This window comes from Xyrauchen texanus, chromosome 36, assembly GCF_025860055.1.
Source record: "Xyrauchen texanus isolate HMW12.3.18 chromosome 36, RBS_HiC_50CHRs, whole genome shotgun sequence".
Classification (NCBI taxonomy): domain Eukaryota; kingdom Metazoa; phylum Chordata; class Actinopteri; order Cypriniformes; family Catostomidae; genus Xyrauchen; species Xyrauchen texanus.
In genome coordinates, this window is record NC_068311.1 from 22,272,341 (window position 1) to 22,344,429 (window position 72,089).

The 72,089-nt window shown below is 40.6% G+C and overlaps 2 protein-coding genes and 1 pseudogene across 8 annotated transcripts; 1 reads left to right on the forward strand and 2 right to left on the reverse strand.

The window, feature by feature from the left end:
- Positions 1–1,107, forward strand: part of LOC127629518 (POU domain class 2-associating factor 1-like) — an 8,683-nt pseudogene extending 7,576 nt beyond the window's left edge.
- A 24,908-nt stretch (positions 1,108–26,015) lies between these two features.
- On the reverse strand, positions 26,016–31,867 carry LOC127629447 (POU Class 2 homeobox-associating factor 3-like). Of its 4 annotated transcripts, none has more exons than XM_052106550.1 (5): positions 29,988–31,867; positions 28,044–28,138; positions 27,443–27,491; positions 26,705–26,931; positions 26,016–26,576 (listed from the first exon to the last, which is right to left on the reverse strand). In XM_052106550.1, the coding sequence occupies exons 1-5, from the start codon at positions 29,992–29,994 to the stop codon at positions 26,250–26,252; spliced, it is 705 nt and encodes a 234-aa protein (XP_051962510.1). In that variant the 5' UTR covers positions 29,995–31,867; the 3' UTR covers positions 26,016–26,249. The 4 variants fall into 4 exon arrangements, with proteins under 4 accessions (XP_051962510.1, XP_051962509.1, XP_051962512.1 ...); XM_052106549.1 differs by having other exon boundaries at positions 28,044–28,141; XM_052106552.1 differs by lacking the exon at positions 29,988–31,867 and adding an exon at positions 28,417–28,543 and having other exon boundaries at positions 28,044–28,141.
- Positions 31,868–32,112: 245 nt separating this feature from the next.
- LOC127629763 (POU class 2 homeobox associating-factor 2-like) lies at positions 32,113–59,066 on the reverse strand. Of its 4 annotated transcripts, none has more exons than XM_052106994.1 (5): positions 58,821–59,066; positions 43,475–43,575; positions 39,924–39,963; positions 38,909–39,210; positions 32,113–34,203 (listed from the first exon to the last, which is right to left on the reverse strand). In XM_052106994.1, the coding sequence occupies exons 3-5, from the start codon at positions 39,928–39,930 to the stop codon at positions 33,811–33,813; spliced, it is 702 nt and encodes a 233-aa protein (XP_051962954.1). In that variant the 5' UTR covers positions 39,931–39,963; positions 43,475–43,575; positions 58,821–59,066; the 3' UTR covers positions 32,113–33,810. The 4 variants fall into 4 exon arrangements, with proteins under 4 accessions (XP_051962954.1, XP_051962953.1, XP_051962951.1 ...); XM_052106993.1 differs by having other exon boundaries at positions 58,589–59,066; XM_052106991.1 differs by lacking the exon at positions 58,821–59,066 and adding an exon at positions 53,116–53,246.
- Between the last annotated feature and the right edge of the window lie 13,023 nt (positions 59,067–72,089).

Sequence of the window (72,089 nt, forward strand, 5' to 3'; positions counted from 1 at the left end):
ACATTGTTTACAGTGCTATGGCGACGATGCTGTCACAAAGTAAAAAATCGGAAACAGTCCTAAAAATAGGCTTAATTTTCAATATGTAAAATCTAATTTTGATCGGTTTCTTTTCAATTTTTTGCCAGGTTTCAAGAGAATTATTATTTTCCTTCTTATGTTATCAGAATGTCTTTTTTAAATTAAATAATGAAGCAGTCTATTTACTCTCACTGCTTATCTGCATGCAAAACCTGTTTTCTCTTGAATTGGGTTGTTGATTAAGATATACATTAAGATGCTCATGTATTTATGTGAATGCAAAAACATTTTAAGTGGAATTGGGTAATTGTGTAAGCGACGTAATGAAGATTGATGACATTGATTTTTCATCTCAAGCATAAATACCAAAAGTGATTTACAGCTGGCGACAACAGTTTTGTCAAGGCTATTACTGCAAAGTACTTTTCTACTGCACTCTGTTGAATGTTTGTTGTTGTCATGTTTAGCACACAATTAAGATTCCAATCCTGATTGTAGGATGAGGTTGTAAACATTCTCCTGAGGTTGGCTCCAGTCACTTGACCCTAAGGGTGGAATACGATGCATTTGTCAACATAAAGCAACAATAACAATTCTAATGCCTAATAAAATACATATGAAGTAAATTAAGATTTACGGACTATACTTATTATTATGGATTATTTTCCAGTGGGCGATTCCAACAATAATATGTCATCACACACATATGCAGGTGATTAACATCTGAACATTTTGTGTCCTTGATTGCGGGCCAACATCGTTTTATGCTCTAACACCTCTCTAAAAGGAGCTTCTGGTTTTATAGAAGCCAAACAGACAGGTCTTAATGATTCAATAGTGGATGTTAGTGGGCTCTGCACAGGATAGTTCACCCAGCCCACCAGCACTGCTGCTCTCCAGCCTCTTGGACACTGGTCTCTTCCAGACTGCCAACATCATGACCCTTCTATCCCCTCTCTCACCACTGATATGTACGTCAAGCCCATCTGTCCAAGTCATACTGTGGTTGGCCCTTCCTCCATGCTGACATTCACCCATACGTCTCTCTTCACCAACATGGGGTTCCATAACGAAGTCAGCAGATAACTAAATATGGTTGGTATGAGAGGTGATGAGTTTTAAAAATATGATGAAATATAATTATTTTTTCTCCCCTTTTTTCCGAAATTTGGAATGGTCAATTCCCAATGCGCTCTAAGTCCTTGTGGTGGTGTAGTGACTCGCTTCAATCCGGGTGGCGGAGGATGAATCTCAGTTGCCTCTGCATCTGAGGCCGTCAATCCGCGACATCTTATCACGTGGCTTATTAAGCGCGTTACTGCGGAGACCTAGAGCATGTGGAGGCCCACGCTATTCTCAGCGGCATCTACGCACAACTCACCATGCGCCCCACCGAGAGGGAACCACATTATAGTGACCACGAGGAGGTTACCCCATGTGACTCATCCCTCCCTAGCAACCGGGCCAATTTGGTTGCTTAGGAGACCTGGCTGGGGTCACTCAGGGAATAACACATTTTTAATAAATGTAACAAAAAAAGTTTTAGAATAGAAGTTACATTTGAAATATGAAAAATGAAAGTTCACATTCACTATTACTGTTTCAGTGTTCATATTCCATCTAATTCAGTGAAGTAAATGCAGAAGTATCAAAAGACTTGAACTATTTTGTATGTGGTTATGAGAGAGGAGTGCATAAAAAAGCAATAAACAAAATCTGCCAAAGACTTTATACCCTCAACCTCATGCTACCTTTGTATTTTGGCTTACGCAACTTATCATTTAATTTCATTTAAACTTACTGATCTCAGTTCTGGAGACTCTAGTCTGTCGGTTAAGTGTTAAAGTGTTGACGTACAGAGTCATGTGACAAAACAACATGGCGGCAATCACAGTGGAGTTTGTTTTTAGGAGAAACAGCAACAAAACTACATCTGGTAAGAAACTTGGCTGCAATCACACCGAGGCAGCATTTGTGGATGGTTCAAGTTCTCATTGCGAGAACATGACCATGTCAACGTTGTGGTCACGGCTTTCCTTCAACCAAAGGAACGCCACTCCAGCTGCGCCCTGCGTCACTCCTTCCCACGGGATTGAGGATGACCCAGCTGGCGATGGAGGCAATCTGGGAATAGCAGCAGGCGTGGTTTCACCGGGTATGTCCCCGCGAACCTCCCGCCCCCCGGCACGCTCGTTGACTTCTGTCCGGGCTCGAGGCAACAGCGGCTCGCCTCACAGCCAGCCTGCCTATCCTCTTGAGCCCCCCGAACTAGATGAGCTCATCGCTGCATCGGAGAGCGGTCCGGCATCTGACGCGGATGACTCGTCTGGGCTGCCGCCTTCTGTCCAGCATGCCCAGGCTGAGGCTGATGCCCAGATGTCCAACATGCTTGCCCGGGCCGCCGCCAGCGTGGGGTTGGACTGGAACACTCCGTCCTCCCCACAGCCATCGCAGCTGGATGATTGGCTCCCGGAGGTGCTTGATGAGCTGACGACTGCATGGAGAGCACCCCTCTCTTCTCGTCACAAAGCCCCTCGCTCATCTGCTCTCACTACCCTCGACGGAGGAGCGGCCCACGGTACACGGCGATTCCCCAGGTGGATAGGGCGGTTGCAATCCACCTGTGCCCAGAGAACGCCACCACCTGGCGGGATCGCCCTGTACTCCCCTCCAAGGCCTGTAGGACGATGTCATCATTTACCGCTAAAGCCTACAGCGCCACAGAACAGGCCACTTCCGCCCTGCATGCCATGGCCCTCCTGCAAGTCCACCAGGCCAAGGCACTTAAAGATCTGCACGAAGGTAGTCCTGATGCCGATGTGCTGCAGGAACTGCGCTCATCAGATGGGAAAGTCTAGGTTACGGATGTAACCTCCGTTCCCTGATGGAGGGAACGAGACATTGTGTTGTTTGAGCCAAGCCACTGTTGTGGCCGGACCATTTCCAGCTTCTCAGAAAAATCCTGAATGAAACAAATGCATTTCCCCACATTTATACCCGTATGTCTGGGGGCGGGATATGCAAATTCTGTCTGCCAACATCTCATTGGCCTTTTTTCATAGATCAGAGGTATATTCGGCGCTCAAGAGAGACCCCTAGTGTTGCTTCTTCGACACAACGTCTACATACGTAACCTAGACATTTTTCATTAGAAATCCTATATTTACTCTGCATTTTCACGTTGAGAAAAAATTGCCCTAATTGTCAGTCATCTCACATTCCATTAATGAGATGTTTGAACAAGGGTCTCCTTTGCACTTGATCTACCGTGAAATATGCTTCTCTAGAAGTTGTATGCTCATCCCTTACTGTATGTTCTTGAACAGCACGTATGACAATAAACCCAACATTGTACAAGTGTTTTAGCATGTGTTTCTTGTTAGTTAATTGGGGGGGATTTTTTTGTGTTGTTTTCATAGTGGCCTCAAATATGGTGTGACGACTTGTTTTACTTACTTTGCACTTGCAACAACCACCATGCTTTTGGGTATCACAAGAAGATCTTTACACTTCTGTTGCATTTGACACTTAAGGTTCTGCTTATTTCATAATCATTATTAAAACAAACAAGAAAGTTAGCTTTACATTTTTTGGTAAAAATGACTTTTCTTGGATATATTATATTGCTAACAAGTCATAGTGTACACACGTACTTGGTAAAAGGTAATTTGTTTAAAGATCAAATGATTTGAAATTCAAGGGACACCATAAGGATAGACAAAATTCATTGAAAACAAATTCAGTTCATTTTTTATGATTCACGCATTTCAGATTTATTATTAATTTCCATAAAATCATATTGAGTGGGGTACAATAGGGATAAAGGCACAATTGGCTTTTTTTCTGGTCATAATTTGTATGAAAAGAAATAATAACAGAAGGTGGTTTTCATTAAAAAGTTTTTTGGGGGCCTGGGAAGCTCAGCGAGTAAAGACGCTGACTAACACCCCTGGAGTCCTGAGTTCAAATTCGGGGTGTGCTGAATGACTCTAGTCAGGTCCCCTAAGCACCAAATTGGCCCGGTTGCTAGGGAGGGTAGAGTCACATGGGGTAACCTCCTTGTGGTCGTTATTATGTGGTTCTTGCTCTCGGTGGGGGACGTGGTGTGTTGTGCTACGGAATTTGGCATTCCAAATTGGGGAGAAAAGGGGAGAAATATTTTTTTTACATTTAAAAGGTGGCGAGGGAGCCTTTTACCCGCACTTGGCCCCCAGTGGGATAATTTTTTGAGTAACAAATTAAGATAATTCTTATTCAAAACAACCTCTTCAAAAGGGGTTAACAGTTGTCTGTTAATTTCAAACACATTTGGCATTTCTTAATATCTCAAGCGTTCTATAAACAAATTAATCTCCATTTTGTTCAGTAAATATTGTCCCACTTTGAACATTCTTCAGAACAAAACTATTCACCCCACTTAATAAAAACAGTGTGTTTTATGTCGGCTTTAGCCAGTGCTGGTCCTAGCCTTCAAACATTTGTGTGGGGGCCACCATCAGTATGTTCGTAACACTTCTTATAATGTCTTTGACAGTGTGGGGGGGCCCTGGTGGATCGGGGGCCCTAAGCAACTTGCTTAGTTTGCCTAAAGGTAGGACCGGCACTGGCTTTAGCCCCTGCAACAGGGGGGATTTTTACCCCAAATACTATCCTTTCACTTATTGAACAGCAGTAAAAAACATTTGTTTTAATCACCTTGAACAAAACTTAAAATGATAAATTAGTCTTTTGTCTCAAAATAAATGTGATTATTTCAGGGATTCTCATAAGTTACATAAATTTGCAACATTTCAAAAATTATTAGATATTATATCAAATTACCTCAAAATCAATCTTTAGACATTTTACACACAATAATCTCACAGATCAGGAATATTTTTGTGTCAAACACGTGTTAAGGATAGAACTGTGGTAGATTTTGTTGCTCTCTAGAGTTTTTTGCGAAAATCCAATCAAATGTGCCTTTAACCCCAATTAAATAGTGTTCATATTATTAATTCCAAATAAATGTGAACAACAAGTAGGCTTCTGACACGTAATTTTTCAATCTACTGAGGTGATGCCTCAGCACCGTTGAGTGAATCAGAACATTTGTTTCACCCGAGACGGAATATATGCAAACCAATAATTCTATTTTCTAGCATCTACTTTGCACTTTACATTTACTTTGTTGCAAAATGTGATCATATTTATGCATTTAAATGCAACTTGTTCTATAGAACAACTACATTATCCATGGTCCAGCAAAGAGAACCAATCAGAGAACCGCGGTCAACCAAACCGGAGAAACGTGCCTCAGAGCGACCACCCACTCCCATGACAAACAGTGAATCGAGCCTGTATCTCTTCACCCTTAAACTACTTATATATTTGTACATATTGGAATATTTTGCAATAAACTTAAAATATATTGTCTCTATACTCGTAATCAACAACCTAATATCAATAGTTTTACATTATATCTTCCCATCATCTTTTATACAATGACATCATTCGCAATGATTCATGGGATTGTAGGCTAGTTTGTGCCCTCATGAAAGATGGTAAATACAGTCTTCTACCTTTGTCTTTATGTTCGATTGTCTCATAGTTGTACACAAGTGCTACCCATGTTACTAGTAATAAAAATAACATTTTATCAATCCAATATATTTTAATAGACATACGGTATATATGAAACTTTGCTCATAAATGATTATGATTAAAACACACCATATTTTTTTTTTTTTATATACAGGGCGTGTTTTTGGTTTGGTTTGGTTGTATTCACATACGTCTGATTTAAACCATTATATAAAATCTCACATCTGCCAAGAATGAGTCTATGAGTCTATGTTTTGAGAAATGAGAAAGAATAGATTTGGGGTAGTGATCCTTAGAGTTTTCATCTGGTATTGGGAAATCTGATGTTGCGCAAAACCATTTATAATCATTTCCCTCCATTTATATACATTGTTACTTTTTACAACCATTACTAACATTGCCCATCATTTTCTTGACCTCTGTAGAATCTTCATCTGAAAGCATTTTCAGACCCTAAATAGTGTCAAAAGTGAGTGAATCCATACACTGACTCATGGAACTTGTGTTTAATGTGTTAATGACTGAATATTACCTTTGTGCGTGCTTAAAGCCTAGTGTGACCACCCCTTTAGAACACTTTGTGCTGCCAAGATTCTTCTAATGCCAATGAAGCTGGCCAACAGGATCCAGAGGCTTGAAAATGAATAGCACTGACCGAACTTCGCATCTCTGCGGGTCTTCGGCTCGGGAAGAACTCCAATTCGTGAACGAGTGCCACTTTAGGGCATAAAGTTGCCTTGTGGAAGGAGCTCTGGCTTGGTTGATCGTGTCTACAACTCCAGGTGGTAGATCACTCAGATCTTCCACGTCCCGTCCAGAGGCCAGACGTGGAGGTTCCAGAGGTCTAGGCGTGGGTGCCAGAGGGTGCCAAGTCCCTGAGAAAGAAGGTCCTTCCTCAGGGGAATTTTCCAGGGAGGTGCTGTCGTGAAGAGCATAAGATCCGTGAACCTGGTCTGGGTGGGCCAGTAAGGAGCCACCAAGGTGACACCTCATCCTCCGTGATCTTGCACAGCACATGTGCAAGAAGGCTCACTGGGGGAACTGCATACTTGCGCAGCCCCCGGTGCCAGCTGTGTGCCAACACGTCTGTCCCAGAGGAGATTCTGTCAAGGAGTACCAGAGCGGGCAGTGGGAGTTGTCCTGGGAGGCAAAGAGATCTATCTGTGCCATGCCGAATCGGTCCCAAATTAGCTGGACCACCTGGGGGTGGAGCCTCCACTCTCTGCCAGGTCGAAACCTGTTGCAACAGCATGTCCGCCGTCGTGTTGTGGTTGCCAGGGATGTGTGTGGCGCACAGCGATCTGAGTCGCTGATGACTCCAAAGGAGGAGATGGAGGGCAGGTTGTGACATATGATGAGAGCGCACGATGCCTTGGCGATTTATGTACGCTACCGTCGCGGTGCAGTCTGTTTGGATCAAGACGTGCTTGCCCGAATTAGCAGGAGAAACCTCCGCAGGGCAAGAGATGCAGCCAGCAACTTTAGGCAATTGATGTGCCAATACAGCCGTGGTCCTGTCCAGGAGCCAGCAGCAGCGTGCCCATTGCACACAGCGCCCCAACCCTGTTGAGAGGCATCCGTCATGACCTCGACACATCTGGACACCTGCTGCATGGGGACTCCGGTCCGCAGAAAGCAGAGGTCTGTCCAAGAGTTGAAAGTCTGACAGCAGGAGGGGGTGATTGTCACACGGTATGTGCCATGGCGCCATGGCCATCTCGGGACTCAAGTCTGTAGCCAGTGCTGAAGCGGTCTTATATGCATCAATCCGAGTGGCGTGATTGCGGCTGAGGATGACATATGCCCCAGGAGCCTCTTGAATTGTTTTAGAGGAACCGCCGTGCCAGGCTTGAAGAGAGTGAGGCACCTGAGCACTGACTGAGCATGCTCATTGGTGAGACGCACTGTCATTGAGACTGAGTCTAACTCCATGCCGAGAAAAGAGATGCTCTGAACCAGGGTGAGCTTGCTCTTTTCCCAGTTGACCTGAAGCCCTAGACAGGCTGAGGTGCCTGAGCACCTGGTCCCAGTGAGCCAGGATGAGTCAGTTGTTGAGGTAGTTGAGTATGCGGATAGGTCACCCATCTCAGGAGTGCTTCGGAGCTTTCCTGGTCCTGGAAGGTGTCCTGGAGAAGGGGGGCATACGCCGCCGGGGCATTGAGTAACCTTGATTTGTCAACGTCGTGCATCTCGACCATGTTCAGCCAGAGGTGATGCTCCTGGACCATGAGGGTGGCCATTGCCCACCTGAGTGCCTGTGCTGTGACCTTCATGGCTCTGAGAGCGAGGTCGGAGGTAGGTGCAGATCTTTGAGTGCCTTGGTGGACCTGCAGGAGATCCATGGCATGCAGGGCGGAGGTGGCTTGTCCGGTGGTGCTGTAGGCTTTCGAGGTCAGTGATAACATCATCCTACCGGCTCTGGAGGAGCCGTTCTTGGGACACAGGTGGTTCGAAACTGCTCTGTCCTCCATGGGGACCTCCGTTGATTCCGGGCAGTAAAAGGTGCCCTCCACGCCAGCTCGTCATACACTTCCGGGAAGAATAATACCGGGGGGGGGCATGGCTTGGAGCAGCACCCGGTGCTGAGGTACCAGTCATCAAGCCGTAAAGGCTGTGGGGCGGACGGAGGGTTCCAGTCCAAGCCCACGCTCACGGCAGCCTGGTCAAGCATGTCGGCCATCTGTGCGGCAGCCCAGTCCAGTCCTCCGCGTCAGACGCCTGGGGGCTCAAGTGAGAATGCCGCACTCATCCCGAGCTTGGACGGAAGCGAGTGTGTCGGGTGGTACACAGGGATTTACCCGGCGAAACCGAGACCATCGCCATCTCCAAATCACCTTCATTGCCAGCTGGGTCGTCCACAATCTCGTGGGAAGAAGGAGCGATGCGGCGGGTGGCTGAAGTGGCATTCACCTTGAGAAAGGAGAGCCGCGACCGCAACGCTGCCATGGTCTTGTTCTCACAGTGAGTACATGAACCATCCACAAATGCAGCCTCAGTATGATCACTGCCCAGGCACACGAGGCAGCGTCTGTGGCCATCGGTCTTGGAGAGATATCGACCGCATCCAGGAACTACACAGAGGCGGAAGGGCATCTTGAAAAAGACGCGTCCTGAAAAGGATGTTCAACACCTGCTGTGTATTGCTCTTTTAGGAGTGGAATACTCAAACTCTTTTAGAGAAATAAACTCTTTTAGGAAGGAAACTGTCGCTGTTGAAGCGCCCATGGGCGTGGACTGCACAGCGTGCAGAGAGAGAGAACGCCAGCTGGAAAAGTGCCGTAGATCCAACAGCAGTGCTTCTCGCCAGTCTAGGGAACTCAGCTTTGCTGTTGCAAAACCGCTCGGCTCTGAAGAAAAAATCTGACAGACGCATGCCCGCTTCCCTTTATAGCCGTATGTCCTGGGACAGGATATACAAATTCTGCCTGTCAATTTCACATTGGCCTTTTCTCAAGTTCAGAGGTACACAAGGCTCCCAAGGAGGACCCCTTGTGTCACTTCATTCGACACAACATTGAGTGAGTGACAGAAGGGGAACCTGAAGTGTTAAGAATTGAAAACATTTCAAATACTTTCTTAAATGACTCTTAAATGACCATTAGAAAGCTTTATAAACTGTTTACTGTAAGCGCTTCAAAAACACCATGGGGATCAAAACACTGTACATCATCATAGTCCATGGAGTCGAAAGAAATATTGGAATTCTTATGACAATCATTGGCAAACATCTATCTGCCAACAATAAAATTTTTTTCTGTTGATTTGCCAATACGTTTATGAATTACAAGCACATGATTGATATCAGGAAAGGACCCAGTGATACTGAGATAAAATTGCATTTCAAGCTCCTAACACTCTCTCTCCCTCTCTCTCTATTTCCATGGAAAATACCAGAAACCCCACCATTCTGGTTTTAAAGGCAGATGGGACAAACTCCAGATAAATTCTTAACTCAAGGATCCGTGACAAACCTGTCAAACTGCCAGTGGATCTGCTATTAATAAAAAGTATTTTTTTTTCTTTTTAGTTTTTTAAATCATCCATCCACATTTTAGGCTTATAGGTTTTCTTCATCACATTATTTGGGACTTTCATTGGCAAAAATTAGGGTTGCTAGGCTTGATTATTAGTTCATTATAATGCTCTATCTTAGCTGCTTTTTTGTTCATTTATATTAACATATTTTTGAATTGCATATTGTCTCTGGTCACCACCTCTGGGCTACCTTGTTTCCTTATCATCCCATGCTGTAAGGGGTAATTGCATTTTATCACTACGTTTGAATAATAAAAAATTATTATTATTTGTTGTGTTTTGTAAAAAGTATTTGTACAATTTAATATTGTAACCATAATCTAGATATTCATTGTTTGTGTGCCACACACACAACTCTCCTCATTTAAATCATCCTATTTATGTGGCACAAAAGCCATAAAGATATTTTAGAATACATACAGTATATTTAAGATATTATTATGGTCCATATAACTAATGGACTAAACTAAATTATATTTAAAATGAAATTATTTAATTCTGTAATCAAACTTCTGACCCGGGGTGCAAGAGGAACATTTTGGCTGTGAAATGCATGACAATAGGTTTCCTGTAAGGGACATCTTCATTTCGCTCAAAATATGGGACTTCACAGCTAATACGGTACAGCTGGTAACCATGTGTGTTTGTCTGCTGGCCAGGCCTTGACAGTAAGTTTAGACAGACCACTTATAGTTCACTAAACAATATCCATAATATAAATGCCTCCCTAGATGGACACAAACACACAGAGCAGAAAACGACAAAGGTGAACCGTTAACTATGTAAACCTTACAAGATTTCCTCCATCTGTGCAAATTGCACCACAACGACAAGACTGATGATGCTTCTAATATCAAGATGGAAGTTGATTTTCCCAAATGAATGCAGTAACTAAATACGTTTTTGTTTTTTTGCATAGATGGACTGACAAAAGATGTAAAATGTCATTTTAATTATAATAGGTCTTCCACCAAAGAAAGTTTCCAAATACTCGATGAAGTTACCTGTACACAAAATTTACCTCTGGCACTATAGATGTAAAGCGAGCCAAAATGCTTGCAGGAAAGGCCATTATTTGGACCTGTTGATGGACTCCCCTGTAGTTTTGTTTGGATTTTCTTTGGACAATAGGGTGCCAAACAGAAGCAGCATGATTATTGATGGAGTTGAAGACTGCTACAAGGGTAAAAATTAGGATTTAGGTGAGAGTTAATTATTTGTCTAGGGCACATGTTGCGTTTGGGGTAGGTTTCAAAGTGTAGCCATCAGGATATATTTTAAGGAAGAGTTGTAACTTGTCTGACTATTCTGGAATTATTTTAACAGTTTTTCCTCACCTGTCACACAGGTCAGATGATACCAGTAGTTTTTATGCCATGACCTTGCGATAAAGGATGAATGTTGTAATTCGTTCCTAATCTGGAATCGTCTAACATGTTCAATTAAACAGAACGACTGACTAATCAGTGAAGCTCTACAGCAAAGACCACATCAAAATTGGAACAGGTTATGAGGTGACACAAATTAGATTTGGGTGAAATGATGTAGAAAATAAAAACAAACAGGTCTGGACTGATCCACTTTGACAAAGTGTCTATGAGAAAAAATGTAACACCAACTCTTGAGAAATGTATTTGGAGAAAGCAGGGAGCTAGCATGCTATGACCTGCCCCCAGTTTCTCTCAGAACAGAGTTGACTTAAACAAAACCCCCCTTCTTCTGGGTGACAGGTCACACAAATTGGTAACAAATTTCAAGTAAACCTTTCAGCATTTTAGTGTAATATAGTTTTATTATAATCTTGCTTTTGCTGAGTATGTTTCCTATTACACTTAATTAATATCCAGTCAGTTTCTATTGGCAGCACATATAAAAAAAATATATCAAAGTTTGCTTAATTGTCTGTTCAAAAAGTAAGAATGAAAAAACAAAAACATAAAAAAAGATTTATTTTGTATTTTTTTTGTCATGACTGCTGTTTAACTAACCTTACCTTCTTCCCGCTGATGACGTAAATCTGCTTATCTTTTTACTCTTGGCCCCTTTCACTCCTTGCATAATGAGTAAGTACTTTATGACAATGTCTTTCAGGAATGAAAATAATAATAAATACTCCTTTTTCTCACAAAACAAAGAGGATTTGAAAGTTCCCATTACCTTTAGGTGGGGCAAAGTGAAATAAAGACCTTACATAAGTAAAAAAATAAATAAAAGGGAAATATCGAAACTTATACTAAAACTTAAAGCAATTTCAGTTGCTTATTGGTATATTAGAGCGCTGTGGAGGTTACCTATTCTACCTGATTTATGCAGATTAACTTTTACCTAAAAGAAGGCAGACCATTTATGAATCTTTTAACAAGAACGCTTTGAACATTTGGCTGGCATTTTTATCCAAAATGACATACAGTGCATGTAAACTATACATTTGAATCAGTTTGTGTGTTCACTAGGAATGAAAACCCATGACTGTAGCATTCCTAGTGCCATTCTTTTCCAGTGAAGCTACAGGAACACCAACCAACCTTTTTCCTTACTCTCTTCTTTGCACTCTTGTCCCTTGTTCTCTAGGGGAAATCATATTTTTTCAGTATTTTTTTCATCATTATCAACGTTTTACTCCAAACTAAATGAACAGTCATTTTAAAACATATAAAATAATGACCACTCTCATGAGATAAAGATTCAAGTCACATCAGTAACTTTATAAAAGCTGTTTTATTCTACATAGGGAGGATCCACACATGCAGGCCGCCATGTTAGATCACATGAGCAGCTGAATACAACTCACTTAATCTCAGATACTACCCTGATATTGGACACTTTGATTCATGGATTAAATTCATCATGGCGCACTGTGAATAGTGAATTTCTACAATAACATTAGTAACTGCAAACTAATGTGTTTGAATGATCCTGCATCCAAACCACTAGGTCTCAGTGTAAGTCCAAAACAACAAATGTAAAAATGACTGAGTGCACCTTTAAATCAGATTTAAACTGACTGTTCAAACTGGAAGTTATATGTGGCCAGATCAGGTTTACTGTTCAGACTGCAGTCCAGGGGTGGACTGGCCATAGGGATAACCGGGATTAAAATGGGGCTTAACGGGTAATGGTAAGAATTTGCATGTCCTGCCCCCGGACATAGGGGTATAAAGGGAAACACGGCCTAGTGTCTGTCAGTCAAGTTTTTGCACTGAAGAGCCAAGAATAAGGTATGGCCGTTTACAATGGTAGGTCTAGTGCCATGGCAGAAGGGACACAACGTCTCGTCCCTCCCTCAGGGAATGGAGGTTACAACAGTAACTGTGACATTCCCCTTCTGTCACTCACTCGACATTGTGTCAAATGAAGTGACACAAGGGGTCCCATTCAACATTCGATTTCTACAATAACATTAGTAACTGTTTGATTAATTGTCTGTTCAAAACACTAATGTGTTTGAATGATCCTGCATCCAAACCACTAGGTATCAGTGTAAGTCCAATACAACAAATGTAAAAATTACTGAGTGCACCTTTAAATCAGATTTTAAACTGATTGTTCAAACTGCATGTTATATGTGGCCAGATCAGGTTTTCTGTTCAGACTGCAGTCCAGGTGTGGATTGACAATAGGGTTAACCGGGACTTAAAATGGGGCTGAACGGATGACGGTAAGATGAAACGGGATGAAGCGTTACACTGAATGGGCCTCAAAATTGTGCTTCGATATGCCGAAGGGGGTCGTTTAACATTTTGGGCCAGCGACACCAAACACACTGGCCAAAAAACACATTCAATCGTTCTGATTTTTTAAATACTCTTCATCAAAACATACAGGCCACTGGTAACTCATTCGATGTTGCCATAAAAAGTTATATAGCTGGATCAAAACTATAGTCGAGCTTTTTTGAAATGCACACTTCAGTTCCTTTATTGTTGTTAGGAGGTTGGTGGCAAATGGAAAATGCACAACACAGAAGTATTGGCCCAAAACATAAAACATCAACATGGTATTTAGAAAGCAGAGACATTTTTTTTTACCAAACCAAAAATGTATCTCAAAAGCTGTCTAGCTGCTAATATGTCAATTCAGGACTGAAAGTCTGATATTGCTTTTCCTTGGGTCTCCTTAAGCAGCAACTGAAAATAACAATGACACTGGACTTTGGTCCAGACTGCTCAACCATATTAGGCCATAGATAATCCACCACCTGAAACACTAACACTACTTCCTGTTGCTGCAGTACGGACATTGTTCCATGCCAACACAGTACTGTGCTAAAGAACACTCACCCTTTGTAAAAATTTAATTGTGTATTTATTGAACACAAATAAAAAAACGTTTGATCTTTACATAAATTTAATAAGAGATAATGTACTGATTGAATACTTAAATTATTGCTGAATCATCAATGCTGCTCAAGGAAATAAATTCGATTTCCCATGTTTTTGTAGATAAATGGTCTTTGACAGTTACAGTATGTTGGCGGAACATGTTTGTCAGAACATTGCCCAGAGCATCACACTCCCTCTACTGGCTGTCTTCTTCCCACTGTGCATTCTAGTGCCATCATTTCCCAGAGTAAACGGCGTACACATACACAGCAGTCCACATGATGTAAAAGAAAACGTCACAGTTACTGTTGTAACCTCTGTTCCCTGAGGGTGGGAATGAGACTCTGTTTTGAATGAAGTGACACGAGGGGTCTTCCTTGGGAGCCTCGCGTACCTCTGAACTTGAGAAAAGGCCAATGTGAAATTGGCAGATAGAATTTGCATGTCCCACCACCGGACATACGAGTATAAAGGGAAACACGGGCTAGTGTCTGTCAGTCAAGTTTTTGCACTGAGGAGCCAAGAATAAGTTATGGCTGTTTACAATGGTAGGTCTAGTGCCATGGCAGAAGGGACACAACGTCTCGTTCCCTCCCTCAGGGAACGGAGGTTACAACAGTAACTGTGACGTTCCCCTTCTGTCACTCACTCGACGTTGTGTCAAATGAAGTGACACAAGGGGTCCCATTCAAAAGCGCCACGCACTAGCCCATGTTACGTGAATTGCGGACACAGGTGCAAGCAGGCTGCTGCGTGCTAGAAGCAGCAGTGTCGGCCACACGTAACCCTCCCCAATGCCCCAGAAAAGGTGTCATATACAGACCTTAGGTTACCAGCACCCATGAAGGGGGTACAGGTGCTACATGATAAACATGGGAGCAAGCCCGGTAGCCGCATGCTAGAAGCAGCTGTGTCGGCCACACGTAGCCCTCCCCAATGCCCCAGAAAAGGTGTCATATACAGACCTTAGGTTCCCAGCACCCCTGAAGGGGAACAGGTGCAACATGACCAACATCCTATTCATTCAGGGGGAAAAGACCCTGCGGAGGCCACATCCTGCCCAGTCTAGGGGGAAATGATATGTGGCTAATACACCACGTGGGTTGTCAATCCACACGTGGGAGCAGCACAGTGGTAGGTCCTGCCTGATGAGGGAGCAGCTCTACAAACACGGCGACTGGGGGCAGTGGGACTGCCCAAGGGAGACGCGGGTCCGGTGACAGGGGGACCGTACTGCGGCAAATACATCACAGGGAGCTGCCTGAAGAGGGAATTAAGCCTGTGGAGCCCTACCCCAGTACGGAACACTTGTGGCTCGTAGTGGATCTGGTCGCAAATTGCTCCGCTGAATTCGCAGGCCAGAAGGCTAGGGAGGAGAACATCCAGGAAGCAACACTTAGTGGCTAACCTAACTGAGCTCCAGGCAAGTGTCGCTAACAGAGAACACTTGCAGGTCCCCAACCCTCTTGATGGAAGCTAGCGCTATCAGGAGGGCCGTTTTCAAGGAGAGGGCCTTGAGCTCAACTAAGTCAAGCAGCTCGAAGGAGGGTCTCTGATAGCCCGAGAGGACCACTGAGAGATCCCAGGAGGGCAACAGGTTTGGTCGGGAAGGATACTGCCCCGGTCTGACAAAATGCGGGATGAGACAGACCTGAGATCGTAAAATCTTGCAAAGGTATTGGGTGTTGCTCAGCCCGCTGCTCTGCTAGGGTGGTGCCGTTGTCCAGTGCCCACGAGGATGCCACACTTCTCGTCAAGTGTGCTCAAACCCGCAAGGGGGCAGGCATGGCCGGAGTCTGGAAGGCCAAGGAAATGGCATCAACGACCAAGCGTGCAGCCTTAGTTTGGAAATGGCATTCCCTTTCAGCCATCCACCGAAGCAGACAAAGAGCTGCTCAGAACATCTAGAGCTCTTCATACGATCCAAATAGATTCGCAAAGCATGTACCAGACACAGCAACGAGAAGGCTGGGTCTGCCTCCTCCCGGGGCAGCTTGCTTGCAGGTTCACGACCTGGTCCCTGAAGGGGGTCGTAGGAACCTTGGGCACATCGGTCGCGGTCTCAGGATAACATGAGTATGTGCTGGACTGAGCTCCAGGCAAGTGTTGCTGACAGAGAACGCTTGCAGGTCCCCAACCCTCTTGATGGAAGCTAGTGCTATCAGGAGGGCCGTCTTCAAGGAGAGGGCCTTGAGCTCAACTAAGTTAAGCAGTTCAAAGGGGGGGGGGTCTCTTAAGGCCTGAGAGGACCACTGAGAGATCCCAGGAGGGGAACAGGCTTGGCCGGGCAGGATTCAGCCTCTAAGGGACCTGAAAATCAAGTCATGCTTATCCAAGGACTTGCCGTCCACTGCGTCGTGGTAGGCCACGATAGGATTTGCCAGGGAGATGCTGTCGCGAGGAGCGTGAGATCTCAGAACCAAGTCAAGGTGGGCCAATAAGGAGCCACCAAGGTGACTTGTTCCTCGTCCTCCCTGATCTTGCACAGCACCAGTGCAAGAAGGTTCACTGGAGAAAATGCGTATTTGCGCAGCCCCCGGGGCAGCTGTGTGCCAATGTGTCTGTCCCGTGAGGTTCCTCTCAGGGAGTACCAGAGTGGAAAGTGTGTGTTTTCCTGAGAGTCAAAGAGATCTAGCTGTGCCATGCCAAATCTGCACCAAATCAGCTGGACCACCTGGGGGTGGGGCCTCCACTCTCGGCTGGGCAAAACCTGCCGTAACAGCGTGTCCAATGTTGTGTTATGGTTGCCAGGGATGTGAGTGGAGCGCAGTGACCTGAGTCGCTGCTGACTCCAAAGAAGGAGATGGCGGGCGAGTTGTGACATATGACAAGAGCGTACGCCGCCTTGGCGATTTATGTACGCTACTGTCACGGTGCTGTCTGAATGGATCAAGACATGTTTGCCCTGAATCAGTGGGAGAAGCCTCTGCAGGGCAAGAGATACAGCCAGCAACTCTAGGCGGTTGATGTGCCAACGCAGCTGGGGCCCTGTCCAGGAGCCAGGGGCAGCGTGCACGTTGCACACGGCACCCCAACCCTGTTGAGAGGCGTCTGTGGTGACCGCGACATGTCTGGAAATTATCAGTAGGGATACTCGCAGAAAACAGAGGTCTGTGCAAGGGTATGTGCCGAGGCACCATAACCATCTCGGGACTCGAGTCTGAAGCCAGTGCTGAAGCAGTCTCATATGCATCAACGCGAGTGGCGCAACCATGGCTGAGGATGCCACATGCCCCAGGAACCTCTGGAATTGTTTTAGAGGAACCGCTGTGCTGGGCTCAATGAGAGTGAGGTACCAGAGCACTGACTGCACGCGCTCATTGGTGAGGCACGCTGTTATTGAGACTGAGTCTAACTCCTTGCGGAGAAAAGAGATGCTCTGAACCGGGGCATTTTTGCTCTTTCCCAGTTGACCTGAAGCCCAAGATTGCTGAGGTGCTGAGCAAATGGTCCCTGTGAGCGCATAGTAAATCTAGAGAGTGAGCCAGAATGAGCCAGTCGTAGAGGTAATTGAGTGTGCAGATGCCCACTTCCCGTAGTGGGGCAAGGGCTGCCTCTGCGACCTTGGAGAAGATGCGAGGGGACAGGGACAGGCTGAAGGGAAGGACTTTGTACTGATACGCCTGGCCGTCGAACCGTAGAAAGGGTCGGTGTCGAGGCAAGATGGAGACGTGGAAGTACTTGTCCTTCAGGTCTACCGCCGCAAACTAACCTTGCTGTCGAACGCAGGTTGGATTCCTTCTCTGCGTGAGCATTTTGAACGGGAGTTTGTGTAAGGCCCTGTTGAGATCTCGCAAGTCCAAAATTGGTCGCAACCCACCACCTTTCTTGGGTACGATGAAGTAAGGGCTGTAGAAACCCTTCTTCATCTTGGCTGGAGGGACGAGCTCTATCGCATCCTTGAGAAGCAGAGTCATGATCTCTGCCCGTAAAGTGCTGGCTTTTTTGCCACATACAGGGGTGGAGCGAATACTGCTGAAACGAGATGGGAGCCGGGCGAATTGAATCATATAGCCGAGTCGGATGTTCCTGGCCAACTAACGCGATGGGTAGGACAGTGAAAGCCACGTGTCGAGACTCCGCGTGAGGGGCACTTGCCAGGTACCCATGTACCGGGTGGGGCTTCGCGGCGGTTGAGCAGGTAATAGCGTGTCGGGAGGCAGACGAGTGTCCCGAGGGTTGGGTGCTGAGAAAAGACTAAAAGCACTTACCATGCTCTGCACACCTGGCAGGGGGTGGGTTAGAGGTCCTGGAAAGGCGTCTTCAGAACTTGCCAGCGCGGATCCAGAGACAAGGTGACTGCGTCCGGGGAGTCGGGACTGTGGGATTTTGGAACCGGGGCACCGTGAGAACGGCTCACACCGGCTGGATGACCCTGGAAGTGGGAAAATTGCTCTTTTATTAACAGTGTGGAAAAACAAGGATTTTCCTGCCGTCCCTCCACCGGGGAACGGAGTGGTCTTGGTACCAGCTCTGGAGCGAACGTCAGACTCCCTGGTTCTTCTGTCCCAGGAGTGCAGGAGCCTTCCATGTCCTAGAGGAAGCTCTGGAGACAGGGGGTGTGCGCCGCATGCAAGGTGCTCGACGCTGGGGCTGAGAGCAGGGCCCGGGTTGAGGTGGAGCTGCCTGTTGCTTGGATGCAGGGGGACGCCTTCGGCGTAAGGGGGGGCGGAATTTTCCAGTCCAGCCTCGCGCTCACGGCGGCCCTGGAAAGCATAGTGGACATCCACGCATCAGCCTCAGACTGAGCGAGCAGACCCAAAGTTGGCAGCCCAGACGAGTCATTAGCATCAGACGCCAATGTGATGCTCTCCGATGCAGTGGCGATGTCGTCATCCAATTCCGGGGCCTCAAGGGAGAATACTGGCTGGCCGCGAGGTGATCCGCACTCATCCCAAGCTTTGACAGAAGCAAGCGAGCGTGCTGTGGTGTGGGTGGTTCATGGGGCAAAACCGAGCCCGTCGTCATCCCCAAATCGCCTTCATCGCCAGCCGGGTCGTCCTCAATCCAGTGGGAAGAAGGAGCGACGCAGAGGGCGGCTGAAGTGGCTTTCTCTCGTGAGGAAAGAAAGCCGCAACATTGCCATGGTTCTCGCACTGAGAACATGAACCATTCATTAAACACTGCCTGCGTGTGATCGCAGCCCATCTTATGGCCGTCAGAAGTGGAGAGACATCAACCGCATCCAGGAACTACACGGAGACGGAAAGACATCTTTAAAAAGACACGTCCTGAAAAGGACGTTCAATGCCTGCTGTGTATTGCTCTTTTATGAGGGAAACTCAAACACTTTTAGGGGGGAAAAAACCTCTTTTAGGCAGTGAAAGTGCTGTCGAAGCACCCAGGGGCGTGGACTGCACAGTGTGCAGAGAGAGAGAGAATGCCAGCTGGAAATGCGCCGTAGGATCCAACAACAGTACTTCTTCCCAGTAGTGGTGAGTGGAACAGTGGTGAACTCAACTTGTTGTTGCGAAGAAAAGGTCCGAAGAAAAAATCTGACTTCCCTTTATACCTGTATGTCCGGGGTGGGACATGCAAATTCTGTCTGCCAATTTCACATTGGCTTTTTCTCAAGTTCAGAGGTACGCAAGGCTCTCAATGAAGACCCCTTGTGTCAATTCATTCGACACAATGTCGAGTGAATGACAGAAGGGGAACGACACTCATCTGACTTGGCCTTGTTCCACTGCTCCCAGGTGCAGTTATTGTGCTCACGTGCCCATTTTAGGTGCTTCTGGCAGTGAATAGGGGTCATAATGGGCACTTTGACTGGTCTTCTTCTATGCAGCCCCATATGCAGCATGGTGTGATGCACTATGTGGCCATAACAGTTGGGCCCTTGTCAAAGTCGTTAAGGTCTTTACTCCTGCCCAATTCTCCTGCATTCATCACATTAACTAAGAGAACTGATTGTTTGCTTACCATCTAATCTATCCAGACACTGATATGTGGATTTGTTTAGGAGATGATCAACGTTATTCGTTTCACCTGCGAGTGGTCATAAAGTGGTGATAAGTTCTGGCCTATCAGTGTATACTATATATATATATATGCAGCAATGACAGCTTTGCAGATCCTTGACATTCTTGCAGTTAGTTTGTCCAGATACTTTGTCCACACTTCCTGTAGCATTTGCTATAGATGTGGCTGTCTTGTCAGGCACTTTTCACGCACCTTACAGTCTAGCTGATCCCCCATTCTAACCTTTTCTTTGTGTTTTTCTATTTTAAAAGTGGCTTTTTCTTTGCAATTCTTCCCAGAAGGCCACCACCCCTAAGTCTTCTCTTTACTGTTATACATATAACTGGTGTTGAGCGGGTAGAAGCTGTCAGTTGAGGACATGTGAGACATCTATCTAGAGAATGTATTATCCTCTTGTTTAGTTGTACATCTGGCCTTCCACATCTCTTTCTGTCTTGTTAGAGCAAGTTGTCCTTTGTCTTTGAAGAATGTAGTGTACACCTTTTTTTTAAATCTTCAGTTTTTTGGCTATTTCAAGCATTGTATTGTATCAATGATTTACTGATGAGTTTCTAGAGAAAGCTGTTTCTTTTTGTCATTTTGGTCTAATATTGACCTTAAGACATGCCAGTCTATTGCACACTGTTGCAACTCAAAAACGAACACAAAGACAATGTTAAGCTTCATTTAATGAACCAAATAGATTTCAACTCTGTTTGATATAATGACAAGTGATTTTCTAGTACCAAATCACAATTTATTATGATTACTCAAGGATAAGGTGTTGGAGTGATGGCTGCTGGAAATGGGGCCTGTCTAGATTTGATCAAAAATAACTTTTTTCAAATGGTGATGGTGTTGTTTTTTACATCAGTAATGTCCTGACTATACTTTGTGATCAGTTGAATCCCACTTTGGTGAATTAAAGTACCAATTTCCTTCTGAAACCGCAAAATCTGTACATTATTTCATACGTTTGGCCACCAGTGTATGTATACGCAAGCGGGGGCAGCGTAACTGCTGCTCTCGTGCATACTCATGAATGTGCACAGGAGAGCAACAGTCGGTAAGGTTTTCACAAAATAATACATTACATTTTTATTTGTGTCTCACCAAACCTTATTGTATGCCTTCGATCAGAACAATATACAAACAACAATTTATCAGACTTCTGAATTATACTTTTGAAGCTTGAAGAGGTGGTCACCATAAACTTCCATTGTATGACATCACTGAGCACAATGTTTTCCACAATTTCTCCCTTTTTTTTAAGAAAAAGAAAGAAAGTAAAATGGGGTTACAATAACACAGTGGTGAGTACACAATGACTGATTTTTGTTGAACTATCCCTTTAAGTTAAAGATGGTAAACTTTACCATTCAACTGAACGATGCCCATCTATTTTATACATTAAGTTCATCGCTCTATCCATGCACTTAAAGCATCCTTAAATGTTTATTGTTTTTGTTTTTTTGGGCACATTTATTTTTAACTGCTTAATCATATTAGATTTATGGGGTGGCCGAAAATACAACTTAAAAAATCTACTTTATCACAATGTTTCTCATAAAATTCATTAGAAAAAATGAAAATAGACAGATATTTGATTATTATTTGCATATATAGCCAGATATCATTATTTTTTATTTTTATTACTTTCTTCCTTCTTGGACTTTCAACCTCTTTTGTTACTACCTCTTTCTTAGATGCTGGACACATTCTCTTTTGCACACACCTGGCACACAAAAGGGCTTCATTAATATATTGTTAATTCACTTTCCATAAACATTAAACATAACTATTATCATGCTGGAATACTTATTCCTTTTTGTGTTTGCCTTGTTTATTTTTATTACTTATTAACTAACTTGTATTATTCTAACTAGATTCATCCATTCATGTGGCAATAATGCTAAATCATACAAAACATAATCCCCAGCACATAGTAGGCTTAAAAAAAAGAGATATTTAGCCAGTTTTTAATTACTGTGAAGTAGATTATGACGGGATCTTTATATGATTTCTGGATTATCCAAGAAAAGTAGAACAAGTTGTGGTTTGGAATGACTAAGTTGTGGCATAATGATAGTAGCTCATAAAAGACATTGCAAGCAACCTATTTGACTTAAGACAGTTTGTAGTTAAAGGGATAGTTCACTCAAAAATTTTAATTATCTCATCACATCCTTACCCTCATTCCATCTCAAACTCATGTATGACTTTCTTAAACAGAACACAAATAAAGATTTTTTTGAAGGATATATTATGTGTTTAATGCAGTGGGGTAAGAAACTTTCAAGCTCCAAAAAGGACATAAAGGCAACATAAAAGTAATCCATATGACTCGAGTGGTTTAATCCATGTCTTGTAAAGCGATATTATCACTTTGGGTGAGAAACAGACCATAATTGATTAGCGCTCTGCACATGCATCTGCTGATGTCAAGATTTTTAGTGAATAAGGACTTCAGAAGACATGGATTAAACCATCTAGTGTAAAAAATGACTAGAAAAACAATGTTTGCATGGACACCAGAAAGTGGATTGTTGTGAGAAAGCAGTGTTCTGGTTTACATTCACTGTATAAGCAGTGAACTATTTACTCCCATAGACATGCGACTCAGTGAGTAAGCAACTTTCTCCACAGCAACGTAATTGCATCGCGACACTTGTGTAAATAACAAACATGACATCCAAGGAAGACTTTGCTATTTTATTCTCTGTTGCTTCATATAATTTTAGATATTAGTATTACTTGTTGCTGTATTTGTTTCCGTAACTTTGCATCGCTACCTGCAGCAGAATTGCGCTGCAATAGTGGGGTTTCCCTCTTTTGTAAAACTTCGGGATTCCCCCAGTGTATGAGCACATAAACGCAAACTTGAGGGACAGTCGCTATTTTACTTTTTTGTGGATATTAAAGGGATATATTATAGTTTATAGTGTATTTGCTTTTCCTACTGTACTCCCAGAAATGTTGAATTCTTTCCAATGTTTTAACTTGATGTTGGGTCCCATCCTATGACGTATGTTGTCCGGTCTGTGCTCCATATGCGCACTCTTAAAACACCAATCAGAATGACGCTTATGTGTTTAAATGGCCACATTAAGCCGTGTTTTCTGGGAAAAATTTAGTGTGTTAAACTTTCTTTGAATCCCTTAAATGTTGTAAGGAAATCTGTGTTCTCGTTTACATGATGTTTCAGAATGCTGCTTTCTGCAAAAACCCTGGAATAAGCTCTTTACTTAAGTGCAAGTAAATGTGGTCAATGTCTCCAATGAGATATCAAGTGATGCCTGCAGGAAGAAAACTTTGACTCATGGGACACAGTCATTGGCTGACAACATTTGCAATTTTGGTCTGTTCCTCACACAAAACTATTGTATGAATTTAGACATGAAACAGAATAAATCACATGAGTCATAAGAAGATTGGAATGAACGTGAGTAAATTATGTCAAAATATTTTGGTGAGCAATCCCTGTTAATATTTTCTGTGTACAGTACTATGTTTAATTGTTTCTTTATTTTAAAGATTAAAGGAGTCAAACGGTTGAATTAAAACTCCTAATGCCATTACTGAAGGCTATTTTGCATCTCTCCCACCGACTTGGTAGACACCAACAGTATGTGTCTGATAGTAGTGTTATCTGTCATCAGAACAGAGTACAATACCTCCCTCTACCTCAGGCCAAACTCTTAAAAACCCGTAAGTCAGTTTGCAAATTAATGTAATAAGTTTAAAAAACAGATTAATCCTCATCTTGTTTCAGAACAGTCTGTGAAGTTCTTGTTTAAACTAAAATAAAAATGTATATAATAAGTGATAACAGTTATGTTAGTGTCCCCAGTAATGTGGAACACACAAAGACATATTTTCTACTTGCAACAAGACATCAGCAGTCGGTCACAGCAGCCCCCTCAAAAGTAAATTAAAATCTATATGTCTATGGATGAAACACTATCATATTGTGGTAAAAACATGTTAACAAATCATCACATTTTCTAAAATAATCATTGGTTTCGCAACTTAACCTCACATGTACTTTTTTGCTAAACCTTATTGTTTTGTCAGGCAACCTAAAAATGTGCTTACATATGTAGGCAATCCAAATTAACTGGTTTTATACAATGTATAAAGCACAATATATTAAATATGACAGGATCAGCCAGACGGTAAGGGAATGTCAAGGATATTATTGGTCAGAACAGGTCAAATTTGCTCCTTAAGAGAGCAAATGCATATTTTCAGTATAGCATTTCGATTTGCCATTCAGAAGATGTTTGCCATGTCTTATTGCATGTCATTTTCATGTTGTGATTGTGGAGCCTTTTCAACAATGTTTATGTCCAGTATTGTTATGTAGATGTCACTGGAAATGTTTTGTTTTATTTGCATTCAAATGACCATCCCTGCTGGACTGTCACTAAAGGCAATTTGCAAACTCATCAAGCCCTCATGAATGAAGTAGTTGGGAACAACAAATAATATCTGGCAGCCTGTCTGCATGAATTCCTTACTGCATTATTGAATTGGAAATGGCAAATGTGGAAAATGCTGTCAGACTATGCAAAAAATGTTACACAGAAATAAATGCTGCAAAAGATTAGATAAATTTATCAAATAAATAATGTATTGTCTTACAGACTGTAATAAGAATAATTAACTTTAATTGTAAGATGCAAAGGGAAGTCTGTCCTGGAATCACTATCGCTATCGAAAATCATCATACGTTGTGGGAGGAACGGGGTTCAAGGAAACACAAATCTAACGTGTGGATAGAGGAACACTTCCTTCTACCCTGCACTCCTGAAGGGGAATTCCATGTCAATGTGCAGCATATAAAAATCATGTGCTCCTGCCTAACTGTACACTCTTCTGTTAGACTGCAAAACATGCCCTATTTCTGCAGTTAATAAATACACAATTCATAGCGTGACCTTTCAATTATTAAGTCGTGCCACACCATATCACACAGTTAAAAGAGACATGGGGCATTGTATATTATAAAGGAAGACTGATACCTTGAGTAGTTAAAAATAATATTGTATATGCATATAATTCAGTCCACAATTGCACACATAAAGCATGATGTCTTTGGCATCTTGTATTTCTATAAACGTAGGCTACCGGACTATCTTAAAATGCACTCATACTTTAAGTGTATGATCTGCTTATCATTTAGAAATTACATTTAAAATGTGTTATGACTTTTACAACTCGACATTTCTTCCCTGTCCCCTTTTACCATTTTATACACTTTAAGAAGTCAGCTTAAATGTGAATCCAGTTAGAGAAATCGTTGCATTTTTATAATACTTTAATTAGCTTAATTTTTCTTCAATAAAGTTTTAAATTAATTACAATATATAAAAAGGATATTTGTTTCCATTTATAATGATTATTATTATTAATATATATATATATATATATATATATATATATATATATATATATATATATATATATATATATATATATATATATATATATATATATATATATTATGTTGTTTATTATATTTATTATTTATTTATTTTTATAACTGTGGATAACGGGTTATTCCTTTTAAATCATTAGCTTAATAAGTGTGTGATAAGTTCTTCCATCATTTGCTTATGGGACGACCTGTTTAGAGATAAAGACATGTTACATCTGCGGCATTTTGGTGCCACTTAAGTGTGACAGCGTAGTTGTACAGCATTATTTATTGTTTCGATAAGAACTTAAAAGATACAGAAACGGTCTGTTAAATAAAAGTTTATTGACAAACTGCATTTATTAAACAGCTTTCGGTTATAATAGGTCTAAGTGTATTTTCTTTCTTCTTTATTTCTTTTCTTTTTTTCTTTTCTTGCATTTGGCCAATGCTGATATGCATGTTGTTGCTTTTTTCTTTTCTTTGACGCTTCTTATCTTTGCCTCAAGTCTGTGAAGCAACCTGTTTGTACATGTGAATTTTGTTTTCCCCAATGAGGAATGATGAACTGTTGGCATCAGTTATAAACTGCTTTATAAAGCTATAGAAGTATTTGCACGTTTGCTGATTTCCCCCATAAATCCAAGCCATTTAAATAAATGATTGGAGCAGAATTACGAAAAAATATGTTTATTGTAGAAAAGATAAATGAAAAATTTGTTCGTAAATTATACTCACACATTTAGCTCTGCAATCAACCTTGTTGCTTATCAAACTATTCTCCACTATACACTAATCCCAATCATGCATTCTGTCACTGCTTGTTTCCTTGACCTAAACTAAAATATAACAAATGCAACTTATTCAGTTATGACACTGGGTCGTCCCACAAAGTGCTTCAGATCATTTTACAAGTAACACATATCTGAGTTTGAAATATTCCTTCTGAAATAATTGTCGTCACTATATGAAAACATACAGTCTGATGAGCCATATGGCGCATATTCTGAGGTCGGCATGCCATCCTGCAGACTGGACCAGTGCGACAGACAAAAGCAATGCTGTAGGTTACAATGCTGATAGTGGTAATTTTCTGGAGAGAAATTGGAGCTCAAATCCATCCGTGTTGGGGAGCTGTAACACGATGAAGATGAAGAGTGTGACTGAGGGGGGGAATAACTGTTGTAATCGACAGGACTGGGTAAATTTAAGGAGTCTGATGGTGAGCTCGAAACCTGGGAAGACAAAGATCACATAAATATTTAGAGAGCGTATAAAGGCGTGTTAAACACTGCGAGTGTGGGTTTAAAGCGTAAAGTAGATGGTCAAGTTGTATTAGAGATTAAAATAACCGAACACATACCAGGTTGGCACCATAGATGTCCGTATTTGAAGGTATATATCCATTTGACCACTGCGCAGATGTGGGACACACGATATTACTGCCGCTGAAAGTCTCAGGTGGCATCATGTTCATCATCTGTTGATGATCAAACGCATTCTCCATCTGGATGTTGGCATTTTCAGTATAGGGACGTGTCTGAAAATAGGACTCTGGAGCTTGCCTCTCAGAGAAGATATCAAGATGAGCTGTGGGGAAAGACAGAGAAAATACTGACTTGAGCACCCGAGAACATTTAAATTAGGCCAGTAAGAATTGAGATGATGTCACCAGACCATCAGCCAACAGCTAAATCACATTTGAATAGTAGTTTATAAATAGGAGATCATTCAGGAGATCTCTAATGAGCCCCTATGTGGTGTTTGTTTGTTTTTTAGCTAGTTATTTTTTTCCTTACAACTGAGATGTGGTGCCTGACCATGGATGAAATTGATTTCTATTTGGAGGCTGTAAGTTGCATGCAGTCAGTATATTTTGTTTGGTCTTGATCAGGTTTCTTGACGAAATTCAAGCTCTGACATGTTAGCATGAGGGTTTATTAGTATAGTTGGCTACTTACAAAACTTTAATCTGCTTGTAAGATTATTGTAATTTGAAGCGTTTTTAAACAGTGACGTAATTCTTGACTGAGACAAAATCACGAGACAGCACTTTTACTTGTGTCTAGACAAGAGAAAGTTAATAATTTCTCAAACTTACTATTCAAGGTTGCAGAGCAGTCATTGCGACCATCCATGGCTTGTGATTTCTACAGGGTTGAAAAGAGATGGAAATTATAGACACAATTTTTTTTTATTAACAAGAGTTTTTTTTGTGTGTGTGTGGTTTACAAGGTCATATTTTAGGCTACAAAATAGCAATTATGACCCCTGGTGTCCCTGTATTTTAAACGGCTTTAAAAACAAACTAAACACATTTTTTGTTATTGTAGAAATACCAAAATGTTTCTGTGAGGGTTAGGTGTAGGGGTTAGGTGATAGAATATGTAGTTTGTACGGTAAAATCAGACTGTCTATGGAGAGTCCTCATAATGATAGAAGTACCAATATATGTGTGTGTGTGTGTGTGAGAGAGAGACGGGGGGGGGGGGGGTGATATGTGAAAAATAGCACAAATATTCCGTTATTTTTTCATGTTCATACTGAAACTTGGAGCGCAGGCCTGAGGGGCGTGGCGCGTCTCGTTGTTGATTTAATTTAGTCTCTCACTGTCCACGCTTCATTTTATGCTGCTACAGTGACTGCACGCCCTTTCACTGTCTGTATACGATTTTCATTGTATTTCCAACACAATTGTTTACCATTGTGATTTTCTGTGCCTGCAGGGCTCTGTGTTTCTGCAGTAACTCCTTAACGGTCGTCTTCACACGCACACCTTGGTATACCTTGGGTTTATCTGCTGAAAAAATAAACATTAAAAGGTTAATTGTGTTTGATTGTATTTTTGTTTGGTCACCGTTATTATTATTTTTAATGCAACTTTTTGGTGCAAATGTAGACTGACTCAAAAGTAGTGTTTGCAGAACAAAATCACGTTTAATAGGCCAAAGGAGAAAAATAAGTGATGTCACATAATTTCTTACACGTTTAAAATACGCATTTTTATTTGTGGGAACCTTTCTACATCGTTAGCCATGTAAAATTTGTCCTGGGAAAACGCAGAAAAATACTCACACTTATTTGCTCAAGATTACATGTTGTACTTTGCCCGTCTTCCCAGTGAAAAGCTCAGCATGGTGCATTAGTGACCCGGCAGCGAATGGGTTAGTTTTTTGCTTTACAATAGACAGTAGAGAATTTCTCCAGCGGAAAAAAAAGCTCTCCAGCCATCTTTGTCACTGGACGACAGTTTTCAATTGGGGGGCTGTGTAGTAGCTTATAATTGAGCTGAAAATATAACAAAATTCACCTAAAACCCTAAACCGCAGAGTTATCTATGTATTGACTCAACTAATGTTCAAAAGGCGCACTGAGCTGGTTTTGCGTAAAACAGCAAAAACACATTGAACGCTTCTTGGGAGACAAGCAGGAAGAGAAACTTCCCCAGCAGACAGCACTACGAGTGAACAAAGTAAGTAAAATAATCACAGCAATGCATACACAGACATTTGTAAATGCATAGAACAATGTAACTTTAACTCGGTTCTTGTCCCATAAAATGCGATTTTGATTTGGCGCAAAAACATTTCGATTTTTTTTTCGAGCGCTCTGTCTATTATCTGCAAACTGGTGTGCGAGATTGCCTTAAAAGTCTCCAGATAAGTTGGTTTTCGCGATCCTCTCTACAAATCATAAGTTTATTCTTGATATAATTAATGGGGCAGTCCTCTCTCTTCCTAAAAGAGCGAAGCCGCGCCTAATAACGTCCCCCCAAAAATGAAATGTGTAAAAAATAGACGAAAAAAACAAAAAAACAGTTGTCCTTCTTTCCTAATTTTTTAATTGGTTGTTCAGCCTCGTAAAGACATACACAGAGTGACGTCTACCTGATCCATGTATGTATGTATGTAAATATAAATATATAAATATATATTCTGTCATAAGTCATTCAAAACAACGCCACGCCATGGCGAGTTCATGGAGGCAGTTGAGTTTAAAGAAGGGCAAAAGTTGCGCAGATGTTGATAAGATGGTACAGAAAAGTCCTTCGGCAGTGTCTTGATGGGTCGTTGATTGATAAACCGTTTCTAATAAATATTCATATTCGTTCTGGAGTCCCAGACATGTTTGAATCCTTGTTAAAATATTTTTCTTTAGTAAAAATCATTTGAGTCATCGTTATCAGATGCCAGTTTGTTATTCAGAGTCTTGATATTAACACGGTGGCCGACATCGTGAGGTATAAAATAACAGATTAAAAGCATATCTTCAATTTATACCATGTTAATTTATACTTGAAGAAAAGTTGAGTAGAAAAAAAAAATACAAGACAGCCAGAAATCCCATCAGAACTCTTATAAAAGAATAAAAGAATCCCTTAAATATTCCTCAAAAGTAGTTTAACTGCAAGAAATTCCATATATTTCATCCAAAATATATTATTACACTCGTTTATTTTAGTTTAATCCTCAGTAAATGTGGTTACCTTTGGAAAATAATAGTAAGGTTGCATCCTTTGAATACACATTTCCAAGAAACGTTGTCTAATTTGTTTATTGCATTGAACTAATTTCTGTTTTTAATGTTTTTCAGGTTGCCCAAGACGTACATAATACATATGCAAGAAAAAAAGAATATTCACTTACCAGACATATTGGCCTGAAAAGGAGGAAAACTCTGGAAGATCTACAGTGAAATAACCCAACGTCAGTTCTTTGCTCTATTAAATGGGCAATAACGAATTATTCACAAAAGTCTCAAAAAGTCTCAACAAAGTAACCTCAAAACACTCTCAGGACATACAATTATACAGTAATATAGCTAGGGATATTTTAGTTTGAGTTTTTCTTGCCTCATCCCTACTATTTAAAACCCCAAGAACTCAATGATTTGACAATGATTTGATTGCGCGATACTTTCAATTTGAATATTCAAAGGCTTCGTAAAAAGACTTATTTCTTAGTGATATTCGCTATTAGAGTGCATATAACAACATCTCTTTTAACAGAATGTTGTGTTATTTCACATTTTGACATCAAACAAATACATATTTTTTACATTTTATCATCCTTTTGATGTTGGAGATTGGAGACTCACTTAGAAGCACTATTTCAACTTTGCAATGACACTGAAGGCTCAAATAAAGTTTATAGGATATGACACATTTTAAACATCTTCTGTAATAGGCAGTCTTGTAAAAAAAATTACATATTACGTCGTTTGGCTCAGATTTATGCTGGTTTTTAAGAATTATTGGAGTGGTGGGCGTGGCATATAGCAGCCATGTTTGTCATCAGGACAATTGGGACTTCTGCTTAAATACAGGTACTGGCATATTGGAGGCAGACATAGGAAGAGTATAGGAATTAAACTCTGTCTATATGTTAATGCATAGCTTATTATTTAATTGTTTACTTTTAATCTCCGTTATTAAAAATCTTCAGTATTAGCCACATGTCAAACTCATTAAGTCTCGGAAAACATCAGTGCTCACTGTCATGTTTATTCATTTTTTACACATTAGGATAATGATTTTTTTTTTATGCAATTGGGTAATTCATCGTCTTATATCTATAATCATATTAGAGCTCATCATGAATTTATAATTAGGAGGTGGGATGCTGTTGATGCTCAGTGATGCTGAGTTACCAACCTGAACAGCAACCTGCTTTTGTTCAAATAATAATTCTCCGAATATAGTAATTAAAATTTAAATATACAAACGGCATCGGCTTATAAAAAAAATAAAAAAAATAAATAAAAAAATCACCTTTTTGAAATGTACTCATGATTTATCTCAGTGTAGTTAATCGAGCCTATGAGATTCATGAGCGCATATAGCCTCTAGAATTTCTGACATGCAGGTGCTTCTTCTTTTTTTTTTTTTTTTTTTTTGGTCTAAGGAATTGAAGTTGGAAAAGCCCGTTATGTGTAAAGTAACTAATTTAAACACATCTTGAAAGTTTCGTGGTCAGGCCAGGAAAATAAGGACAAATGCATGCGTTTATAAAACATTACTTGACGAATTCTGTCTTTAAACTTATTTTTGGGATCGATCAGAACTGCATCTCTGAGGAACAGCGGACATTTACCCCTTTGATATTTTGTTCAGTACAAACAATCTATTGAAAACAGCTCTTGGTTTAAGGGGGGAAAAAAATCATACTAATATCAAGCAAATATCAGTGAAATGCTCAGACCTTTAATAACGAATAACTCTTTTACACTCTGCACCGCTATGAAATCCATCACAGCCGGGCATGAGAAGGTTATTGTGAGATGAATGACGCCGCCTGGTGCTTAAACCGTGTCACGCACAAGCTTTACCATATAAAGGTTGTGTGCAACAGTATTTCATCTAATTATGACGCATTGAAAATTCAAGTCTTTTATTTTTCACGTGTCTTGGTGTCAGTAAAATATAGGGGAGCTATATGTTGTAACACGGGGTGAGTATAATAGCATCACCAATTAGAAATAAAAAGGGAAAATCATGCCCATCATCCTGAAAGTATTATAAGTCTCTGTATAAAATATTAAATAAAAAACTATTTTGATGTAATCAATAACGTTTTCACGTGTGGTTTATTAATTTGATTTGCGATTAATGGTTATTAAACGACAGAACTGGTTTCATTTGAATCAGCAGGTTATATTGTTTAATTTGATATATTACATCCAAACAAGTTTCTCACAAACAAGGGAAAAGAAAAAAAAAAGACTAAACTTGGCTAGTCTACTTGGCTGCCTAGAAGGGAAGGGCTGTAACACTACTTTCCAAATAATTTATACTGGCCTCACATACAGTGTATACAGTCTTAATTTGGCAAAATTGTTATTTTAGTAAATTTGATAACCACAATAAATGTATGCACACATTTTAAAATATATTTATTTTCTATTAGTGTAACAACCCACACCACACTCTTAGAAGAAAATGTTCTTTATAGAACCCCAAAGGGTTCTTTTACTTGCTACATCTTACAATGTTGGGGAGTAACGGAATACATGTAACGGGATTATGCATTTAAAATACAAAATATGAGTCACTGTATTCCACTACAGTTACAGTTTAAATCATTGGTAATTTGAATACAGTTACACTGAAAAAGTATTTTGATTACTGAAGAGATTACTTTGCATTTTATTGTTATTTGTTTCATTTAATATTTAGTCCTTACAGATGGAAAACATTTATACATATCAATTATGCGATCCAAAGTGCATTTGAACAGCGGTGAAACACCTTCTTATGATGTGTTACATTCATACGAGCAGACAGAGAAGTACGTTTGAAGTTTGGAGCAGAAGAAATAGAAATATACCTTGTTGTAAATTGTCAGATTTATGCTAAGATAAAATGCTATTTCTAGCCATTTTACACGCACATGTTACCAGACACCATCATAATTTTATCAAGAAAATTCACGTTGGATCATAATTTCTTTTTTCTAGTAAGACCTTTGATATTAGGGCAAAAATCATATTCTTGATGATAATTTTTGTATTGTTATCCTGTAAAAAATCAAAAAATCCTTAATTTGATTGATCTTGTTTTAGAAACAACACTGCATAAGATATTTAGGTTTTTCAGAGAATGTATTTTTAACATGTATTTTGTCTCACTGCACTGACAGAGTTTTTATTGTCAAAACAAGTGAAAAAATCTACCAGTGCTGAAGAAGTAATCCAAAGTATTTACAATACTTTACTGGCCTTGAGTAATCTAACGAAATATGTTACAAATTACATTTTACAGCATGTATTCTGTAATCTGTAGTGGAATACATTTCAAAAGTAACCCTCTCAACCCTGACGGTATAAAACATTTTAGCCAAGTGAAAAAGTTCTATATAAAACCCAAATTAACCTTTCTATGAGAGAACAGCGGTTGTGTTTGTCTTTGGCATTCATTTACACCACTAAGAGATAAATGCACAGATGTCTAAATTAGTAGACAAATATGGTATTTTTCACATGCACAAATAAAACAAATGCTTCTGGCCTGTGAATTGTAAAGTTACAAAAATAAATGTTTGGAATTATAGTTTTATTGACCTTTTGGACCACTTTCACAAAACTAAAATAAGAAGAAAAAGAGGACTAGCATAGATATTACACATCAGCTATAAATATTGTAACACTTAATTTTTGCAAATAATATACATTTAAATAGACTCACAGTCATTTATGTGTTATACACTTTAAAATCAATCCAATATACAAACTCCTTATACTGATTATCCCCCTGTTCCTGTTCAGACAACAGAACTTGTGATAAAAAAAGACATGTTACTCATAAAACATCAAATAGACCATACAATGTAGTGATATTTGTTCCCCCTATATTAAGCCTTAGCTCTGCAAAGTAAAACTGACAAAAAGATTTAATTCTTATTGTCTTACTTGTGAACTGAATAGGTGTTGATCTGCTAGGCCAGTAAGCCTTTATTTCCTCATAGTTCAATCTCAGAATGCCCTCCTGACCTCATACTGTGACCAAGTGCTAGCAGTGTCCTCCTTCGCCCATGCCAGGCTCTCGCTCAAGGCTGGAGGGGCAGTCTCAGTGTCCTCTGAGGGCGGCACTATCATTTTACTTGCAGACTCAGTCATGAATGGAGGGGATGCAAAGCTGCTGGAGGTGGACTGGAATGGGGACTGATAATTTGCTTCATCCAGTGAATGGAGAGAGTATGACTGTGAAGACGTCATACTAGAACCTCGGGATGATGAGCGGAACTGGGTCGGGCTGGCATTCTCAGAGTTCACCAGAGAACTGGGCGCAGACTGGGGCATGGGAGCCAAACCATCTCCACATAAACCCTCCGCCATCTCTGTCCCCGTAGTCTCCCAAGAATCCCTCTGCAATACACCAAGCAAGAATGCATTACACTTGAGTCTAACATGCCAGTGCATTTTAGCATTCACCAGTGTAAAAAACACCAAAGGAAAAAGTTGACTGAATCTCCTTGAAATAAACTAGAATGAAGATCTTAAATAATATTACATTTTGACTTGTTTTCCAGTATAAGAATATCTAAACATCCTTAAAACAAGATATATTTACTTGGATGCATGTGTAATAACTCCATAAACAAATGTGACACTTGCCTATAGGCTACATGATGAAGAAAACCATCCAAAGTGCTTTGAAACCAGTAGACTTTGACTTCTCAGATATCAAAAAATTATGTTGGAATTAGCCTATATTTTTATTGTTAGAACAGTAAAAAAGTTATTATACCTCTTTAAAAAATGTATGCATTCCTAAGTAAAACAACTCAGTATCGGAAAAACATATTGGTGCATCTCTAAAATTATGTCTTATTTTCATATAAATCTAACAAAATTTGACGAGGTTTTATCTTAAAACAAAAAACAAAACAAAAAAAAAACAGGGTAAGAAAAATAAACTTGTTTTTTCCTCTGAATTTTTTAAACCCTTTTTCCCTATTGCTTCTCAAGTAAATGTATCTTTTAAGAATTTCAAGGATGTTTAGGTACAGTGGGTACGGAAAGTATTCAGACCCCCTTAAATTTTTCACTCTTGCTAAAATCATTTAAGTTAATTTTTTTTCCTCATTATTGTACACACAGCACCCCATATTGACAGAAAAACACAGAATTGTTGACATTTTTGCACATTTATTAAAAAAGAAAAACTGAAATATCACATGGTCCTAAGTATTTAGACCCTTTGTTCGGTATTTAGTAGAAGCACCCTTTTGATCTAATACAGCCATGAGTCTTTTTGGGAAAGATGCAACAAGTTTTTCACATCTGGATTTGGGTATCCTCTGCCATTCCTCCTTGCAGATCCTCTCCAGTTCTGTCAGGTTGGATGTAAACGTTGGTGGACAGCCATTTTCAGGTCTCTCCAGAGATGCTCAATTGGGTTTAAGTCAGGGCTCTGGCTGGGCCATTCAAGAACAGTCACGGAGTTGTTGTGAAGCCACTCCTTCGTTATTTTAGCGGTGTGCTTAGGGTCATTGTCTTGTTGGAAGGTGAACCTTTGGCCCAGTCTGAGGTCCAGAGCACTCTGGAGAAGGTTTTCATCCAGGATATCCCTGTACTTGGCCGCATTCATCTTTCCCTCGATTGCAACCAGTCGTCCTGTCCCTGCAGCTGAAAAACACCCCCACAGCATGATGCTGCCACCACCATGCTTCACTGTTGAGACTGTATTGGACAGGTGATGAGCAGTGCCTGGTTTTCTCCACACATACCGCTTAGAATTAAGGCCAAAAAGTTCTATCTTGGACTCATCAGACCAGAGAATCTTATTTATCACCATCTTGGAGTCCTTCAGGTGTTTTTTAGCAAACTCCATGCGGGCTTTCATGTGTCTTGCACTGAGGAGAGGCTTCCGTCGGGCCACTCTGCCATAAAGCCCCGACTGGTGGATGGCTGCAGTGATGGTTGACTTACTACAACTTTCTCCCATCTCCCGACTGCATCTCTGGAGCTCAGCCACAGTGATCTTTGGGTTTTTCTTTACCTCTCTCACCAAGGCTCTTCTCCCCCGATAGCTCAGTTTGGCCGGACGGCCAGCTCTAGGAAGGGTTCTGGTCGTCCCAAACGTCTTCCATTTAAGGATTATGGAGGCCACTGTGCTCTTATGAATCTTAAGGACAGCAGAAATTTTTTTGTAACCATGTCCAGATCTGTGCCTTGCCACAATTCTGTCTCTGAGCTCTTCAGGCAGTTCCTTTGACCTCATAAATCTCATTTGCTCTGACATGCACTGTGAGCTGTAAGGTCTTATATAGACAGGTGTGTGGCTTTCCTAATCAAGTCCAATCAGTATAATCAAACACAGATGGACTCAATTGAAGGTGTAGAACCATCTCAAGGATGATCAGAAGAAATGGACAGCACCTGAGTTAAATATATGAGTGTCACAGCAAAGGGTCTGAATACTTAGGACCATGTGATATTTCAGTTTTTCTTTTTTAATAAATGTGCAAAAATGTCAACATTTCTGTGTTTTTCTGTCAATATGGGGTGCTGTGTGTACAATAATGAGGAAAAAAAATGAACTTAAATGATTTTAGCAAATGGCTGCAATATAAGGGGGTCTGAATACTTTCCGTACCCACTGTATTTTACTTGAAAATAAGTTAGAAAATTATTCTTAGAACGTTAGAAAAACATAACAGACAACACACCTGTTATTTTACACAAATAAATAGGTTAATTTTTAAGGCAATACATACAAGCAGTTTGTCTATAAATATTTATAAAAAGTAGTGCTGTCAGTCAATTTATTTAATCGCGATTTATTGCATATTTTTTGTAGTTAATCGCGATTAATCACAGATTTGAAAAGTGATGTAATTTGACACTTTATATACTTATTTTATTATTTTCTTAATTTTCAAAATTAATTTTCCAAACAAAGTCCAAAATATAAAGATAGAAATGCACTAAAACAGCACCAATTCCAGTAACATTAAAAAATTTCCCAAAGTCCAAGTGGGAGTTTGACTAACTGAAAGAACTAGTCCCACACAGGTTGCATTTTCATTGCAATTGCCATTAAACTCTTAAACTCTCATCCTGCCCAATATTAATCTGCCAGCAGACTATCTGCTTTTTTAGAGCAATCGTGAAGCTGCGTTCATGATTTGCATCTGTGCAGCAATGCCAGCGTCAAGTGTCGCTTTGAACTCCACATGAAAAGCGCTTGCAAACAAACACTTATCAAGGCTGAAAAATACTTGATTTCTATCACAAGTCCTATCTGGGCTTGTTTTGTACATCAAAAAGCACAAAGAGCTTCTTTCTCCATCATTTTATCACTGACAGGGTAGAGCTGTCAGAGATTATTTTATTTATCGAGATAACCTCTGCGGCGCTATCATAGGAGAGAGTGTAACAGTCAACTAGCATGTTACAACATTGCCTCTCATAGAATGTCGATGGGACCGGTGTGTTATGCTGTTTTATGCTAAGCTTGTAGGCTAAGTTGGTAGAAGGGCTCTGGCGCTGTGGTGTGTGCATCACTGTAATGACTCTGTGTGGAGACATTACAAAGTTTCTGCCCTTCACACTTGTGTTTATGCTGTATTAACGGTCAATGCGTTAATCGCAATTAAGAAAAATGAACGTGTTAAACATTTTTAATTAATTGCATGCGTTAATTCTGACAGCTCTCTTAAAAAGTTTTCAAGAAAAATCTTTTATTTAATTAGATTTTACAGTACTTCTGTACTATGCTTCCTTTTCCCATATGTCCACAAAGTTTACATTGAAAAAAAATTGCGGGGGAATTATCAGAATAGACATCATAGCAAGAAAGTATACAGAAGCCTATGTGAAATAACGTCTTTTCAATAAATGTATTCTTAATATTATGTACGTTACTGAGACCTTTATTAGGAACAGCTGTACAGCTACTTATTCATGCAGTTATCTAATCTAATTTTATGCATTGGCAGCAGTGCCATAAAATCACGCAGATATGGGTCAGGAGCTTCAATTAATGTTCACATCAACCATCTTAATGGGGAAAAAATGTGATCTCAGTGATTTCAATTGTGACATGACTGTTGGTGCCAGGCGGGCTGGTTCGAGTATTTCTGTAACTGCTGATCTTCTGGGATTTTCACACACAACAGTCTCTAGTGTTTACTTAGAATGGTGACAAAAACAAAAATCATCCAGTAAGCGGCAGTTCTGTGGACAGAAACACCTTGTTGATGTAATTATTATTTAACCATTATTTAATTATTATCTTTTTATTATTTGTTGTAATTACAGATCTACTTCTCAGTCAGAAGTTGGCAGCATCAAATCTGTATCTATGCATCGTACCTAACAACAATTCAGTGAAGATTTGGAAACAATTGAGAAATTTACTTTTTACCTCAATATTTTTCCTGGGATCTGGATTAACCGTGCCATGTATACATAGCTATTAAATATTGTTATCTAAAAGTTCTTCGGCATGTCACAGAAGACTACATCCACAACGTGCAGTAATGTAAAGAAATGCGTGATGCAGCAGTTTCCTTCAGAATCAAAGCACATGCTTATCATGTTCAACTAAAAAGAGAGAAGGCTCCTATTTTGGGCAACAGGAAGTAACTGTAAAAAAACATTTAGACTTTGGTTTCATGAAAAAAAAAATCGCAATGACATTAACCAGTTATTAACTGGTTACTAACATTTAAAAATAAAGTTTTCACTCTGGAACAGGTGAAAGGGAATTTGCTTCCATTTTTTGTTACGTTATACAAAAAAAAAAAATATTTAGATTTTGTTCGAGATATAAACACAACGAACTCTCTGAAAGTAATGACTGCACCTGTACTAGTTTTTGATGTTCTTCACAGAAGCTGGCCATGTTTTCTAAATTGTCCAGTAATTCAATCAAATGTAATTTCTTTCTGTCTCTTACAAATTCGGTGTCGGTAGACTGATAAACTACTACACCACTGCTGCTTACACATCAAATTCAAAATTCAAAAATGTTGGTTTAGATTTTCTCACAGTTTATAAAAGACATTTAAATGGACATAGGTTTTAAACATCATAAAAATATTTTCCACGTGCTTAATCTTACCAGCAAATAATGTGAAGGGTCACTGGAGTAAGAAGGAAGCAAAGACGTCAACGCAGAGGGTGAGAATATTGTGCTTCCTCCGCTGGAGAAAGGTGTGCTACGGTAGTCTCCAAAAGACTCTGGGTAGTAGCTGTCTATGAGAGAGGAATAGCCAGACATGCATCCAGTGTCGCATGAGAGAGACTTCCCTGTCAGTGCTGAGGGGTACACGTCGGCAGGAAATGGTTTTGTTGAGGGGCAAAACTCAGTGTCCGAAATGAAAGGTCTTCTCATGCCATAGTAACTCGGAAGCATGTGAGAACCTGAACAGACGTAGATAGAAATGAAATTATAGGTAGTTGACATATACAGGTGACATGTCCATAGTCCATTTTTTTGTCCATAGTATAACCATTGTTTTTATAGTAACCACAAAATTAAACATGGTTACTATATTACCAGCATATTACTGTAGTAACACCATTGTTAATTGCTTTAAAACTATGGCTTCCGACACAAAACATGGTTACTAATATATTACTATTAATTTTACATGGATCGATTCTTTCTCTTAAATCCCCGACCTTCACTGTGAACAAATCACTGCAAGGAAATCAGCCTTTATATTCATTTTTATTTATTATTATCAGTAGTATTAAAGGAAATATTAAGAGTGGAGACAGGATACTGGATGGGAAAAAGAGGGACAAAAGGCAGAATTGAACATGGCTCGTCTGCACGAAAAAGCACATTACATCGCACGCCACTGCAGCGACAGTAGAGGTGCAGTCTGTTTTCAATTTCAGTGTTTCCACAGGACAATTGTTGTGCTAATAGCCAAGCTGTGTGGCAGATGCTGTTTACACCTAGTGTAAAATAGCCACTCTGTTTAAATGGCCCTGCATTGTGGCACATTTTTAAACATACAAATATTCTACGTAGTTTCGCATGAATGTAAATAAATCAGCTAATTCAGAAGCTAAATCTCAATAGACAAACAATGGCAGTGTATATTTGTAAAGTGGTTGTGCCTTACCTGTCATTTGAACAAATGGACTCTGAGGAGTAGATACACCCTAGAAAAAAAAGCATCAATCAAAATGTTTGACATGGTTTCCTACTCATACTGTCTCCATGAGCTCTTTACTTTTCCATTAATCAGCAGTTTTCCGTGATCATTTTTAACGAGTTTGACTAATGTAATCCAGCCTTTATGGTAAATGACAAGCTAGCACACAAAATATTTGCATACATCTATTGAACTTCCTCCAGATCTTAGAGGGATTGCAAAGGCTGTCTGACTATAATGCAAGTTTTTATGTCAAAATAAACAACCTGATCAGATGAATTACACAGGGATGGCAAACACAGTAGGAACCATTACACATGTATGATTTCATATATTTAGCAGTCTAGTCTCTTCAATAAGAATACAATTTTCTGTTTTCTCCTGTTTCACTTTCTCTCATAACCCAGACTAATAAATGAGACTAGCAAGGGTTCAATTATACTATTACTAAAACAACAGTGGGACCTAGAGATTTGCAGGATCCAACAATGTTATTGAATGGTTGAGGGCTCTTAGTGATGGAATACAGACAGGCACCAGTCTCTCTTCCGTTTGCATATTACAATCATAAAAGAGCTGATATCAAGGCAGCACTGGCTGGAGGGCAAGCAAATTTTGAGGCTAATATTTGAATGTCATTTGCTCATCCCAAGACTTCCCTATGTGAACAACCTACGCCTCAGTGCCTCTTTGAAGGCATGGTATGGAAATCAGGCTGTTGAAGAGCTCACAGGCTATGGCACTGCATCTGATTCAGCCTCAAGATAAATTAAGGTGGAGTTGGTGGAAGTGTGGGGGTGGTTTTGGGGGGTGGAAAAGCTCTTCATTATGGTCTCCTGGGCAAGATAAGCAATGAAACTGGTCTACTGTAGACAATATAACTATGAGTGAAAAAGTTAACTCAACTTAAGCTTAAGTTTTTACTGTTCTTACTAGTTTTAATTTAGTAACCATTATTCTCTAAATCCTAAAGTAATCAGTAATGAAAAAAATGAAATGGTCCTCATTAAACAGTATTGAAATGTCAATTTTTTGGCTTTGAGTACTACTAACTCAAAATGATCATGTGCAAAATTACAGCTATGTGAATTATCCATAAACCCTTGCACTTTAATAAATTATGTATGTTTGATCTTATGTAAATATATAATAATTGTTTTAAAAAATGTATATAGTTGTAATTCTTATGAATATTGTTGTTGATTTGTTTTAGCTAGTTAATAGTTGTGATTTGTGTGAAGTCATCATTAAGGTGATTAGTGTTACCTCTAGTGAACTTGGAGCCTGTTCAATTTAAACCATTCTTGTTGACTCAATTGACATTTACAAGAGTGCAGATATCTGTGCACAAAGAAGTACTGAGGAGAATCCAATGTGCCATATGTCTAACCTAGAGTTCAGTCATAATTTCCCTTATACTGAATAAGACATGCTATAACAAGACAAGCTAATAAAAACAACAATACTTAAATCACAGGTGAGTTAAGTTTACTTAGTATTTTTAGTTGAAATTACAAAAAAAAATAAGTTCAGTTTACTTGAGCCAAATACGTACATTTACTAAAAAAAAGCATGCAAGCCAATGGACTTGAAAAATCTAAGTAAGCTCAAGGAATCAGATTATACAAGTGTTCATTTTGTTTTTGTTAATCTTCATGTGAAATTGGCCATTGATCAGGTAATACAAATATGTGTCATCAAATAATGTGGATAACCACATTGTGCACTGTGCAGTTCTAACTAAATTGTTTATCAATGCCGAAATTTAGCCTAGTTTTCAAACTTTCTGGCAAGAAAGTCAAAGCGATACGCACGTAAAATGTAAAATATAACAACATGTAAAATAGCATTATATAATATCTTCTCTCACTGCACAAGATTTGTTATTCTTTCCAAGCCAGTTCCATTATATAAATAAAAAAAAAAGAAGTTTACCAAAGATTGTATACAGTAAGAGCAGTATTTTATTGTTGTTCGGCTGCAACTCGTGGCAAGTGCCTCTATTGTTTTGGTCCTGTGTTTGGACATGACTTCTGTGGACAAAGTTTGCTGAAGCCTGCAGATGGCTCTTCTACCATGAATAAAAGGCCATAGATTTAAATGTAAGCTCATTATAAAGCAATTTTTGTTCACTGTGGCCTCGACATGCTCCGATTCTCTTGTGCAAACCTCCCCTTGCTTAGCCATTGTAGTGTGTGTTTGGTCTCGGTCATGTCCCTGTAGGATCACAATGATTGACACCTACATTTGTTTCATTTTATTATGCTTTGAAAACATAGTTACTTTTCAGCTGTTGCAAAACAAAACAAATGATAAATTATCAGCCACTGCTCAAAGAACCAAGAATAGATCACAAATTGAAATTGAAAGTTGCTATTGTCAAGATACTCTAATATAAGGGGTTTTAAGCTTCTCTTAGAAAATTGTGCTTTTAAATAGAAGTAATTAAAAAAAAAATGTATGTCATGAATTTCGAATAGTTCACCCAAAATCTATCATCATTTACTCCCCTTCCTGTTGTTTAAAACCCATTTGACTTTCTTTCTTACATGGAACATAGTCACCATTCACTTTCATTGCATCTTTTTTCGATACAGTGAAAGTGAATGGTGACTGAGGTTGTCATTCTGCCTAACATCACCTTTTGTGTTTCATAGCAAAAATAAAGTTGTATTTATTTGGAACAACATGAGTGCAAATGATGACAGAATTTGTATTTTATAATAGAATTAAATTTTTTGGGTGAACTATCACTTTAAAGACAAAAAAAAATATTAACAGTCTTTAATATATACTCAGATCTTAGAAGCCTCATATTAGAGCAATTGTGTCAATTGTGACTTTTCATTTGAGTTCATTTTGACAATCATTGGTAAGAGTTTTCCGTGAAGGTTAAATAATTCATTTTTTACAGTGAAGTGACAGAACCCACATTGAGCCGCTTATTCAAACAGAATTGAGAGCAGTAAGTGAGTGCCATTGACATGGAGATGGGGCTAAAAAGCTTTCTCTGTTGTGCAGCCAGATGTCTGAAAGTCTGATTTGTTCTTGTCTAGAGTGACAACAGGAGACCTGTCTGTGGTCTGCAGGAGGAACAATATAGTGGAGCAGGTGTGCGAGTCTTTGACTTTGCATAGTCATACCACAGCACCAAAAGGCTGGTTTACTCCACAACCTCAGGATTTCATGACCATCAGCACTGTTGCTATTGTTCGCCACTTCTGTATAGGTATTTACTTATGGGCTTGTCTTCATCCCACTCGTGTGAGAAAAGGACAAGATTGTGAGGGCTTCTATCAGAGGCCATAGGTCACTAATCATTAGAATAAAAAAGATAAGCCAATGAGTAAATAAAGTGGCAAGGCAGAGAATATGCCAACTGTTTTAAACTGTCTGTTTGCATGAAAGAAGAGCAGAGTGACAGAGGGAATAGAGAGAAAGGAAGCATTGTGAATTGCATGGGCGGGGAATATTTCAGTTGAGGGTATTGACCAGGTAAGATTAAGCAGCGGACTTACAGTGTAGTGTGGCCCATTCGTTTGCTGTGACCTCTTTTCTGCAAGCAGATCTTTCACTGTGTGCTTGACCCGGACACCCTGATAGACTCTTTTCGAACATTCTGGCAAAAACACAGCAATAACAATATTAAAGGAATAGTTCAGACAAAAATTTACATTCTGTCATCATTTACTCACCATCATGTTGTTCCAAACCCATATGACTTAATTTTTTTACCCAAGCAAGACAAAAAGAGATATTAGGCAAAATGTTAGCCTCAGTCACCTTTCAATTTACTTATTTGGAAAGAGGATGCAGTAACATCTTTTGTGTTCCACGGAAGAACGAAAGTGTTATGGGTTTGGAACAACATGAAGGTGAGCAAATGATGAAATACATTTTCACGTTTGGGTGGACTATCCCTTTAAGCACTTTCACACAGTGTCCTTTGAAAAACAAAAAAAGGAAAAGTATGTTGGCACAGAAAATATACTGTATTTTCCATATGCAGAATTGAACAGTAAAGCTAAAAAAAATATCTGATTACTTAATATTACTGATTACTAATATAATATGAATTCACTTTCACACTTGAGATGTGATAGCTTAGCAATAAGAAAATTGAATGTGAGTCAAACAGGAACAGACCAATTTCACAGAAATATACAATGCATTGGATCCAAAATATTCAGAAAGAATTGAGATTAAGAGCTCAGATTTGTACAACAGTCGAAGACACATTTATGTTTATTATTTGAACCTTTTCAGCTTCATAGATGTTTAAGAGCAGGGTCAGTATTTCTCATCAGTTTTATGGTATGCATCTATAACTGGCATGGAAATCATCTTTGGTTTTGGTCAATGCAAATTGGTCAGTTTACAAACACTTTGTCCAACTGAAACTTAATGGGGGACTGATGATCAATTTATAGCCTTTTTATTTTGTGTCTGCTCTGATGACTCATAAAGACATCATAGTCAACATAGATGGATTAAGCGGTAACAAGTGAGTCAACATTAAATGATAATATTGGACTATAATCAGCTGATATCTAAAGTTTGTTCCCGAAATGTACAATTCCTGAAAGCACAGATCCTAGCCAACAGAACACAGTATTTGCAATTTAAAATGTCTGTGATAGGAAATTGCATGCAAAAATTATAGTAGTGTTATGTAAAAGACCCCAGCTTCATGAATGAACTTCAGGAGTTCAGAGGTTTTGACCGCTGCTATTTATAAACGCCAAATTTGTCTGTAAATACAAACTTTTTCCCCCACATATATTTAAGAGCTTTGAAACTGGCTCAAAGTAACTAAGCTCTAAGCTGTGTCTATCATTAAGATGCCTTTTAATTAAAAAATCAGACCTGTTAACATTATAGTTCAATATTAAATGATGCAGTTAACCGATTCATACAGGATTACTCTTATCTTCCAAATTATACCACATGACAAAAACTGAGCTCAAGTTTTCATCACAAAAAATAACCTCAACATTAATATTATTAATGTAAAAGTGTACCTTACCAGTTTCCATGATACGGATACCTAAGATATAAGCGACAGGAAAGGTAAGTCAGCAAACTATCCGTAAAACAACCGTGTCTACTCCCAAACTCCAGCTGGATTTGACCATTATACCACAGACACGAAATCCAACTCCGCTTAGGTGAACTATACTATAGATGCTGATTAAAAGTCTGCTTTTGAAATGACCCTCACACATTTGTTTGCATGCAAATAATTGGCAGGACGTTTTTCAAGCATTTGCATCAACCTTCTAGATTAGTGAGAAGAGAGCACAAATAACACGCTAACATCATTGGGAAATAGATGTTTAATCTTGGCTGGTTATTTGGTGTTTATATTTTAGCCATGAAGTCAACTATTATGTATGGCATGTTTCTCACACTGTGTAACCAGTATATTTTTCTTAGCATTATATCAATTTTCTTAGCATTTTATTTTCCTTTATTTCATTACTTACACTATAAAAATTGTTCAAATGACAAAAGTGGATGTTTGAAGGTTCTTAATGTTTGCGGAAAAAATTTGGACCAAAATTGAAGATCAGGTACCTCAGTTGACCTTTGAATTTTCTGGACAGGAAATATAATGTATGGATTATTTACTGTTTCATGTAAGTGAATTTAGTGACTTTTTATCTTGGGTTGTTTGAACTGTATGCCTGCCAAACAGGTCCATTTATAGGCATAGGCGATTAGTGTGTGGGGCAGGGAGGCATAGGCGTTGGCACAGGCATGGGGGGGGGGGGGGTGTCAGTGAGATAGGGTGGCCAGACGTTCCGTTTTTCCCAGGACAGTCCCTTTCAAACACTTTTTCTAATACGTCACTGTAATATGATTACATTTTGCGGTAATGCAGTTACAGTTACAGACATGAATAATATTACATTACTTGGATTACACATTTATTGCTAAAGCAATATAATTAATTAAGTAGAATGCATTTTAAAATGTATTACGTTCCTATGTTGGTAGTTTTATGTGTGTTACTGTGGCAGATAATGAGCATGCGCTCAAACAAACCACCATGGCATATAGGACACGTATCAAGGCGATGAGTGAGTGGCGTTATTATGGATGCAGTGGAATGTAGTTTTTATTCAAATTTAAAATGAAAGTGAAGCGTTTCAAGTTTTCATGCGCTCACAAACAATCTCAGCGAGCCCTGGCTGAGGCACGCAAGGCTGGCCTGCCAACAATTCCTCCTTAAATATCCGCCCTCCACCCCATCCTTGTACGTCTCCCTCGAGTGTCCCTCTGCAGAGGAGAGGAGAATGCTTTTTATGTTCTTTATGTACTGTACACAATAAAACACAAACACAATGCTATAGTGATACAGATTCGCAAGTGATAAATAATACTCAATTAGTGTGAGCACAAGTAGGGAGGTAGAAATAATTCACTCTCTGTAAAGTTGTGTAAACACACACATGCTGCAGATGTACACACACAAACAGACATACTGTACATGCACACATACACATGTGTGATGCAACACACAAGCAAACCTGTATATGCACAACGAAAAGAATTAAAATGCACAATGGTTTTACTATCAAAGCTGTCTGCAAATGGGTTTTCAGAAATCTTTTCAGTTCATTAGTATTTTTTTCAGTCTTTCACACCAACACAAACAAATGTAAACAAGCTTACTGTACATACATGCCACACACAGCTAAGAAGGTTGTAGACAGTGGACACACACACCTGAAAATACTACTACAGCATATTTGAGATAAGAATTAGAAATATATTGTGATCTCTTTAGCCAAGTTGCTGTCTTTGACATATGGCTGTAATTTCTTTATTGTTTTCAGTCAATATTAAAGTACTAAAAGAGCTATTAGTGTCACATTTGTTTTTATTTTGCAAGTTTGATTGGTTTTAGAAAGTAACTTCAAATTAAAGTAATTAGTAATCTAATTCATTTCCATATTAAGTAATTAATAAAGTAATCTGTTTCTTTTTTTTTACAAAAGTAATTAGTTATAAAAAGTGAATTACATTTTTGAAAGTAACTTACCCAACACTGGTCCCAACTTATTCTGAAAAATTGTCCTTTGTCCCATATTTCCCCTCTCCTAAAATGTCTGTATCACCTCTGCCACATTTTTTACACAAATGTAGCCAAGGCTTGTAAAACCAATAAAATCACACTGTGTGATTTGAAGTACATGACTGTATTAAACTATCCAATCACAATCCCCTATTAATAGATGTTCAGTTAGTGAACTAATTGAAGAGTCATTTTGAAAGAACACACAGTTAAAACTGTGGCAGGAAACATGTCAAGGAAGTGTGCATGTACATTAAATGAGGACCTTGAAAAAGAGTTTCTAATTTTCTTTAAATTACATTTCTAAAAACAGGAGTCACAGACAGAGCCTAGTAAAGTGAGATGTGAGATTTGTGGAGCTCGCCGACGAAGGCCGCACCAATAACATGCAGCATGTTCATATACAAAAGCATGTGGATGCTGCTAAAAGAGTGCCACACCAAGTGTTAGCGATTTTTTGGTGAAGTCAAATCTGACAAGGTGCATGCAAGTGAAGGACTTTTTGCTTTTCATTCTGTTGTGCACTGCCATAGCTGACCTCATTCATGACCTGAGAAAAATCTTGCAGGCCAGGCTGGAGTAATCATTCATACCCTCTGACAATGAAAAGCAGTTGGATGCCCTGGTTGAAGCTAGTGACATTCGATGCGGATGATTTCTTTTGTGCTGTAAGAAACTTTTATTCAGCATTGGTGGATTACCTCCAAAATTTGAGCTGCTCATTGGAGAACACAGAAAAAACTTGAGTGGGCCCTACTGAGGGACATCTCTGAGTGGAAAGACATTCAGAGCAGCCTCGACCACTTCTACTCTAGAATCCCCTCTCTCAGTTTGATTGACGAAACCACGCTCTTTGACGAGTGGGCTTGCACGAAAAACATTATTACTTGTCGCATCACTGAGTGGAACATGTACAAGACAGAAATGTCAGAGAGATAGACAGACATTTTTCAAGAGTTGGAGAGCAAGACCGTCAACTTTGGAGTCTTAGCCAAGGTCATGGAGTTTGTTAATGCCTGGGACATCTGCATCTGTGGAGTGTGTGTTCTCATTAATGAACGCAGCATTGAAACTGGTTAAATCTCAACTCACTGTAACAGTCAAGAAGGCAATGCTTTTCGTATGTCTTAATTTTGGACCGGACTGCTCTGCATTTAAAGATAAAAGCTTGAAAGACAAGCGCACACTGAGAAAAATTGCTTCCAGCAAAAAGTACATGTCGACAACAGTTACAAATGCGGATGCACCCTCTACTTCGCATTAATCTGTGCCTAGGTAAGGATATGTCAATTACATTTTTGCTGGTGTAACGGGAGCCAGCTGGTAGATAGCTGTGCAGTGTGTAAACCTCACTCTCCTGACCTCAAGAGGTGCACTAGCGACTGATGCTAGAGGCTGTAGCCTTTAGCCTCCTTGTTAGCGCACCAGTTGGCGCACCAGTTAGGCGATCAGGGCCGGTTACAATGTTTCCTTGACCCAGATGGGAGTGAGTTTTAGGGGGGTGAGTGTAACGGGAGCCAGCTGGTAGATAGCTGTGCAGTGTGTAAACCTCACTCTCCTGACCTCAAGAGGTGCACTAGCGACTGACGCTAGAGGCTGTAGCCTGTTCAAGTCCCGTTCGAAGCGGGGCGAGCATTGCCCCCCCCCAACAGGTATCTCGCCTAAAGCAGCAAAATTATCAGAAACAGTCCTGCTGACAAAACAATGATTTGTGTTTTGTTTTCTCTCCTATGAATGACTTATCTGTGACGCATTACTTCCAAAGAGGACACTCTTTCCCCCTTCAGCTACTGACTTTTAATTTGCAACATGGGCACAGCTTCTGCCAGCTCTTTCCTTATATTTTTGTTGTATTCTCTTCTCATGTTTTGTGTCACTTACTAAAAATCTCAAATGGTAATGTAAGTGTACAGTAAATATGGCCTTTAGGGAAACATTTTTAGGCACTATAAGTGTACTATATTGACTATATTATTTTGCTTGTGTCAGGTTAGTCAGACATCCATCAATCAATGATCTCAATTAATTTGTAACATCAAAATAGAGTGGATGTTTATAAATCTAATGCTACATGTCAAATGAAAGTTGTTACTACTGGTAAAAATAAATAAAGAGCCGTTACTGTTTTTAAGGGGATAGTTCACCAAAAAAATATATATTCTGTTGTTCCAATCATATTCCTTCAGAAGACTTGGAAAATGACATACAAGGACTGCTATTAAGATACTTTTAGGTCACCATTTAGTAATTCTAAATTTTTGCTACTGAAATCAGTCTGTGCTCACCTACATTCAAATTACTCCTTGAATAGGGTTGCCATCTTTGGCCCTGTGAAATTCCTGGACACCTGTTCAATGACAGAAAACTGTATTGCTAGACATCATACAAGAAATAAAATGTCTTTGTTACTGTCGTAACCTCGGTTCCCTGATGGAGGGAATGAGACGTTGTGTCGATGAAGTGACACTAGGGGTCGATCTTGAGAGCCCAAAATACCTTCAGATCTTTGAGAAAAGGCCAGTGAGAATTAGCAAGTTGAATTTGCATGCCACTCCCCCCAACATGTGGGTATAAAAGGGAGTCCCATAATGACTGAACTGGTCACATGAACTGCCAATTCAGGTGTAGGAAAGCTACTATGAGCGGAGGAACAGATGTACTCGGGCTGCACGGAGCCTCCCCAGACGCCCCAAGACGTCTTGTGCTTCCCTGTAACCTTGAGGGGGGGGAAGGAGACGTACCAAATGTGGGAGCAGGCCGTGCCAGCCACTGCCTTTTCTATCTAAGCTTTCTCTCTGTAGAAAAATAGATTCAGCTGGGGCCTAAAAAATGCTCATAAAACGCACCGGGGAAGGCGTTCTTTTCCGTTCCTATTCTTTCAGGGGGAAAAGACCCTGCGGAGGCCACACCCTGCCCTGAAGAGAAAATTATATATATAATTTAAATTTTTTACACACTTTCAAATAAAATTCCATAAAAATTAATTGAGTAATGTTTAACGTAAAAAAATTATGTGTTTTAATAATTATGCAATACATTTTTAAGAAATTCTGTTATGAAATGTGAAAAAAAAAGATGAAAATTGTTGATAGAATTAAATTTACAGTCATCTAGTTCTTGCAGAGAATTGGTCTTTGTCTCAGTTATTAAAGAGTCTTTTTTTAGGGCTGCACAGTTATGACGACATCATAATTGCAGATTATTTCCTTTGATGTTGTAATTGCGATTATTCATTTTGATTAATAGAATTTACATTAAAATATTTGTTTTGTGTGGGGCAGTTGCATGCAATAATCTATATGTAGGCTATTTGTCAAAACAACTTGAGAAATATGCTCCTTCTTTGCTTTCATATTTTAATTGCGTGCAAAACAAAAAGTGTTTTATAAAATAGTGAGCATTAAAATATGTTGTAAATAGACAATTTTGGCACAATGGGAGTACACTTAAATTGAATGCTTTAACTGACACTTTTCACAATTATATAATTGGGACAGCTATAATTGTAAGTTCTATTATTTATTCATTTTCGATGAATTGTTTTACAGGTGAAATTTAACATGTAAGGGTGTTTTTGACACAACATAGAACTGGTTTTGAATGGTTAAATATAGAAAAATGCAAATTTGACAAAAGGTGAGACCTTCCAATGAATTCACAAGTTATTTTGGGAAATTACGATAGAGACATCAGTATGAACCTTACATTTTAACTTTAAAGGGATAGTTCACCAAAAAAAAAATTATATTTAATCATTTATTCACTCACATATTGTTCCAAACCAGGGCTCCAGACTATGAAACATTTAGGAGCCAAATGGCTGTTGTTAGTTGCCAAAATTAGAGAATTGTTCAATTTAGATGGTTATTCAGAAGATAGAAAGCTGAAGAAAAGAAAGAAAGCTGGTAACCGATTAATCGGCCGATTGTTTTTAAAAATCAATATATATAAAATGTGTTAAAAAATGTCCTTAGTCTTTCCTTAACAGTACCGCCGCTCCCTATACACATTTTCTATGTCTTTCATGAGGAAACATTTATTTTACAAGACTATATTATCATATTTATTGCAAAATATTCCGATATGTTAAGATTAAGATTCAACTTTATTGTCATTGTGCAGAGTAAAGGTACAGAGCCAATGAAATGCAGTTGTTTTCACATATCACAACTAAGCTGGGGTCAGAGCACAGGGTCAGCCATGAAACAGCGCCCCTGGAGCAGATAGGGTCAAGGGCCTTGCTCAAGGGCCCAACAGTGGTATCTTGGCAGTGCTGGGGCTTGAATCCCTGACCTTTCGGTCAGTAACCCAGAGCCATAACCGCTGAGCTACCACTGGCCCACAAATAGATAAGTAGTTTAAGGGTGAAGAGACACCGACTCGATTACATAATTCACCGTGCATCATGAGAGTGGGCAGACATGCTGAAGCGCATTTCGCGGGTGGTTCTATGATTGGTGGATCTCTCTCTGCTGTATCATGGGTAATGTAGTTGTTTACCATGAATTCCGCTATCAAACATGATTTTTAAACAATAAAGTTGAAATAACACAGTCGATGGCTTCAACGGAAGCATAAACCATCAATAAACAACCTTGTAGCTCACGGTACGTCTGTCTTTAAAGTTTTATAAGTTATCGTTAAAAATCAATTAGTCTGTGGGACAAATTAATGGGATTTTTACTTCCGGAACCAGACCATGCACTATTGGTTGAGTAATGCTGTTAAGACGAGTCTAAACGGGTCGCTCAACAAAACAATCCATTTTTATAGTGCATACAGAAACAGTGTGAACAGTTTTTGAGAAAATTCATCTATGAATGGCTTACTTGTACTTGTCTCTGCATTTTAAAGATGCACTCAGTAACTATTTTGTTAGTGTAATTTGGACTTACAGTGACACCTAGTGGCGTGGATGCAGCATCATTCAAAATTAATAGTTTTCTGTTACAGATGCCATTGTACAAATGTCTGCCATTGTATTAACAGTCTGCCATGATTCATTTAATCAATGAGTGAAAGTGCCCGATAACTGGGCGGTTATTGAGATTAAGTGAGTAGTAGCTGGTCATGTGATCATAATATGGCAGTCCCAATGAGGCACCCTTTCCCATGTAGATTTAAACAGCTATTATAATGTTACTGATATGACTGAAGTCCTAATATTGTGTGAGTATTCATGATTTTATACATAATGTATGTTTCAAAATTACAATGAATTTCTTTAGAGTAAAGGTTTATTAATGAGGAAACGCTACTGAGTGTACCTTTAAGCTGGGATAGAAGAAAATATTTTAACACAGAAAAAGAAACATACTTCAGCTTTAAGTCAAGTTGTGAACATATATCTTCATGCAAATCTTATATTACAGCTCACGATGTGTTTGTTGTTTTGTGCAACGAACTCATGTCAACAGAAAGGGTGAAAAGCAGAGTAAGACTCACTGGTGCACGTTCTTAAGATGTTTACTAACTCACAAGATAATATCTGACAAAACTGCATGTGAACGAATATAAATTGTTTACAGACAAGATTTTCAATTATTTTCACAATTAATTATTTTGGTCACATTTGTGACCATTTAATTGCAGTCTGGAGTCCAGCAAACCCTTATGACTTTATTTCTTCTGAGGAACACAAAAGGAGTTATATTCAGAATGACATCATCAGTCACCCTTCACTCAAAAATGACCACAATTCTACCCAACATCACCTTTTTGTGTTCCACAGGTTTGGAACAACACGAGGGTGAATAAATTATGACATATTTTTTGGGGGAACTATCCCTTTAATAAAAGTGGATTATTAAAGATATTTTACAGATTTTTTGATCAGAGGGACAGAAATTAGCTCATGAGAGTTATCATTCTGTACAACACTTTCATCTTCTGCTTTATATGAAGCCAGAATCAGAGCATCTACAAACTGTTCAAATCAACCAACCCAATGCTGTTTGTGTTCAAAGAAAAAATACATCTAAATAAGTGATTCCTGCTGAAGAACATAAAAGATCTACAGCATTCTTCTAGATAAAGCAATATGTAAATTAGACTTGAAATTGAATGGAACTATCAAACCTTGGATCAAAGAGATACAGTCACAACTCTGAAAGTCTTGCTGGTTTCGTGAAGTCTTGCTGGTTTCGACAGCACTCTTTAAATTAAGAAACATTACCTTTAACAACAACAAACACTGTCTTTATGCTTCGATGTTCAGTGATTTAAACTATGATCAATAACGACCTCTGGTGGAGAATGATTGAAATTACAGCACTGTGCCATTTATAAACTAGAGAGATTTGTTTAAATTAAAATATATCACGAGTTTTTAAAAGTTTAATCACAACTGTAGTATATAGAAAAATGTAAAACTCCATAATATAGACAATTTTCCTGTCTATAATACTTTCATCAAAATTATCTGTTTATTTGGTTAGATTTTTTTTTGTGAACCTATGAGCTAACAATTAATTCATAATTATTAAAAATGTAATTTTTAATAAAACATAGAAACAGAATATATACATATATATATATATATTTAAGTATATTTGTGTTCCTTTAAAAACCTGTAACTCATATTGTGTTTAGAGCAGTAGCGGTTCTAGCTTGTTTGGCGCCCTGGGCGAAACCCACTTCAACACGCCCTCAAAGTTGTTGGGGTGGGAGGTTTGCGATCTTAAATGAGAATGCCCCCAAAGTTGTTGACCCCTTAAGATGCTGTCCAGAGCAGTCGCCCATGCCTAAATCCGCCACTGGTTTAGAACATTGTGCTAGCAACACCAAGGTTACAGGTTTGATACCCAGGCCAGGGAATGCACAAACTGATACAATGTGTGCCTTGAATGTACTATAAGTTGCTTTGCATCTGCCAAATTCTAAAAACCTTTTACAACAGCAGCAATGCTTATAGCAAAAGCACAGACAATCTAATTGTGTACACATTCTAATCCATTAAACATAGTTGCCAACAGCATATTAGTTTTCATGGGCTTTACAAACCTCAGGAGACTTTGTTAGAAATTGGACGAACTTAGACTGGAGTGCCTGAGAATATTGTAAATAAGGATTCTTAAGAATCATGAGTCGTTCTCATGCATTGCTCCTGCACTCCTGTATTCTTTCTTCTCTTCTCTTTAAAGGGTCATAGTCTGCTGGCGATGTAAACAGCCTAAATGTCTCTTATCACACCAGTTACTATTTGACACAATCTTGGACCACTTTTCCCATCTTGAAAGCCTCATCTTAAAATGGTGGTGATGATTTCAGAAAAACTGCTCATTATTCAACACATTTTAAGGCACAAAGGGCCATAAAAGAGCATCTTACAGAAACTTGGACAAAAGCTGAAGAGATATATCTATAATAGGAGACACACTCCCATGACTGTCTTATTTAACAGTCACATTATTTAATGACAAATATTTGTGGTTATACATCTTCTTATACTGTTTGTTTGATCTCTGTAGATTGCAGGGAAAAGATCCAGTCTCATTTGTTTGCTTGGTCACCCAAAGCAGTGGCTTGTCTTATCAGTAACATTCCCTTGTCTCGCTCATAGGAATTTACAGTACTATGCGTAAAGAGTCCTTACAGTAATACAGCCTTAAGGGTCTTCAGGGTGCATTTGGATCCTACATAGTTTTATATTGACATAAATGTAAAAAATTGGGCAATGTATTTTATTAATAGCCTTATTGCTATTACAGTAATCATATTTTTCTATAATGACACAATATTTGACTCTCATAAGAGCTTTTAGCCAAAACTATCATACCATTTTGGAAAGGGACATTTTTATTAGGGTTGGCAATCTATTACAATCTTTAATAGAATTAATTACACGGTATGCCTTTTAATTAATAAAATTATTCGCATATGTAAATATTTATTGATTAAGCCCCTAAAATAACAATAATTCAATATATAATGATAAAATAATTATAAATAGTTATAGTTGAATAATTATAAATAATACATATATGCATATATGAAATAAAAAAGAATTATTCAGATCATTAAAATGCATAACATTATTGTGGCAAACGAGTAAAGCATTGATAAGCCAAAACTATGGAATGATTTTAATCTCAATATGATTAATGAATGCACACACAATTATGCATGTACTAGATAAATGTTGTGAATGTATTTTACTAACCACAAACAAATGCCATTTGATTTGAATCTGTGGAATTCGGGATTGAATGATTGTGCAGCGATTTGTACAAATACAGACATATTTGCAAATAAACATGTTCTGTTCTACATTAATAAGTCAAAAATTGCTCATGCAAAAATGAATCCGTGCATTTGTGGATCAGAAGACACGCGTGCATTTATTGACATCTTGTTCGAATCGATCCTGTTCGGTTCATTTGGATTTTGAGACTTCCTTTTCGCAGTTTACAGCATTCCACACACACACACACACACACACACACACACACACACACACACACACACACACACACACACACACACACACACACACACACACACACACACACACACACACACACACACACACACACACACACACAACTAACGAACAAGCCAGTGCTATTCATTAACGTGAACACGATTCGTAAATGTGTGTCACTATGCAATGAAACAAATGCTTTTCAACCGGTGTCTGTAGAATTAAGAATTACACATATGTGCAGCAATTTGTACAAATAAAGTCATGTTTGTGAGTATAAATGTCCTGCTTTGTATTAAAGTGTGACAATTTCCTAAGCAAAAAGGACTCCGTGCATTTGTGGATCAGGCGACACGCGTGCATTTATTGATTCCTTGTTCGAGTCGATCCTGTTCGGTTCATTTGGATCATTTGGATTACCGAGTTGGCCTGCCCTGGTTTGAGAACAGGTGATAATGGACATTGTTCGCATTCTCCCGAAGAACTTTTAAAACATGGATAATACCATTTTAAACCAACAAGCTGGTTGGGTAAGTAACACTAATATCTTTTTTTTCTTTTTTTCTTCTATTGCATACTGAAAAAAAAGCAACTTCCTATAGACTAGCAAGTTAAAAACAATGTACATTTGATATATTTGACATATTAATTACATTTTATAAATATTCATATGATGAGATATTAACAAAACAATGTTGGCTCTTCATTATGTATGTTATATTATGGTTTAGAGTGTGAGCTGATCAGGGAGGAGAGAATGTTGGCGTGGCTCGTCTGATGTTTTCTGTACGTGGGCCAGACAGTAACTGCTTTATAACAGGCAAAAGTGTGCACAATCAGAGGCAAGATAGATTAATCTAAGATTGTTTAAATGTCTTTAACTACTACTTGAAAGACTTGTAATGTAATTATTTTTTGTAATTTGTCTTTTTTAAATGAAGAGTAGAGAGACTCTGGCGTGATCTCTGGATGGGAGTCACCAGCGTGTTCTACCAAATCTTGCACACACTAGAGAAACAGGACATGCTGGATTTGAGCAGCACTCTTCACCTGTTTTGCTGCCATTATGTATTTTTGCCCCGACTGCAAGCAAACCTCAATGTGTTCCGTGAGGGATGGGATAACCACCCATTGAGAATGGAGCAAAACCTCTCACCAAACCAACTGTGGGTGGTTGGTCAGATGGAAAATCCCATTGACAACCCAGAGGTACTGAAGCAGTTAAACAAAGAAAATATCATTTTACAGGGATAGTTCACCCCAACATTTTAATTTAGTCATTTACTCACCCTCAAGTTGTTCCAAACCTGTATGAGTTTTTCTTTTGTTGAACAAAAAAGAAGATATTTTAAAGAATTTTGGTTATCAAACAGTTGGTTCTTCGGGAGAATGCGAAGGTTCTTCGGGAGAATGCCAACAATGTCCATTATCATCTGTTCTCAAACCAGGGCTGGCCAACTCTTTAATTCTGCGACTGCCATCTAGTGGTAGCTGCCTGCCTTGCCTTTTAGTTACGTGTGGATCGTCAATGCTGAAAATGCAGAAAGCAAGTCTCAAAATCCAAATGAACCGAACAGGATCGACTCGAACAAGGAATCAATAAATGCACGCGTGTCGCCTGATCCAGAAATGCGCGGACTCCTTTTTGCTTCGGAAATTGTCACACTTTAATACAAAGCAGAACATTTATACTCACAAACATGACTTTATTTGTACAAATTGCTGCACATTTATGTAATTCTTAATTCTACAGACACCGGTTGAAAAGCATTTGTTTCACTGTATAGTGATACACATTTACGAATCGTGTTCACGTTAATGAATAGCACTGGCTTGTTCGTTAGTTGTGTGTGTGTGTGTGTGTGTGTGTGTGTGTGTGTGTGTGTGTGTGTGTGTGTGTGTGTGTGTGTGTGTGTGTGTGTGTGTGTGTGTGTGTGTGTGTGTGGGTAAGTGGGTGGGTGGAATGCTGTAAACTGCGAAAAGGAAGTCTCAAAATCCAAATGAACCGAACAGGATCGATTCGAACAAGATGTCAATAAATGCACGCGTGTCTTCTGATCCACAAATGCACTGATTCATTTTTGCATGAGCAATTTTTGACTTATTAATGTAGAACTGAACATGTTTATTTGCAAATATGTCTGTATTTGTACAAATCGCTGCACAATTATTCAATCCTGAATTCCACAGATTCAAATCAAATGGCATTTGTTTGTGGTTAGTAAAATACATTCACAACATTTATCTAGTACATGCATAATTGTGTGTGCATTCATTAATCATATTGAGATTAAAATCATTCCATACAAAACAAAGATTGGCTTTATATTGGTCAATATATTGTTTATTTCCATATTGTAAAGCCTATCATTTGTCTACAATTCACAGCAATCCATTTAGCTTGTCTAAGCTCCATTTGCAGGGCTTGTTTACGGATGCTTAAATGTATACCTGCGTCAGATGGCTTTTGGAGTCTCAATTAGGCAGTGTTGGGAAAGTTCACTTTATACATGAACTAGTTCAAAGTTCAGTTCACACATTCTAAAATGAACTAGTTCAGTTCATAGTTCATACTTCCAAAAATGAACTAGTTCATAGTTCTTTTTTTTTTTTTCCATATGTTGCTGCGAGCTATTATTTTTCAAAATGATTGACACAGCCCATACAGAACTACAGACAGCAATTATTTCATCAGTTTTAACACTGCACTATGTGTCAGATTTCATCTTCATATCAAATTTTGAATCCTTATTCAATCAGGTTTTACATTAACATTGAGGAGAGTGGGACAGCATTTCCCCATTATTGCTTTAACGCTTTGTTGCTTTCCATTCAGTCCACACTAGTAGCAGCTGCAGCTTTCACCCCTACTACTACAGTATATTCTCAAAAACATGAAGATAAACGTGCTGCTTGAATGGTCTTTTTAAATGAGGAATTGGTAAAAGAAAAACAGGACAGTAGTAAGGGTGCATCAGTTTTGTTTAGCCAGTGGACAGTGATGCCCATAAATGCCTTGTTCACAGCTGACCAGCAATCTGCTGTTGTGCATACAACATCAATCTCAGACAGTTCAGACTTAAGGTCACATATGTTTTCTTTAAATTTCTTGTTTAACAGTGTCTGTACCTTTTTTCTTGATGGCACGTTTTTGGATGGCTGCAACCCCTTAATTAAGTTTATGAAAGCTGGGCTTTCCACTTTTCTCAAAGGCTGCAGGTCTCCGACGATATACTGCACCACCAGGTTGTCCAGCTGCGGCTGGGAGATGACAACGGACCCGCTACTGTACGCAGTTAATGTGGTTTGTGCCGAGGACCTGTCTTGCCTGTCTTTAGACTTTTTAATTGCTTGCGCATACCTTGAAAGGCTAGTCGGGTGCTTCAGTTCAATGTGCCGTTTTAGGTTTGCTGTGGATGTGACTGAAGTGCGTATTTTTTTTTTTTGGAAAGCCGGCGGGCAAAGTTTGCACAGAAATGTCATATTTGTTCCATCCTCATCGACGTGGTCATAAAACTCTTTTATATTATCATACGACCCCTCCTTGCTGCTTCGTCGCCTATATGCTGCTGTCGCCTCCATGCTAGTTTTTGTTTTGATGACGCATGCAGCGGTGCGACACTGGTGGCTGGTGTTGCCAGATTGTGTTTTTTCCGCTAGATATTAAGGCCTGTTTACGGTGTGTTTTAGCCGGGGTTTCGCCTGAAAGACTCTAGAAATCTGGCACCCTATTGAACGAAGTTAAACTGAGAGAGCGTGCATTCACAGACTCCAGAATGAACGCGTTCACAGTAACGTTCATCAGGCAGTAATACAGTACGTTCAGTTCACGTTCGCCCAAAATCGTTCAATGAACGCGTTCAGGCACAACACTGCAATCAGGTTGCATTATGTCATAAACATACAGTTTTTAGGTCGCTTTGTCAAGTTAAACATAGAAACAGAAAAACACATCTTGTGATCCGATATTTGCGCTCCATCATGCTGTGTTTGAAAGCAAGAACAAATAGTGTTGCCAACTATTTTCAATGGAAAGTAGCTAAAGCCTGCTCGAAAAGTAGCTAAATGTCGCCAGATGACGTCATGCGTCATTAGCATATTAATGACGTCATTGCGTAGTATTTGCATTCTGCCTAATTTGTCGGTACTACTGTAGCCTACTTCAGTTTATAATAACGGTTATCTCCCCTAAACCGTGCTCATACTGTTTTTATATAAGTATATAGCCGAATGTCCAGTAAAACGGTTCTCAATTACATATTTTCTGTTAGACAACGGAACTTAGCTAACGTTACATGTTTATGAGTTTGAAGAAGGTTTATTGTTGTGTTTGGATAAGTAAAATGTATAGAGTCTGTAAATATATGATCTGAAGTCGGAGAGTTCAGAAACCGAACCGGAATGAACTATAACTCTGATTAGTAGTGAATATAAGCGCATGCCAAGAAAAACCGGTCAAATTAAATGTTTTGAATTAAAACAAAGGAGAAGGCAGCTGCTTTGTGATCACTGATTGGTTCCTGCTAACACAGCGTGCACATGCGCAGCTCATTCATTTCTATGTCCGCTGGCGTGCAGTCAACGGAATGTGCTGCTCCTCTCAGCCGCTCACTGAACAGAGCAGACGCAGCGGGGAAGACAGACCTCACACTTGCAGTACTGGCGATATTTTGAAAGTTGCTAAGGTTTGTCCAAAAAGTCGCTAGATTTGTCGCTAGTCGCTTTTTTGAAAAAATGTCGCTAAAGGGGTCTGAAAAGTCGCTAAAAATAGCGACAAAGTCGCTAAGTTGGCAACAATGAGAACAAATTCTCATCGTGTGAAGTATGCTTGTAGTTTGTTCTCCGTATAAGATGCGTGTTGCCTATACAGCTGGAGTTCTGCTTACTGCCCCTTGAGGACACCTCTGATAGCACACGTACACCTCCCAGACGTCTATTAGATGTGTGTTTAGATCTGGAAATTTGCTCATCTGTCTTTTTGGATTATGTCCATACTGATATCTAGAGAACACGGTGGCCGATTGCCGTTATAATGGTGTGTAACTGTTCAAGGATGGATAAAGTAAAACAACGTTTTAATGTCAAACTTAACTTAAAACAAACATAAACATACACAAACACAGAAACACAAGCAATGTGGTCGTGTGTCTCTCTCTCTCTCTCTCTCTCTCTCTCTCTCTCTCTCTCTCTCTCTCTCTCTCAAACTGGTGCCTCCGGCTCCCCTTTATCTCAATCTCCTGCTGATCAGTTGATTCACCACCGGTCTGACTAACTCCCCCTCCATTTCTGGAGGGGAGAAGCTGCCCTTCCGGCCATTCTGTCAGCCAGAGGTCCATTCCACCTCCTGTGAACTTGGGGGAGAGATGAGGGGAGGCGTGGGGAAAGGGAAAGGGTGAGCAGAGACACACACACAGAGAGAGAGAGAGAGAGAGAGAGGAGAGAGAGAGAAGAACTTGTTCGACGGCTCCCCAACAGGTCATCTGACCTCTGGTGGATACCAGCTCTCTTCTTTCCTGGCAGATGGCAGTGAGTCCTCCAGCCCCTGGCAGACAAAACCACTCCTCTCCTACTTCGGCAGACGGCAGCTGCAAAGAGATGTAGACCTGCGTTTCATCGGCATAGCACTGGTAAGAGAAACCAATTGCCTGAATGATGGGTCCCAGTGATGTTGTGTACATGGAGAAGAGAAGTGACCCAAGCACTGAACCCTGAGGTACCCTAGTAAGTAACTGATGTGGCACACCTCACCTCTCCAGGCTGCCTTGAAGGACCTACCTGAGAGATAGGGGTTAAACCAGTCAAGCACAGTTTCTGTTATGCCCAGCGAAGAGAGGGTGGAGAGTAAGAGCTGATGACTGACTGTGTCAAAGGCTGCAGAAAGGTCCAGCAGAATCAGGATGGATGATCTGGATTAAAATTTCACGACTCTGTGACAGACAGCAGGGCAGTCTCGTGGATTGTCCACTTTTAAAGCCTGATTGATTGTCATCCAGCAGTTTGTTCTGTGAGAGATAGGCGGAGATCTGATTGAAAACTGCCCTTTCAAGTGTTTTTGCCATGAATGGGATGAGAGAAACTGGTCTGTAGTGTTTTACTTGTGTGGGGTTAAGTGCAGGTTTTTTCAGCAGCGGGGTTACTCAAGCCTGCTTAAATGTAGTGGCGAAAGTGCCTGTATGTAGAGATGGTTTAATTATGTGTGTGAGTGCAGGTAGGATGGATGGAGAGATGGCCTGGAGAAAGTGAAAAGGAATGGGGTCAAGGGAACAGGTGGTGGGGTGGTTGGAGTGGAGGGGTTTAGAGACCTCAGAGGAGAGAACATAGAGACAGAAGAGTTGCAAACAGTAGACAGGTGTTTGACAGGGTGTGGTGTTGAGAATGTATTGCTGATGGATGTAACCTTATTAGTAAAAAATGTGGCAAAGACATTTGCTGTCAGTGATGTGTCAGGTGGTGGAGGGGGAGGACAGAGAAGTGTGTTGAATGTTCTAAACAAGCCGTGAGCGTCTGTGGTGGTGTTGATCCTGTTCTGGTAATAGGATGTTTTTGCATATTTAATGTTATCTGAAAAAGTTGCAAGCAGAGACTGATACTTACCTAGATCTGCTGGGTCTTTATATTTCCACCATCTCCACTCAGCTGCCCTGAGGTCAGTCTGATGTTCACGAAGGATGTCAGAGAGCCAAGGGCTGGGTGGTATAGTACGTGCTGGCCTAGAGGAGAGAGGACTCTGTCTCTGTCTGTCTGTACAGCTGTCTAGGCAGGTTGTTAAAGTAGAGCTGGCAAGTGGCTGAACAGAGTTTGAGCATGCACACAGATGTGCAAACCAAACATAATCTTCCAGAACGTCCTCTGCAGCATTGAGATGTATGCTGTAATTAATCGGTTTGTTCTGATTTTTCGTTGAAACACGAAAAATGTTCATGGGCTTCCCAGCGCCATTTGAGTGAGGGCATACTGCACTGTAGAAGAGAGCGCTTAAAACACTTGCACATGCACGTCTACAAAATAAAATGAAGCACAATAATTTTGATAAAATTAAGATCATATCTGCATTGCAAGTAACAACAGAACAGAAGTTATAATTGTATAGCTATAAAGAGTAATTCCTTGAAAAATAAAGAGTAATTCCTTGCATCACTTCGTAAAGTGATAAAATTTAATCTGATTCTGATTATTGTGATGGTCACACCAGAGGCGGACAGGGACTAAAACGTCGCCCTGGACTTTCTGGCCCAGAGCGGCCCACCAAATCCGCCACACCATATCAGAACGGCTCATTGATTTATTTATTGTGGTATGAATAAATTATGCAAATGACTACATACTGCTCATAGCTTTGCTGTTTTGCAGTTTTTATATACACTGCAGTTATTGTATTTGTTGTAACTTGCAGTTATTTGTAATTTTGTGATTATTCAGAGCTCATTTTATACTTAATATGTTGTCTTTGGTTGTTACCATTATTGTGATTTGTATGTGAAATAATGAGGTCCATGCGAGGTACACAGAACATTTACATTTATGCATTTGGCAGACATTTTTATTCAAAGCGACTTACAGTGCACTTATTACAGGGACAATCCCCCCGGAGCAACCTGGAGTTAAGTACCTTGCTGTGGTGGCTGTGGGGATCGAACCAGCGACCTTCTGATTAACAGTTATGTTCTTTAGCCCACTATGCCATCACCACTCCAGTAAATGTGAATAGATGAAATTGCCTTACATTGTATAAGTAATTTTAAAATAAAAGTACTTTTTATTTAATCAAAGCCATTGTGTTGGCTTTGTCTTACAGAGTTTTTAAAATATTTACTCTGTAATGGGGTCTTCGCAGGGATGTTTTGATCCTTGGGTGGCTGTCTATATCAACTGTAGGACAGGCCAGTACTTGCGCAGAAACGGGCCTGCAAAAATAACTCAGCGGCCCATCAGGAAAATGCCCTGTGTTCCCAACAGCCAGTCCGCCCCTAGGTCACACCCAACACTTACAGCAGATCTATATGTGCTTTGCAGTGCCACTGAATGGACATAAAAAAGATAAAAATGTGAATAAATGACTGTAATATTTTATACAAGGCACATCACTGTCCCATTATAAGACTTCTTTGTGAGTGGCATACCCTATCCTTTATTTACATGTAGGGCCTACTCAAGCATTCCATAGAGCACAAATTATGATTAAAACTTGCATAATATTAAGCATGCAATATAAAGTTCACTCCGACGTTGTGTCAAAAAAAGCGACACTAGTTGGAGTAGTTTGAGCACGCGTGAGGTTCATGATGAGTTGATGATCATCTACTCTCACTACCCTCGACGGCAGAGTGGCCGACAGATACTAGGTGGTCCCCCAGGAGGACAGAGTGGTTGCGATCCACCTGTGTCCCGAGAATGCCGCCACATGGTGGGATCGCCCGGTGCTCCCCTCCAAGGCCTGTAAGATGAAATCGTCACTGACCTCCAAATCCTAAAGTGCTGCCAGACAGGCCGCCTCAACCTTGCATGCCATGGCCCTCCTGCAATTTCACCAGGCCAAGGCACTCAAAGATCTGCACTTCTGTAGTCCCCTGCGGTACCTACATTCTCAATAAAAGAGCAATTTCCTCTTTCTCTGGGTCACCTGGCCCGCAATTACCGTTCTCATGGCATCCTGGTGCCCTGTGTTTATATGGAAATACTGGATTTACAGATGTAAGTTATTTCCAGCCTTGACTTAAGAAAGCTTAAAATAACTCATAGTAGGATCATGTATTTATGTCCTTCATTTTGATCGAGACCTTGATTCTTTCACAGTGCATGACCTGACCGATGTTAGAATGTTATTCATGACTATTAATCAGGCTTAGATTGTGATACTGCTGCATTAATCTGTTGCATTCTGTTTTTAGGATTATGCATATTGGCAATATAGCTTGTAGCTTCTAGAATTTCTTTTAATTTTTACAGTGATGTGGCCCACGGCACCTTATTTTTTTCTGCATTTGGCCTCCGACCAAAAAAGTTTGGACACCCCAACGTTAGTAGATTGTAAAGTTCCGTATCAAAAGCCTAATCATTGTTCTGGCGGCCATACGTATCATCACTTATTTTAGGCAGGCATATGCAAAATCCTAAGAAAGATAGGTGGGCATACGCTGTATGCCTGTGTTTGCCTTATACTACACTACTGGTTCCCTTCCGAGGGAACTCGCACTGCGTCGTTGAAAACGACTCTTTGGGGAACGCTCCTTAGCGTGCGCCTCTGAAGTATGAATGAAACTATTCCAATCTTGATTGGTGTTGCGTCATGACGTAACATGTGACGGCATAACCGGATGCATAAAAGTGACGCCGGCACACATACACATTAGCTTTCGCTCTTCAGCAAGCGCTCTATGTATATTGTTTGTCTTATTTGGTGTTGTTTGTCCTATTTAAAAGAATTATGGCCACCGAGCAGTTCAAGAAGTGCGTGCACCCCTGCCCTCGTTTTATTACGGGTAGGGACACGCACGATTTGTGTGTGAACTGTTTGGGAGCGCAGCACGCACAGGCAGCTCTCGAGGGATCTACCTGTGTAAGTTGTGAAGCACTACCCATGAGAGTGCTGCGCCCCGGTTGGCGTGCTTTGATGAGCACGGTCAGGCTCGCGTTCCCCACGGTTCTGGTCCCGCGTCTGTTGAGGCAGCGGCGATTGAGATCGTGGGGTTCGCAGCGGATCTTGCAGATGAGAATGAGACCGCTACGGCACTTTCTCATTCTTCATTTGAGGATCCCGAGCCTACTGTGAGTGGTGCAGAAGCCCGCGTCGCGGCTTCTTCTGCCCACGATCAGGTCCCAATGCTCGAGCTCTCTGCTTCCGAGGAAGTGGAAATGCTCAGCATTGATGCGGACTGACCGTGAGCAGCCAAGCACGCCGGTTTTCGGCCAGGCTTTTGAGGAGCTGATTCAGGTTGTGACGCGTGCTGTGGCCAGACTTAACATTAGCTGGCCACAAAATGAGCAGGAACGCACGTCGGAAGCAAATTAGACGAGCGTTTCCTGCAGCACGCGTCACAACCCCAGCGCCGGGGTTTGCCATTTTTCCCCGATCTCCACAAAGAGATCTCGAGATCGTGGGATAAACCACATTCGTCCCGTGTCTCCACCCCCAGTGTGGTCGATTACAGCGATGTTTTAGGGGCACGGGATATGGGCTATGGGAAGATGCCTGGTGTGGAGGAGGCTTTAGCCGGTTACCTCTCTCCTGAGTCGGCATCTTCCCTTAAAACCCCGGCGCTGCCTAGTAAGCCCTGCAGAGATACATCTGCATTAATAAGCAGGGCTTACATGGCGGCAGGTCGGGCTGGTTCGTGCCTGCACTCAATGGCGATTTTGCAGGCGTACCAGGCCGATCTCCTGAAAGATTTAGACGAGGGGAGGGCCAACTCCGAAGATATCGCTGAGTTGCGCAGAGCCGCAGATCTGTCTCTCCGGGCAACTAAAGAGACGGCTCACGCTATTGGCCGCTCTATGGCAGCTATGGTGACCACGGAGAGGCATCTGTGGCTAAATTTATCGGGAATAAAAGAAAAAGACAGAGCTTTTTTGCTTGATGCCCGCTCTTGCCCTCTGGCCTGTTCGGCGACGCCGTTACATCGGTCGTCGACAGGTTTCAGGAGGCGAGGAAACAATCTGCGGCGTTCAAGCAGTTTCTCCCCATAAATCCAAGTCTAAGTCAAGTAGGGTGGGGCAAACACATCAGCCCCAGCCTTCAGTCAGCTCCTCGCACCGCGCAGAGCAAAAGGAGAGCGCTTCCTCTAGAGCCCCTCCTCCAGGAGCTTGGCAACAGAGGAAACGCTCCCAGCGAAGCCCTCCAGCCAGGGGCTGACCTGAGGGACGTCCTTAAGGCTAGGAGGGTTTCGGGAAGAGGTCCTAACCGGGTGTTAGAACCTCGGAGGGCTGCCCCAGCTGCAGAGCAACCGAGGTTGTTCTCGTGAGCGGAGTCCTCAGGAAATCGGTGTTGGTTTCCGCCGTCTCTGACGCTCGGGCCACACCAATCTCCAGCTAAAGCACACCGTGCCGTTCGCGATCAAAAAATAAAAAACACACATCAATTGTGGTCACAAGCACTGTATCGACCAAATCCTGCCGGTATCCCGCTTCAGGAAGTCGAGAACAGTGCTCTAAAACTACTCGAGACCAGCCTCGAGAGGCTGGTTCCCTTAGTAGATTTTGTAGAGGCATGGAATCATCTTCCCAACATATCTGCATGGGTCCTGCATATAATAAATTCAGGGTACAGACTGCAGTTCGGGCACCGCCCCCAAATTCTCTGGGGTGGTGCAGACTACAGTGGTTCCGGAGCAGGCTCAGGTGATGGAACAAGAAGTGCAATCTCTGCTGCTGAAGGAGGCCATAGAACGTGTTCATCATTCAGACAGGGAGTCCGGTCTTTACAGCCGGTACTTTATAGTTCCAAAAAAGGATGGGGGTTGAGGCCGATTTTAGATCTCAGAGTTTTGAACCGGTCTCTGAGGAGGTTCAGGTTCAAAATGCTTACTATTCCTGTCATCGTGAGTCAGATCAGATCCGAGGACTGGTTTGTCACGATAGATCTAAAAGACGCCTATTTTCATGTATCCATCCTTCCATGTCACAGGAGGTTCCTGAGGTTCGCTTCGGGGCTGAAGCTTACCAATATCGGGTTCTTCCGTTCGCCTAGCACTATCTCCCCGACATTCACCAAATGTATGGATGCAGCTCTTGCTCCACTGAGACTTCAGGGCATCCGTGATACTGAATTATATCGACGACTGGCTCATTCTGGCCCAGTCTCGAGGAATGGCGATTCGGCATCGAGATGTCGTTCTTGGCCACATTCGAAGTTTGGGGTTGAGACTCAACACAAAAAGAGTGTGTTACAACCATCCCAGTGCACAACGTTTCTGGCGTTGTGTGGAACTCTGTTACGATGCAGGCACGCATGTCTCCTGCACGTATCGAGTCCCTTATGGCGATGGTGTCCGGGTTAAAGCTAGGCCAGGCCATCACTGTAAAGCAATTTCAAAGACTGCTGGGCCTCATGGCAGCGGCATCCAACATTGTACCGTTGGGCCTTCTACACATGAGGCCCCTCCAGTGGTGGCTGAAAGCCAAGGGGTTTTCCCCAGCGGGAATCCATTTCAGTATAATCAGAGTAACGCGCAGGTGCCTTCGTTCTCTGCTAATATGGAAGAAACCTTGGTTCCTGTCCCAAGGGCCAGTGTTGGGAGCGTCATGTCGCCGAAAAACCGTTTCGACAGACGCCTCCCTCACTGGCTGGGGCGCTGGTCATGGACGGCAGCTTTGCCAGGGGTCTGTGGCAGGACCATCATCATTCTTGGCACATAAACTGTCTAGAGATGTTGGCTGTGTTCAGGGCTCTGAGGAGCTTCCTTCCAGACATCAAGGGTTACCATGTCCTAGTACGTTCGGACAATACATCAGTGGTAGCTTATCTGAACCGACAAGGAGGACTCAGATCGCGCCCTCTGTGCAGACTGGCGCATCAGATAATTCTTTGGTCCCAAGGGAAAATACTGTCTATCAGAGCAATGTATATTCCGGGGTTCAGAATCAGGGAGCAGACATCCTGTCGAGGCAGGGGCTGAGGCCCGGGGAATGGAGACTTCATCCAGAGGTGGTGAAGTTGATATGGGACAAATTTGGACCATCAGAAGTGGATCTGTTCGCGTCTCGAGAGACGTCCCACTGTCCACTTTGGTTCTCCCTCTCACATCCAGCCCCACTGGGGTTGGACGCCATGGTGCAGGCTTGGCCGAGGCTTCGCCTGTACGCATTTCCCCGATCGCTCTGCTCCGGGAGTCCTGGAAAGGGTCCGCCAAGAGGGCATCAGTCTACTTCTGGTTGCCCCCATGTGGCCGGCCCAGTATGGTTCTCAGACATAATTTCACTCCTGATAGCTCCGCCATGGCAGATTCCTCTGAGGAGGGATCTGTTGTCTCAGGCGGGGGCACAGTCTTCCACCCTCGTCCAGAGCTGTGGAAACTGTGGGTCTGGCCCCTGAGGGGTTCAGTACCTAAATGCTGGTCTATCAGCGGGGGTGGTTGAAACCATACTTAGCTCTAGGGCTCCGTCTACTAGGAGATTATATGGCCTCAAGTGGAATGTGTTCTCCACTTGGTGTAGAGAACATGAAGTAGATCCAGTTAACTGCCCAGTGGCTTCAGTTCTGAAGTTTCTTCAAGATCGTTTCTCTGCGGTCTCTCCCTTCCACACTCAAGGTGTACATGGCTGCCATTTCGACGTTCCATGCACCACTGAGTGATGGGCCTCTGGGGAGGCACCAGCTGGTCATTCGTTTTCTCCGTGGTACATGGAGGATGAGACCGACAACCAGGTCCAGGGTTCCTGCCTGGGACCTGGCGGTGGTTCTCGAAGGGTTATCCCTGGCCCCCTTCGAACCCCTTCAGTCGGCTTCAGCCCAAGGACCTGACGTTCAAGATGGCTTTTCTCTTAGCTATTACCTCTCTAAAGAGGGTGGGTGATCTTCAAGCCCTGGCAGTGACGCCAGCTTGCTTGGAGTTTGCCCCTGGCGGAGTTAAAGCCATTTTACACCGAGACCTGGCTATGTGCCTAAGGTGCCGTCTAACACGGCACGGTCTACGGTCCTGCAGGCTTTTCATCCTCCACCTCATGTGTCGGCAGAAGAAGAGAGGCTCCATTTGCTCTGCCCTGTCAGAGCTTTGAGCGTTACCTCGAGAGGTCCTCTTCTTGGAGGAGGTCGGACCAACTGTTAGTGTGTTTTGGGTCACCTAAGAAGGGGCTCCCTGCCTCGAAACAAACCATTAGTAATTGGATTGTTCAGGCTATTATCTCGGCCTACAAGGTGCGTAATTTGCCTTCACCTTTGGCCGTGAGGGCTCATTCAACTAGAGGCATGGCGTCCTCTAGGGCTCTCTTATCGGGAGTACCCCTCCAGGAGATCTGTGAGGCAGCCGGTTGGGCTACCCCGCACACTTTCATCAGGTTTTACAGTCTGCACCTCCCTAGTACGCCTGGCGCGCGTGTGCTCTCGTCCTAGCTGAGTGCCTGAGTTCAGTTTCACCCTAGGGCAGGCCTTTTTTCGGTGCGTGGCCTAGTGGGCATTCATTCCCCAAAGAGTCGTTTTCAACGACGCAGTGCGAGTTCCCTCGGAAGGGAACGTCTCGGGTTATGACTATAACCCTTGTTCCCTGAGAAGGAACGAGACACTGCGTCGTCCTGCCACGCCCTCAAGGCCTGAGAGCGGCTTGCTTCATCGCTAGGCTAATGTGTATGTGTGCTGGCGTCACTTTTATGCATCCGGTTATGCCGTCACATGTTACGTCATGACGCAACACCAATCAAGATTGGAATAGTTTCATTCATACTTCAGAGGCGCACGCTAAGGAGCGTTCCCCAAAGAGTCGTTTTCAACGACGCAGTGTCTCGTTCCCTTCTCAGGGAACAAGGGTTATAGTCATAACCCGAGACGTTCTGTCAGTTTGGACCAGACAGGATAGTCTACGTTGCCCTTGTGCATCAATGAGCCTTGGGTGCCGGTTTGTGGTATGTCCCTCCTCGGACCACTATTGGTAGGTTCTCACAACTGCTGACCAGGAGCACCCCACAAGCCTTGCCATTTCAGAGATGCTCTAAACCAGTCAACTGGCCTTAACAATTTGGCCCTTGTCAAAGTCACTCATGACTTTACTCCTTTACATTTCTCCTGCATTCAACATGTTGACTACAAGAACTGATTGTTCACTTACCATCTTATCAAATGACACTAAGCAGAATGACCACTTGTTTTAACAGACTGATCTCACTGTGAATTCGGTGACTGTACGTTGAAAGTTCTTCAGCTATAATTATTATGAGTTCCAATATTCGAAGCACTACTCGCAGTGATCGAATCAGGATGTGTTTCTGTGCATATGTGCATGCATGAGCGCCAGTGTCTGGTTAAAGTGAGGGAGGCCAAAAGCGAGTTTTAAAGTGAATTGTTTTTAGTTGTAAATGATACAGCAATACAGTGAAGAGGAATGCATATTTTATTAACTCTATGGCCAAATCCCAACTCTAAACCATCTAGTGGAGTAAAATTTTGTTTTAAAGGGAAAATGGAACCTCCTAATCGCACTCATCACTAGTTTTGTGAACGCACTTAGTTTCTAATTTCAACACATGATGAGAATCCAGTTCTCCCATGTTGCTGATGCAATCAGTAGTGCCACAGGAAAAGGTAAACACATTTGAACTGATGCAAAAATATCTGATGGGAGATGCCACTTCTAAGTTACTCAGCAGAATGGAATCGATGTGAAGGTATTTTAACATTAGGTAGAAAAATTTTAACTTCCTGTGTGTTGGTTTTAATGCGGTAATCACAGCACAATTATTAGCCAATACCAATCATCTCATAATGGCCAAATACTAGCCAATTAAATGGCCTTGCTGATATATTGGTCTACCACTAATACTACAAGTACTATAGTTCAGGTCTCTAAATTGAAGTAGTTTGTGTTGTAGTGTGTCTAAATAGAACAAATTCTTTATTTAGGTTTCTGAAATGACCTGGTTTGTAAGGCATTTTTCTTTTTAATAAGTGTAATTCAAGGTTTCAAAAATGCACATTTGTGCAGTGCATGTGTCACCAACTCATGCCATGTTGCTCATATGGAAAAAGCAGCCGTTTCATTGTGTTTTTACTCTCCACATACAGCCAATGTATCGTCAAATAATGTTTGAAAACATCTGCTTTAACTAGTCGCCCTTTGTTTTAAAGAAATACTGGATTTACAGATGTAAGTTATTTCCAGCCTTGTCTTAAGAAAGCCTAAAATAGGATGTTAGAATGTTATTCATGACTATTAATCAGGCTTAGATTGTGATACTGCTGCATTACTCTGTTGCAATCTGTCTTTAGGTAGTATAAAATGTAATTGTGTACATTAACAAACTTTAAATTTAGCTTCTAAACAGTTCTTTCCACTCTTTGATTAGAATATGTTTCTAACTTCTACATTCCAGGATTTGCAAACAATCATTGCTATGGGAACAGTGCACAGATTTTCATTACTTGCTTATTAGTTGCTCAGTAGTGGTCAGATCATTAATAAGTCCTTACTTCTCTACAGTAAAACAAAACACCAAATATGTTCACTTGACTTTTTTTTTTATCAACATGGCTTTTTAATTTAGAATAAAACATGTTATCTTTGCAGAATATTTTGTTAACAAAACAATGCTCTGTTTGTTTGAGCATCCTGCCATGTTGAAACCAGGACGTAATCAGTGATGAGCATTTTCAAAGATTACATTTTAGAGATTAAAATTAATAAAAAAAAAAGATAAATTGTTTTACTCTACTGACAGTTAGGGTTTGGGTTGGGGTTTGGGGGTAGAGTTAATCAAATATGCATTCATCTTTCTCATATTAGATACTTTACAGCTAAAAAAAATGGCTTTTGGTGCCCCTCTGTGGGCATTTCTCCTGAAATTTGTGCTCACAGGTTCCCTTACAGGTTCAAAAACTTGTCAGTGCTTCGAATTTCGCACACACCGAATCTAGCTCAAGAAAAGTCAACCTACTGTTTTCAAATTCACTGTGAGATCAATCTGGCGGTACGTTCCATTAAGAATTGAT

What these genes read in the sequence shown, in the direction of transcription:
- LOC127629447 (XM_052106548.1), bottom strand. Translation starts at nt 28,157, where the DNA reads ATGTTTATTTTTTCAGCAGATAAACCCAAGGTATACCAAGGTGTGCGT. An exon ending in CTGCTCTGCAACCTTGAATA is followed by an intron (nt 26,932 to 27,442) that starts GTAAGTTTGAGA and finishes CTTTCCCCACAG; the next exon opens with CTCATCTTGATATCTTCTCT. An exon ending in ACATCTATGGTGCCAACCTG is followed by an intron (nt 26,577 to 26,704) that starts GTATGTGTTCGG and finishes TTGTCTTCCCAG; the next exon opens with GTTTCGAGCTCACCATCAGA.
- LOC127629763 (XM_052106991.1), bottom strand. Translation starts at nt 53,209, where the DNA reads ATGTTTCTTAATTTAAAGAGTGCTGTCGAAACCAGCAAGACTTCACGA. An exon ending in CTGTATCTCTTTGATCCAAG is followed by an intron (nt 43,576 to 53,115) that starts GTTTGATAGTTC and finishes TGTTTTTGCCAG; the next exon opens with AATGTTCGAAAAGAGTCTAT. An exon ending in TCCATTTGTTCAAATGACAG is followed by an intron (nt 39,211 to 39,923) that starts GTAAGGCACAAC and finishes ACGTCTGTTCAG; the next exon opens with GTTCTCACATGCTTCCGAGT.